Here is a 72,089-nt window from a genome sequence, read left to right as displayed (position 1 = left end):
AGAGAGAAAGAACGATTTTACCTCCATGACGAAGTAGTTGTTGTGATACCCTTTCTGCCTCTGTATTTTCTTAATAGCCGCAGGCAACTAAGTTTTTCTGATGGAAGTTTTTCTGGCCTATGTTGCATTGCTTCCAAAATTGTGTTATTGTTGTATGAACTTTAGGTACTTTGGTTAGGTCTTTTTGAGGAACACAGAGGAGTTTGAATTCTCATATTCCAAGGAAATACACATATCTTTTGGCCTGTTATTGTGCCTCCAACTATGAAAGGCAAGTTGACAACTACATTGTAAATATGTTTATGGTTTTGTATGGTCTATTACATGCACATTATATTCGACTATAGTATAACATTTCTAGCATTTATCATAAAATTATAAGTGTCTTCTACGTAACGGTTTTTCACAAAATATTTTTTTATAACTTGGGGGAACGTGCGGGCTAGCGCACGGTCCAACAACTAGTATATATAAAGGGGAGTTTTTTGTAGAGATTTTAGAGTGCCACATAGGATCGTCATGTCATTAAGTGTAATTTAAAGTCAATTTTAGATATAAATAAAACCGGAAAAAAAAAACAACTACATTTTCGGTAACTTTGAGATTCAAATGTAAGGTTTGTTATCAATGTTGGGACTCCCGCAACATCCCAGTTAAACAATTATTAGCCATTGTATTTTTATTATTAAATAAATCAAAGTAACTACAAATACTCTAAAAAAAACCAAAATTGACCACAAATCGCCAAACCCGCTGAAATTCGAGCCTAAAAATGTGTTTAGAATCCTAAAGCACGGTATATCCCAAAAAAAAATATTCCGATGAGTCCAATAAACAAACAGATAAAACTTTGTAAAATAAACAAAAAGATAAAATTTGGATAATAAATAAAAGAAAAACGATAAAAAGTGTAAAAATTTCAATTATATAAACCCATGAGAATTAATATCAAATGTCAATCATACTTCCTGTAACCCTATATTTATTTCGGTTGTGTTAAAGTTTTGGCTTCTTTGTTTTTTTTTTTTTTTTTGCTTTTATATTTCATCTTTTGTTGAATGAATGTGTTTTGATCAAAGTATTTTAGAGTTCAGAAACTTTTCGGTAAGACCGCCTTATAGGCGCGTGTAGGAAAGACCTCAAGAGCCAACCACGCGCGCGTGGTCTCACGCGCCATATATATGATTTTTTTTCTCTCTCCTCTCATTTTCATTTCCGTCTTCCTCAGTTCCTCCTTCAAACTCTCTCTGCTCTCTCTCTCCTCCAAAGTCTTTGCACGCTCTCTCTCTCCCCTAAGAAAACTCGGCCATGTCGTCGGCGCCTCCTTGCAGCGATCTCCTCACCTCCTCGCCACCGTTGTACTCGTCGTCGTCCCCTCAGAAACCCTAGAAACACTCATTCGCCTTTTCTCCTTCCTCAATCGATCTCCGGCTACCTCAGTCACTCCATTTAATTAGTTGAGTTTCAATCCGTCGTTATTTTTCTCTTTAATTTGTTCTCCGTTGTTTTTATTTTTCAGTTTGTTCTCTTTAATTTATTGATTTTACAATTTTCGATTTTCGATTTTCGATTTCATGACAGGAGGTGGCGATGGTGGAGGTGCGGTTGGCTGCTGCTAGGGAAGGCGGTGGAGAATCTCTTACTTCTGCCTCTCTTTCTTCTCCGACCTCCGCCTTCATTTTTCCTGGTAACTCTCTCTATATTAATTAGGGTTTACTTGAACTTTAGAATTTGGATTTGTGGCTATTAGGCGGTTGTTGATGTTGACGGTCGGTTACGTTGTTGGTGATTTAATTTTTGTTTTAGTTTAGAATTTTAGTGTTTTAGTTAATAATTTTAGTGTTTTAGTTATACCTGTAATGTATTTAATTTACATGTTTTTTTTGATTTTGTGTTTCTAGTTGCAATTGAGGTTTTTGATTTTGCAGATTTTGTTTGATTATTTTTGTTGTTGTGTGGGTTGTTTTGGTTTAGCTATGAATTTGTTTATGTTAATTAGTTATGCTTTTCTTGTTTTTAGTTATGAACTAGGATACTTTAGTTATGAACTTATGAACTAGGATACAATTGATTTTTGCTTTTGATGTGCTTCCAATTTGGTTTTGAAAGTTATGCCAAGTTCTACTACATTACTGGATTACAGGGTTGTCTGTACTGAATGTTGGTTACATGTGTTAGTGTCATGTGTTAGTGTGTAAGTGTCATTTGATCAAGTCCTGGGAGTTGTTATATTAATCCCCTAATCTGCTTCCATCATGCACTTTGAGTTTCCATTCAGCTCTGGTGGGAAGTTACACTGTGTCTAAGAAAGAAGCGTTGGTAGAGCCATTGTTCTTAATTATCTAATACCAAGATTGGTAACAGGAACATAATTAAACTACTGATAGAATATGTTTCATGTATAGGTAAAGCTTTGAGTACTCATAGAATCTGTTTCATGTGCTTTAGATACATGGATTATGTTTTTGGCAATGAAACATAATCAAGTGCTTTCTCCAAAGCTCATGTTGGGAGGTAAAATGTGTTGATCTTGACAGTTGATCTCACGAGTTGAGGAGTCTATTTTCTGTCCATGGTGTGTCGTAGGTTGCGTAGATAGCAAGAAAAAATGAATTGCCTTTTTGCATTTCTGCCTTTTCGCATTTCTGCCTTTTTCGCATTTAGATAGCAAGAAAAAATGAATTGCAAATCTATTGCAGTGTAGTGAATATGGGCAGCCATTACTATCTCTCTTTGGTAGCAATTAGCAATGAGTTTTTCCTTAAATAGTCGTGTTTATTTTGCAGTTATTTCTGGCCAACAATTGAATAGCTCTTTCCTAAGGAAGTTTCGGCTATAGTTCAGAAAAGAGGGAAGAAAGAACAGGAAAAGAAGTCTTCTATTGTTGTGATCCAAAGACCAAAGCCCTAGAGGCTGACCGATCTTGCAAGGATGAGACAGATACTACTGAAGCTTAAACTAAACACACTACTCCCAAGCACCTAGTACTAGTTGACTAATTGTATTTGTTTTAACTTTCTAAATAACCCTGTCGAGAGTTCAATAATATACATTTGTTGATCTCATTAAATATATCCCCTTCTAGTTAAGAATTGAATTGTTTTAGTCATACTTTTGTTATATTTAGTTTAAAATAAAATGATATAGTTACATTTAAGTCAATTATTGTTTTAGTTATACTTTTGTTATATTTAGTTAAGAAATAAAATGATTTAGTTGAATCTTTCTCCATTTTAGTTTTATTATTTTATTTATAATTAAATTTGTTTTAGTTATGATTAAAGTTGTTATAGTTAGGCATAATTTCGTTTTAGTTAAAAAAAAGTTTTGATTTAGTTAAAATTAATATTGTTTTAGTTAAAACGAAATTATGCTTAACTGATTGGTTTCGTTGCTTAACTAATTGAATATTAGGCTTAACAAATATTTTCTTTATAACTCTAAACTTATTGGTTTCATCGCTTAAGTAATTAGTTTCAATGCTTAACTAATAGGTTACATTACTTAACTAATCGGTTCGATTTAACTAATTAGTTTCAATGTTTAACTAATTGGTTTCAGTGCTTCACTAATTCGTTACAGTGCTTCACTAATTCATTACAGTGCTTACCTAATTTGTTCCATTGCTTTTCATTGCTTAACTAATTAAATTTCAAACTTTACTAATTGGTTTCATTGCTTAACTAATTGGTTCTATTGTTTAATCAATTGGTTTCATTGTTTAACTAATTGGTTTCGTTGCTTGACTAATTGGTTCCAGTGCATAACTAATTAGTTCCAGTGCTTAACTAATTGATTTCATTGTTTAACTAAAACTGATTTTTTTTTTAAAAAAAAAACTACGACTCAAAAACCCTTAACTAAAATGTTCCATTACTTAACTAATTAAAATTCAAACTTAACTAATTTGTTCAATTGCTTAACTAATTAAATTTCAGGCTTAACTAATTGGTTTCATTGCTTTAACTAAATCGTTTCATTGCTTAACTAATTAGTTCCGATACTTAACTAATTGAATTTCAAACTTAACTAATTGGTTCAATTGCTTAACTAATTGAATTCCAGGTTTAACTAATTGGTTTCATTGCTTTAACTAAATCGTTCAATTGCTTAACTAATTGGTTGCATTGCTTAACTATTAGGTTCCATTACTTGACTAATTGAATTTCAGGTTTAACTAATTAGTTTCATTGATTTAACTAAATCGTTTCATTGCTTAACTAATTAGTTCCATAACTTAACTAATTGAATTTCAAACTTAACTAATTGGTTCAATTGTTTAACTAATTGGTTTCATTGCTTTAACTAAATCGTTCAATTGCTTTACTAATTGGTTGCATTGCTTAACTATTAGGTTCCATTACTTGACTAATTGAATTTCAGGTTTAACTAATTAGTTCTGTGCTTAACTAATTGGTTCCATTGCTTCACTGACTAGTTCCATTGTTTAACTAATTGGTTTCGTAGCTTAAATAATTGAATTTCAAGCTCAACTAATTAGTTTCATTGTTTAACTAATTGATTTCTTTGCTTAACTAATTGAATTTTCGGCTTAACAAATTTATATCTGTAAACTTATTAGTTTGACCACTTAACTAATTGGTCTAATTGCTTAACTAATTGTCTTTGATGCTTAACTAATTTTTTCGATTGCTTAACTAATTGAATTTCATATTAAATTAAATGAATTTCACGAAATCATAACTAAAACTCAAAAAACTTAACTAAAATCCAGAATTTAATCTTAACTAAAAAGAATAACTAAAAAATATAACAAATATGTAACTAAAATAAATTTATTCATAACTAAAACCTATTTAATCATGACTATTATAAATGAACAAAATTGTTAAAATACAAATTTGGATATTAATTACATTTCTTTGCAATTTTAAAATACAATGTATTACTAAACCATTTGATTTATTAACTAAATATAACCAAACTATAACTAAAACAAATCTGTAACTACAACAAAGTAGATCCTTAACAACAACGACCACCAACAACAGTTGTTAGGACTTGTGCGGCCTCTGCAGCATTGTTCCTTCGCATTGCTGCCACCGCTACAGCCGCCACCGGGGAATCATAGCCACCAGCACAACCACCACAAGAACATTTACAGGTCTGATATATGTCAAATTAGAAATGAAGGAAAATCAGAGCACATAACAGCAAACAATGGCGGCTCTGAATCTTCACGCCGGCGACCTCTCCTTCATCTCTCGCTGCTCGCCGGCGAGGATCTGATTCTTTCCTTCGCTGGAACCCTAATTTCTCGCCGGAATTTAATAAAAAGAAACAAAAAACAAAAACCTAAAATGAAAATCCAAATAAAAACTCAATCCTAATAATTTCAAAGAAATAAATCGAAATCTCTAGCATTCAAATAGGAGTAATAATGTTAGAAAATCAGACCTGTTTTGAAGGCGGAGATCCAGTGGTTGCAGACTTACGAGCATCCTTTGTGGTGAGCGAAGACCTACACTACCGCCGCAATCGACAACGCCGCCACCTTCCTCACCGCTGCTTCGTAAGCCTTAATTATTGCATCAATAAAATCCACCAAAAATCTTGCTCTCATTCGCGTATGAGCCCCCACCACAAGCCAATCACAAACCACCAGAAAACAAAATCGAAGGTGAATCGAAAGAAAATCGAAAGAGAAACTTACGAAATCGCAGAAACGAAGATGAAGCAGAGAGGCTGAGTCGGAGATCTGAAGAAATCAAGTAGAATGGCAGTAGAATTGTAGAAGAAGGATCGGCGAAGAATCACAGAGCTTTCTCTCTCCTCAATCCCTGAAATGTGAACAGTGATTTGAAATGAGGGAAAATTTGCGTAAAAAAAGCTTTTTATAGGACCCAAATAATTCGACCCGCAACCCGCCCAACAAGATTTGACCCGCGAATATAACACACTACAAGGTGGTCTTACAGAAAAGACCGCCTTATACAAAAGTTTGTATTTAGAGTTAATATTACGTTCATATGTACATACGTAATATTATTGTTCATTATGTAGGGTATTGTGGTCGTTGTTTGAGAGTCGTAGCCAGAGACTCGAAGGGAGTGATATTTTCGACCACCAGTTATGCTTTCTTTTGTAACAACTTTAAAATTTTAGTACTAAGCATTTTGTTTATTGCATCTTATACCATATAAATCAAGGTTTAAGTTCGTAACAAACTATCATTCTCTAGGTTTAGTACCGAGTATTTAGTATGTGTCAATATTTCAATTTAACAAAGGTTTAAGTGTTGTTCATTAAGATACATGTTTATATGAGATTAATATATAAGGAGGTGACTTGCAATGAGAATTTGAAACATCAAGGCTTAGCTTTATGATTGATCTCTTAAATTTTTACATGTTGTCAACATTGAGCATTCAACTCAAAAATTAATAATTATATGGAGTATTTTTTTTATGGAATATTTTTTTTTAAATGGAATCCTATAAAATAGACTCTATAGTTTATTATTCATCTGATTAAGATTAAACTAAAGATAAGGTTAGTAAATTTTACTCAACAAATTTTTGTTAGATAAGATAAAGTTCATATTTATCTATTGCATCAAGTTTTAAATCATCCAATCACAAAAATTATAGGATAAATTTTACGAAACGTATTTGTGGTTCAAAGTTAACGTGATCAAAGATAAATATCCTCTATGGCTCTATCCTAATCAGCCTCTAAAAAATCAAAGATAAATATGTATAAAAGTAAAAAGATAGGACTGATCATGATATAAAATTTATATATATGGATTTTTTTTTTACGGGATATAAAATTTAATTTGATGTCTACTTTAAGTACTTATATCATGTTAATTAAAAAGAAACAATCCCCGTACTATTTAATTTGACATTTTCTAAATACAAAAACCTTATGGTTGGATAATAGTAGGCTATCAATCAGCTAATAAAAAAATTAGACTACAATAATGAAACAAAAAGAAAAAACAATAAATTTAACCCGTGCATCGCACGGGTTTCAAATATAGTTTCATATAAAGTGGCAGTCTTTTAAAATTATTGGATTAAAATTTTGATTAAAATCGTTAATTTTAATCAACACTTAAACCAAATTGGTAAAAATCTGAAATTTAAATGTTAAGAACGATTTAAAGTTTTAGATTCGATTATCCAAACGTTCAAATTTTTTGTTGACATTGTTCGTTCGTTAAAATTTGAATATAGTTAGCCTAAATTTAATAAATTTTTCAAAATCCGATTGTTGTAAATATTAATTAAATTGTAAAGTTGTTATATTTCGAATATAAAAATTATTAATTTTGTGAAAAATAACTAAATGCAAATATCTTCGTGAAATTATTAATTTTTTTTTAATTAGTTGGTTCGTTTGCACGAACCAAAGGCACGAACAAAAGGGGGTGTGCAGTGCGTATGGCTCGTCGTAGCCATGCGGGCTGCCTCCCTGTAGCCAAGCCACAACAACGCGGGCAGCAGCAAGCGAGTTGCGTGCCGCGCACACTGGGCGAGTGAGCGAGCAAGGCAGACAAGCCTTGGCTTGCGAGCTGTGAGCAAGCAAGGGGCAAGGCTGCCTTGCCTTGCACGCAGCAACGAGCAGTGCAAGACTGCGGCAGTGTGTGCGATGGGCTTGCGGGGCATGGGAGATGAGCTCGTGGCCTAGTAGGCCACACAGCACATGGCAGTGTTGGGCTGGGCGCAAGCCTAGCCCGCATTGCACAAATTTTGGCATTTTTCATTTTGTTGGGCTTTAAATTTGATATTTGCGTTAAAATGGCTAACGGGATAATTAATTAATTATTTTATTTAACATGGGATGGGCGAGTGAGCGAGCAAGGCAGACAAGCCTTGGCTTGCGAGCTGTGAGCAAGCAAGGGGCAAGGCTGCCTTGCCTTGCACGCAGCAACGAGTAGTGCAAGGCTGCGGCAGTGTGTGCAATAGGCTTGCGGGGCATGGGAGATGAGCTCGTGGCCTCGTAGGCCACACAGCACATGGAAGTGTTGGGCTGGGCGCAAGCCTAGCCCGCATTGCACAAATTTTGGCATTTTTCATTTCGTTGGGCGTTAAATTTGATATTTGCGTTAAAATGGTTAACGGGATAATTAATTAATTATTTTATTTAACATGGGTTGGGCCGTGAGTTTAATTTAATATTTAAATATTTAATTATCCGGGATAAATATTGGTTTGGGTGGGAGCCGCTTAATGAAATTGAAATGATATAATTATTTTAACTATTTTCGTAGGTCGCTTTATTTTAAATAAATTAAATTTTAATTAGAATAAATTCTAAGGATTAATAATTTGAAATTGATAATCTTTTAGGACGGGTTTATGTGAACGTGAATTTTAAATAATTCACGTAAATACTTGCATATTTAATTGGGTCATTCGTTTTAGGACACGAATGGATGAATGCATAGAATGTATATTTTATGTAATGCATGTACTCCAAGTGACTAGTATGGCAAATCTAGGATAGTTAAATATGGTCTGCAAACCGTTTTATCTTTGAATGTAAAGTTTTAAATATGGTCAGCCTACCATTGAAATTTTGATGTAATTTTCAATTATTTCAAGTATTTCTAGTTTAGAACTTTAAGTTAGCATTGAATGAAGATTCAAGACAATGCCAAGCTAACAAGATGGTGAAGAAGATTGGATGTTTCAAGACAAGAGTTTTTGGCCATACTAGTTCACCAATTTTATTTATGCTTTTATATATTGAATGAATGTATATTATGCATGAATGCGCTGTTTGTATGCTCAATTAGATTTAGTTCACTAAATAATCGAACCAACATAGAAACAACTAGGTCCAAAGTAATATTGAGTTCAAAAGTTGCCTTCCAAATCAAGCACTTACAAAAATCTAAGGATCTAACGTAGTAGGTTTACGCCAAAGCGAGATGCTATATTAGTTGACTTAGATGGTAAGGCGTCCCAAAGGAGCACGTTGATTGTGGTTGTAACTTAAACAACAATGGCGTATGTTGTGGCAATGGGATAAATTATGTTATTAATTTATTAACCAAGAGTAATTTGGATATTACTAGCAATAGGTTTTGCTTACCTAGAATCTTAAAAGACTTAAGACATACCAAAGTTGCTTAAAGATTTAGGACTTTAAGGGTCTTGGAATCGTTTCATTCATTATGGACCATGTTTTATTTTTTGCATGAATGAAATTTTTAATAGCTTTAATGATTGCGTGCATGCTTTTATTTTATTTTTTGGCAAATAATAAGAAATATTATTACCAAAGTGGTGAAAACACCATACACCAGTACACCAAGTAGTTCCAGCCAACAGGAAGGGGAACCACACCAACAAAGCAAAAAGAACAAACTACCTACTCACATCTACAAGCCACTATGAATAAGATTCTCCTAACAATACAATCAATAGGTTCAATTTTTTTCTTGAAAATCTTGGCATTCCTCTGTAGCCACAAAGCATAGACAGTTTCAGCAAATGCAATGCTATGCATGCTTTTATTCAAGTTATTAAAGTATGATAAATGTTTTCTTTGCTAGTTCATTTTGTAGAATCGTAAATCTTCAACTTCATTACGTTCGGATAATAGAACTGCGATATTTCCTCGATCGATTGGCAACTAATTTTGAGAGCGATTCTCAAAGAAAAGGAGAGTGAGAGCGTATCTTGAATGCTATTTTCTTATAGTGATCTTCATGGTTGTTTTCAAACTAAAACTTGAATGGTAGTCCAATTGTACCTCATATATTCAGAATACTGGGTAGTTTTGGAATAATGAAGTATTGAATTAAAGACTCATGTATAACCAATGGTTAACAACCAATTTTCTTTTGATTCAATAAATGAACTAGACTCATTACATGTTGTCATGCAAATTGAGTAAAAGAAAGGGACTTTATAAGCATAACAAATTAAGAAGATCAAGCAAAGAGTAAAATCTTTAGGAGTATAAGAAAACGTGCTAGAAAGGATAGGAAAGGGAACAAAAGAAATGAAATCAAGATTCAATTTCTACCTAAAAGTTTGTGTTAAAGAGAAACGACTTAGCAAATAAACTCCTATGGTATTAGATTACCGCTTGAGGTTCTAACTCTTGTTAAGAACTCAAATTCCGGGAGCCAATTCTGGTTATTGATCTACAAGTGGGAAATGAAGCAAAGTTGTGCTACATTAATTGTAGGGTCATCATGTTTGTTTTGAAGTCCTTCTAAAGGCTGGAACTTAATGGTATTATGTTCCATTAATCATCATAAACAATTTTTGTTTGGACAACAGAAAGACTCACATTCAAAGTAAACAAAAACATTCGTTGAGTGTTTATTTGAATGAAATGGTCATTTAAGGGTTGAGTCATATGATTGATGAATAAACAAACAAATCTCTTCACACTCAAACTTCAGAAGGTTCAAATAAATTATTTTGATTTGTGTTCCACATATCTTTGGAAATGTCATATGACCATATCAACAAGACAACATTCTAAGATTCCATGGCATGGATTTCTAAAAGTTGGTTAATTTAAGACACGTGGGTCTTGCTTGTTGAACATGACATCGAAATGGACTATTGTTAGAAGAGTCTAGACAATTATGTTCATGGGCCAAAGATGGATTTTATGACTTATCTATTTCACAAGGACTTGAGAAAATATGGCTATATTTACTCAAGGTGAAATATGTGAAATGCTTCAATGCGGTTCACAAAAGGGTATAAAATCAACTTGGCAAGAATTTTGGAACATCTAGGCTGGGTCAAGGTGATGTTTGCATGAGCCAAGAAAGATTATCTAGATTGTTTGTATGGCATTATAACAATCGAAGATCCATAAGAATATGGTATGTCCAAATGGAGAAATCGGAATCTATTCGATTAACGATAATCACGACTATTTTCCTATATAATGATACTCTCAAGTGACTATCACACTAAACAAAGTTATCAAATCTAAAGATAAGATGTCATAAGGATTGAACTTCGGTTCAATACATCTTTTCAGTACATATATATCTAGGGTTGTCAAACCCAGTGGGAGTTAGTGTTTACATCAAACAAACTCAAGAATAGATATATGTTTCTTTATGAACGACTCATAGAAACAAAAGGTATTGATTCTACCACAAATCTGAGAACATATGGTTGTTGCTCTAGATAATGTCTTTTAGGAAACCATCATATTTCCAAAAAGGCAAGTGGGAGAAAAATGACCTCGAAGTAGCCTCAAAAGAACTTCGAGTCAAGCAACAAACAAATGTAGGATACTTAGGAGTCTTTGGAAAAGCTCTGTACTTAGAAGCCTTTGGAAGAGCTTCAGGAAGACTTTGGAAGTGCTTCAAGAAAATCCTAATACTCAAAGGACTTGAGTAATGTCTTTATAGACACTAATGTTTGATTTTCAATACCTAGGTAAATCGTACAAGGAATAGAATTCAACCAAGATAGATACATAGATATCTTGAGGAATGAAAACTATGAAGACTTTGAAAGTGCTTCAAGAACATACGAGTTACTGGTTAGCTACGACGAATTAAAAATTCCCAAGTATGGTTTGAGGCCATAAGAAACATAAGTATGGTTCGAGGCCATACAAAATGGTTTGAGGCCATTTTATCCGAAGTATCTTCATTTTAAAGAATCAAATATATGATTTGGTTGATTTGCATAAAGGGTTCACTCCCATTAGATGCAAACATGTTTTCTAAACATACAAGGTTGATTTGCATAAAGGGTTCACTCCCATTGGTTGCAAATATGTTTTCAAAACATACAAAGATGATATTGTATACACATACAAAAGAAAAGCTAGATTGGTGGTTAAAGATTATAAACAACTTCACGGCGTTGATAATGTTGAAATCTTTTTCACCAAGTCGGAATGCTTAAACTATTTTGGGTAAATCTAGCAATCATTGCATATGGAAATATGGCAATTGGAAAACGAAACACCTTCCTCCATTGGACTTGTAGAAAGGAGTTGTGTACATCACACAATGCAAAAGTTTTGGATGCTAGATAAAAGAGCAAGCTTAAGAAATCTATTCGTAGATTAAAGCATGCAAGTGAGAATTGGAACATATTTTTCAACAAGGCTATTGAGCAATCATGGCTCTATAAAAATATGGATCATCTTGTAGATGAGGAGTTTAGCGGGAGCTAAGTCATGTTATTGGTTCTATATACGAGATAAATATCTCTATATTGAAAATGACATTCAAATTCTAAATGGTTAGATTTGAAAGTATTTGCCAATATTAGAACCATGGCGAAACTTAGAACATACTGGGATAAAGATCTATTGGATAGGATCTAAAGAGTTGTTTGGATTCTGTAAAAGTAATCACTAAATCAAACACAATTGAGAGACTCAAAAGAGACTCTCAACCCATATGAGTAAGTCTAAGTAATGAATGCTTTAACTAAGTATAAAGCTAGGTTGTTATCACTAAAGTTAAGCATGAAGGACCTTGAAGAGGTGCCTTCACCTTATATCACATGGCAATGCCAAGATTTAAGCAAGATTCAGTATCTCTTGAAACAGAATAAAGCTAAAAGTTACATGGATAGGTTTTAAAATGCGAATGGTTTTTGCATTACAATGAATCATGTATGATGTGATATATAGATCGCCAAGATAACTCGTGAACATTGGATCGTGACGAGTTTATACCAATCTCTATTGATCTAGATCAAAGATCATTAGAACAATATCAAGAACATCTAATACATTTGGATATGTAGGATGAGCACTTGATAAGAGGAAGTGAAGATGAACTAAAGTTTTGATGCTACATGCATTTGCCTAAGAAAAAGATGAATCTTGTTATTAGGCAAACCACAAACATACACAGGCAATTAGGCGTCGTGGTCAAAAGGTGGTAACATAGGTTCCAAACCATATGTGATGCATGGGAAACTGAATCAATGATTAGTTTACAAGTTCTCAGTTGAAAGAGGTATCTCCCACATCTCTGTGAACTGGTTGGAGTATTTCAAAAGGGAAGCATCATTTGAAATTCTACATAATTAAAATGAATTCATTATTGCCTAAGAAGCAATGAAAGGGAATTGTTTCTAGTGGGAGTTCTTCAATGAACTCAGGTTGATCACAAGCCTGCTATCTGAATGATTTTCTATTTTAGATATGATTTTCATTTTAAACAGCAATGAAAGAATAGATCATTCTATAAACATATTCAATGATCTTTTCATCTTACATCGAAAGCCTTTCGATAGAAAAGATGCTAAGAATAGCAAAGTAAGATAAACTAAACCTCTGCGTCGAATGAGATACAACACTCATATGTAGAAATGGAATCAAGTTTGAGTTCCGTGAATGTTTTAAGTATTGGGTGAAAGTCCTATATCTGTAAAACATTAAATTCTTGATTTTGGGTTAGAAGCCCGCAAATTGGTAAGCACTGGGTTTAAACATTTATCATTTATGAAATTATATTTCATAGATCATTTAATCTTGGTTTAGTATTAAATGATGAAGTCCATGTGATTCAAAACATTCAAATGGGATGTCAAGATGGATTCTTTGACAAAGAAACACCCATAAGTGAACTTGAATATTGAAATCACAAAAGGATCCCTAATCCAGGTCATTGAAAAGTTGGACGACCAATGACTAATGAAGATTAGATTGCAAGTTGATTTATAGTTCAGTTTCTTGAACTAGATGGACTGGATGTCAGAAATCATTTGCATAGATACTTATTGGATCTTGTATCGGATTGACCATGAGAACACTTTAAGAGATTAAAGTCATGACATAAGTAGTTCTCATTAATGGTGATTGGAACCTATTCCTCAGAACCTGAGTACTTATGGCTGCTTGTTTGAGAATTGGTTCGCTTTAATGCTCGCTAAACATCGCACCGTAAAAGGAGGCTATAAAAGCAGTTATTCGGCGTACTATGAATCAAAGTAAGTTGTTCATAAGTTACAAGAAGGGATTGTCCTCCTATCTTTGATAGGATATGGTGTTGTTGTTGTACAAGGCCTCTCGAAGAGTTTGATACTGTGAAAATGCATGGCCGTGCTCAGACTGGTTAAGGCTTTACCCTCTGTAAAAGTTTAACAGTTAAACTCAGTAATTCGAGAAACACTTCTGGACCTAATAAGGATGGCTTGGATCTTACCTTATGTTCAGTAATTAAGTAACACCAAGAAACAAAGGATTCGGAATGCACACTTGTCTGAATGACAAGTGGGAGACTGAAGAAAATATGTCCTTCACCCAAGGTGCATTAGTCCAATACCAAGGTTCAGATTAATTATGAACAATTAATTCACACTAGTACATAATTAAGTTTATGTAACACCTAATAAATGTTACATAAAGTGGTAAAAGTGTTATTATAGACAATAGGTAACACTTTAGTGGGTGATACATCCGCCCATGTTACCTAAGGTCTTGTGTAACACTTTGGGTAACGTATGGTAACACTTTTAAAACTGTTACTATAAACCCTCTTATGTAACACTTTTTAATATCTTTAGTATCATTTTTGAAGTGTTACTTGTAATTTCTTATGTAACACTTACTTATCTTTAGTAACATTTTCCAATTATATGGTAAGACTTTCTCTGACATTATGTATCACTTTTGCCAACTAATGTAACACCATGTTGATTATTAGGTATCATTTTTCTATCATCTTTTAACATATAGTAACACTTTATTCAACATTATGTATCACTTTATGCAAACTAATGTAACACCTTGTTAATTAATAGGTAACATTTTTCTTTAAAAAAATATTATTATTATTATTATTATTATTATTATTATTATTATTATTATTATTATTACTATTACTATTATTATTATTGTTAATATTATTATTGCTACTATGATAATTTAAAATACGCAACATTTTAACTTTTTAAAATATAAAATAATATTAACATGTATAACAATTACGAATGTAAAATTAACGTATAGGATAGACAATAACTTAAATTAATATAATTTCATAGTTGCTTATAAAAACAACTACAAACACCAATTTTTTGTTTGCCTAAGCAATCTAATGATAAAAAAAAAAAGTCAACTTCGGTCTCTAAACCGCCAAATTCAAACATATAAAAAGCGACACTTCCTAAATAACCAGCCTGCAGTAGTACGTCCATGCAAACAACAGCTCCAAGCAGACAGCAGCTCCAAGCAGACAACTTCAAGCTTTAGATGTTACCTCAACTTCAAACTTTAGATGTTTCCTCACACAGTCACACATACAAAATTAAGTTTAGCTATTGTTTCCTCACAATTCTTACCAACTGGACAACACCAACATCCGTAAATTCAACAATGCTTATGCCAACAATGAATATCTATCATGATTTGGATCACTGATATTGCAGCCGGAACCACTAAAAGCTTAACAAAGTCACGAAGTCCCTGCACATTCAGTCAGGTGTATAAGCCAACTAACGATCATTCATCACTAACTTATGATGTCATGACCTTTAGCACGAACTCGCTAAAGCGACCGAAAACATTATGTTCTCAAATGCAAAACATAAAAAGGATATTTTAGGAGTCAACAGAAAAATAAGGAGGTATTCTTGAGAGATATTGGGGAACATTTTATCGGACTAAACCAAGAACATGAAATTAATTGGTAATCAGCTGGCCGGAAAAAACAGTCGTGTTGTAGAGAGTACCTTTGTAGATTAATGTATGAAAAGTTATTCAGATAATTCAACCCAAAATTAAACAACCTACAAAAATTTAGGCAGGTCAAAATGACAGGCGTTTCATTACCTATTCGATAAGTTAGATTATAATATCATCTTTTTTTGTTCTTAGCCTTCTCAAGCTACTTAGGAATGTTAAATTGATTTCTACCTATTATTAGAAAATAAGAAAATATTTAGAGCGCAGGCTGCATAACAACAGAGGCAAGAATTCAATCACAAATACCTACATAGTATCTAATTAGTTACCTGAAGGCTGCAGGCCCAGAGTATCATATGGCTAATAGACTCTCTTAGGTTGCTCAAGAATTCTCCAAAGCATCAAATTAAATATGTGATTGAGTCCATGACGAATTCACCATGGCTATGTAAGCACAAGAGCTAATAAGGTCGTACAACAAACTGAAGATTGAATAGCAAATTATATTGCTCAGTACATGTATGGTAGCCAAACACTGCAACAGAACGACCAATGAAGAATATCAACATTGTTGTTAAGGGGTTAAGTCAATGATAGACAACTGCAAGAACAACCAAATGAGAATATCAAGATTATCCAGATCAGTGTTAAGGGGTTAAGATGTTCTTCATATACAGATTATTTTTCTGTCTACCTTTTTCTTCTTTCTTTTTCACTTTTTAGGGGGGGGGGGGGGGGGTACACCTTTGCACCATCATAAAGTCTAGATGTAGACTATGAAATCAATCTGTAAACCCATGGCACGAGTGAACTTGGAAAACAACATTGATTGTTGTGTATATTTGTTTCAAGATCATGATACAAATGCCAAAGAAGAATATTAGTATATGTCGAAGACAACATCCATTAATAAGATCAAATGGTAAAGTACGATAATTTATACTTCGTGGTAGAGAAACTTTTATATAAGCACATAGATGCTGACATAATTTTTTTTTATTAAATACCCGTGACATAATTCCCTTCCTTTTAGTTTAGTTTTGATAATCAGATAAACAATATTTAAGCAAGAACTAATTTATGTAGCTAAAAGAGTCAGCCAAGAAAAGAATCAATTACCATAAAGAGTACAAACCAAGTTTCTTACCTATTTGAAATTTTGCAGATACTCGATTTAGTTAAATCCTAACTATGAACGACAAAATTCCACCAAAGAGCTTCCCATGGGAACATTAACATCTGAACAATTTAGAACATGAATAACTGAAAGTTATTGTATACCCAATGAACAATACACATACCCTTATCAATAATCAACATATGTTGGACGTTTTTCACTCAAGACCTCCAGAACAAGAAATCCAGAACCCCAAAGATATAAACATCAGTCTTCCCATTAGCTTTTCCACTTTTCATATATTATGCATGACAAATTAGAATCCAGTTGATTAAAACTCTAATAATAATATTGTTTGCTGCTAGTAGAATTTAAAAAATAATTAAAAATAATATTGTACAATTTACTGCTAGAAAGAAGTGGAGATATAATCACTTCTTCTTAGAGAGCCACACGAGTCAAACTATTTTTCATAGCATACATTTATTTAGGTATCCCAAAGACCAGTAGACTAATCTTTTAAACAAATAAAGCCTGGAGTCACGCAACAAATAATTTATGTACATGAAATTTTGTCTTTTTTGTGAAGAAATATAAACTAAGTTTACTTATTGCTCGAAGTTCGATAACATGCTTGCTTTAGTAGGTATGATTTTAACCATACATATGAAACCAATTATAAACCCTTTACAATAAAATATTGTACGATGGAGATACAAAATAATGTATATGCCACTGATCTACCCACAAACAGTTATACAAGGTTGTGGACAACAGCCTTGCTGACTATCTGAATCCTTGGGTCGAGAAATTATACTTCATCAGAATAAATTTGGGTGGGGGTATATATGCAAAAAGTGAAATGAGTTATCTTATTCCTTAAATCAATATAGTTTCATCATAAACTTAGTAATGTAAAAAAAAAACGACAAATCGAGTATCGTACTAGAGACGATGACAGTCTTCAAGAACGGTAAGCACCCAAACCTGTCAAAATAATGGCCACTATGATTTTTTTTCCTTTGTTATATTATGAATCAATTTTGTGACAACTTTACAAAGGGTGTAGAATTTTAGCAGTTGCCGATGTGACAAAAGAATAAGGAAGTAGAACTAACTGTTTACACAAATTTTCTAGTCTAGGAAAATAAGATAGAAAATAATGCAACAAAGTATCTTATTGATATTTGAATGTTTGGGTACAATCTCTGTATTTGATAGTTTACAAAAAATAAACTAAGTCCTCTGATTCTGTTTCGCAGCTGACGATGACACGTGTGTGACACCTGGATTTGGTTTTAGGGTGACAGTCGTTTGATGACGTCAACCTGAGTTTGAGTTTAGGGTGACAGTCGTCTGATGACGTCAACCTGAGTTTGGGTTTAGGGTGACAGTCGTCTGATGATGTCAACCTGAGTTTGAGTTTAGGGTGACAGTCGTCTGATGATGTCAACCTGAGTTTGAGTTTAGGGTGACAGTCGTCTGATGATGTCAACCTGAGTTTGAGTTTGGCTAAGCAGTCGACACAAATTTGATGTGTTTATTGACTACTTTCAGAGAGAATTCCCAGAGAATTTATGGACTCTTGAGAATAATGAATTTCCGATCCCCCGCCACTGAAGTAGACGAGAAGTATTTATAGGAGATGAAAACTTCTTTACTGGACTTGATAGGTTTAGGCTCGGGCCCATTTTGTGACTTGAGAGTCTTTAACCTGGTCCACTCGGTTAGTTTATTTTGGGCTAACAACATGACCTAGCCCAAAAATACATGATCCAAATTGTATCTGAGTAATTCGGATATTTAATTTAGGTGGGCTAAAATAATTAAAATGGATTAATATTATGATATTGATCCAAATTAATTAATTTATATTAATCGTAATACACTTTAAATTTTCAGTGTCTACAAATTGCCCCCTTGAGATCATGTCACATACACGTCTTGAAGTGTTTGAGGGTGACAGGGTCTCAAAGCCTCTTGACTTCACCGTTTCCACGAGTAGATCAAATTCTTACTTAACCGTCTTACACGATTTTAACTCTGGCTTGACTCGACAGTCTCCCTTGAATTCCCGTTGTACTAGGGTTTGCACTTTACATTGACAAATCAGCCGCAAGGCCCGCAACTTATAAAGGGAAGACTAAACTTTTTTCTCAATCACTGACGGCTTGACGGGATCAAGGTAATTCATCTAATTCACTTATTTTTTAATCCCTGCTCGTCAATCCCTTTTATATTTTTACTTTGATATTTGTATGATGTGTATTGTTAATTAACACAGACTAGCAAATTTGATTTCCTTATATTTTTTGTGATTCACTCGCTGCTCTTTGTTTTTTTGGTTTTACGAGTCGCATCTTGCCTCTGTTCATGCCTCTATCCTTTTGTATAATTTTGGATTGTAAAGCACCGAATTTTGTTGACCTTCTTGATTATTGGCATAATCAACAATCACGGGGAGAGAGGAAATCCAACACTAATCATATCCTGTGCTCCGTATAATACGTATTTGAATTCTTTCATACAACTAGCCTAATTTATCATCTTTGAGATCACATCATGATCAAAAAGTTTATAATTCCATCCGAACCAACTAGTCTAACTTATCAGGCGATATATTGACTTAAATTTTTGGTATGTCCCTTGTAGAAGAACCGAATATTTAATTTGATTTGTTGCTCGAGTGTCGAGAATGGATGACAAACCGCCATTGCCATATACTTTGTCCATACTACTGGTCTAAAGCCTTTGACATTCCAAAACAAACTGATGACACCATTATTGCCTTCTTTATTTAATTATGTAGTTAACATGCTGCATAAAAGGTGGACTAGTGAATCATCATGTTTGGTATTTTCTTGAGTTTTCTGTCTCCGCAACATTTGTGTAGTCATGTATTTCAACTCAAACTTTGGACCTCATATACCTGCTTTCTATCTAACTGAAATGCCTGAATATTTTTACAGGCTTTTAATTCCAACGGAAGTATCGCATGTCCTCATTTCACTTTAAACAAGATTGTTCCTCCATCTCGGTATCCAAAGCATTGACCATTTCAGGCTAAAAGGTAGATTTCATACACCAATTTAGACTAAATTTCCTTTCTCTATTTGCATATCCTCCATTTTTGTATGCGTGCGTGGTTTTTTGTACGCAGCTTAATGGGAGTTCAAGGAAAGAAGGAGGATTTATCGTGATGGGTCATCGTGTTTGCTCAGTGAACCCATCAGGGATGTCGGGTCATCGTGTTTGCACAATGAACCTGTCATCCTCAGATGATCCGTTTGAAGACCTGGATGCTTTTGAAGGAGGATTTATCGTGATGGGTCATCGTGTTTGCTCAGTGAACCCATCAGGGGTGTCAGGTCATCGTGTTTGCACAGTGAACCTGTCATCCTCAGATGATCCGTTTGAAGACCTGGATGCTTTTGAAGGAGGATTTATCGTGATGGGTCATCGTGTTTGCTCAGTGAACCCATCAGGGGTGTCAGGTCATCGTGTTTGCACAGTGAACCTGTCATCCTCAGATGATCCGTTTGAAGACCGCCTAATGTCATTAGCAACCAAGTTTTTTTGTTTGTCAATCCCGTTTGATTCTTTCTCATCCTTTCTTGTTGTCATTGCAGGAATGGTATATCTTTCAGAGTTCAAGAAAGGTGATGACATTCATCTTTCGATTAGAGACGCTGAGGAAGATGATCCAAAAACTGGAACCCATTTTATCATTCAAAGGTCACTTCGGCGCCCTACTGGCAGCATGAGAGCATCTCTTGATCAGTCAATCTTTCGCAGTGAGATGGCGATCCAAGTGACTCCAGGAACTTCTAGTGATCCCCCTTTTTATGTTCTCAAAAGCACTCTCCCTGATAGGTATCAACTAGATGCCTTGTCTCCAATGCTTGGTCGTCGTATTCTTTCGGGTTCAGTGGGCTGGAAGTCCAAAAATTTAAGGGTCTCTGGCGAGGCATCTTTTCTTCCTGGCTGGTGGGAGTGGACAGAAGATGTATTATCCCGCTTTGGAGACATTCTTCGTGTTTGCTCAGTGTACAAGGCAGTTCAGGCTTCTCTTTGTTTATACGATAAAGACCCCAACATTATCCGTGCTTTTTGTGAGAGCTGGAGCCCCACTACAAACACACTCCATACCATGACTGGGGAATGGTCCGTTTCTCTATGGGATGTTTATAAGCTTGGGGGGTTGCCCATTCTTGGAGGAATATATGATGAGACGATCCCTGATTATCATATGCTTGGAGCGCGAGATGAGAATGGTAATCGACAAATATCTCAAGCTTGCGTAATTCTCTTTACAGTCTATCATCGACTTGCAAAGGATCCTAAGTCAAAGAAAGGGGTTACCGCTCAGTTATGGATTGACTTTTGGTGCAAAAGGGAAAGGATTCACAAAGTCCCTCTTAAAAGACGAAGGTATACCGAGAGTCGCCCGAAGGTTACTAACAACCCTGATGTGAACATTGAAGCTCAACCAATATCTTGGTCACAAGAAGAAAATGACTTGTTTGAATCTCTTGGAGTTGTTGGCGCTAACAGGAGAGCAATCACTTATGTTGGAGCCTTTTTATCGTGCTGGTTGTGTACATTTGTGCTTCCTCAGTCTGAGGACAGGCTGATTAGACCGGGAACCTTTGAGACTGCTACTCTGATGGCGCGAGGTGAGACGTTTAGTCTTGCGGTGCCTGTGCTTACCAGCATTTACCGTGGTTTAAATAGCATTTCAAGCAATTCGAAGCCCTCCTATTCCAAGACTTTCTTCCCAGCTCATTATCTCTACGCTTGGCTTGCATATTATTTCAACACTCATCACGATGCTGATCCTGTTCCATTCGGGCCTTTAATGGTCATATATTCAGGGGCGCAGGGGTCAAAATATTTCAATGACGGTGATGCACGCACTCTTATACATGGTGGGGCGAAAATGAATGTGGGTTGCATGATGTTGAACAAAAATAGGAATGAGCGTTTGTTTGACGATGGTAACTTAGATAAAGTGAAGTTTAGTTACATGATGGCTCTTCGCTCAAGTTATCTTGTTTTGCGCCGTGAATCTCATGATGGTCATTTTTATGTTGAACCATATTCCCCTCATCGATTTGGTAGACAATTCGGTTTTTGTCAAGAGATCACAGGTGTACTTCGTCGTGGTGTGGACGAGCGAAGTGTAACTTACTATGAGGCATTGAGGTATTGGTCAATCATACTCTTCAAAGACAGTCGATCTCGAGTATTCACCCCAAGTCAGTCTCTCAATTGGAAGGAATTGGTGACACCTGAGTTCAAAAAGGTGTGGCCTACAATAAGTATAGGCGATTTGAGAAAAGGTGTTGATGTTCTTTGTTCGGGTGCAGTGTCTGACACGTCCAAGCCTAAACAATGTCAAGGTAACGAGAAAGGGGTACTTCGTCAAAGAAGTGATGTCATGCATCCGGAGGGGACTGACGACAGTCGTAAACGACGTTCTTCCAGAATAGACAGTGCTCAACGCCCGTTGATTGGACTTGACAACAATGATAAGACTGCTAGCGATGCCGAGTCTGATGTCGATTTCAAACACAGACGAAGGGTAAGACAAAACTCTGATGACTTAAGTATGGACGTCGACGACTTGGGCGCTGATAGGTTTTTCTTGGACGTTCCCGAATCATCCGTTGTACCATCCAACCTTGAAATAGTGAGTACTTCTTATTTACTTACTGTCAGATTTTTCCTTAACATTTCTGTCTAGCATATCTTGTAAAGAAAGTAACACCCTATCAACCAAACAAAATAATCGTCCCTCAATTTATTTATTTTTAACTTGCAGGACGGTGATCTCGACTTGGAAGTTGATATAGGGAATACTGCGACTGACTATCTGTTTGCACAGGGTGACGACCCGTTTCTCCCTAGATCAACTCCTGGAAAAGGGAAAGGGTTGACTGTCATAAAGGACTTGGCTCCCCTAGGCTCGGCGCAGATGAATTCGAATGTCAACTTATCATCTTCCCCCAAAAGTCAACAATCAGTCGACGGCCCTAACTCTCTTGAAGTTGCTTCTAAGGCTTTGGGCGTTCGACCTTCTCCCGTGAATGTCTCTAATCATGTATCGAAGACTGTTCATACCCATGCCATGTCTGTTAGTTCTTTTCGTCCGGGTCCAAATTCTTCTACTATCTTCAATAATGCAGTAAAACTGATAGGTGCAGAATATTTACGCCTATTGCAGAGCACACCCTTTCTCGAGGTTACCCAAAGATATGAAGAAGCTTCCATGGTGTATAAGGGAATCCAACAACTTAGAGGTGATCCAAGTTTGTTGAAACGCAAGGTAGACTCCTATGTTTGGTCTGTCAAGTCTTATCTTGCGTTGGAAGAGGCTGCAGCGAAGCGACAGAGATCTGACCAGGTGGAGCGTGAGATACACGCCCAAGCTGAGGTGATTAGACAAGTCGAGTCTGACTTTGCCGAGGCACGGGAAAGGCAGAAACAGCTGGAGGAACAGGATGTCGCGATCACGAAGAAGATAAACAGTCTTGAAGTTGAATTGAAGGAAGCCCGTGAGATCAAGAGTTACTTGGTAGGTGACTTGGCGACTAGTGGTACATCTTTGGCATCTCTTGAGGATCAAGTAAAGGTTGCGAAGCAAAGTCTTGACGAATTGGAATCAACGCCTTTTGTGAGTGCCGAAGAGATCTCTCAACTCGAAGAACAGAAGACGCACCTACAAGAGCTTCAATCCATGATTAAGCCCTATGAGTGGATGGAGTGAAGGCGTATCTTTTTTTTTATTTGCTTTCCTTTCTTTTTTGTCTGATGTATTGTCTAAATACTTGTCATTACTCATACTTATTACATGAACATATTTTGTTTATTATTTTGCCGTTCACAGTTTTAGACTCTTGCGGGCCAGGAGTGTAGTAATGAATAATTATTTTGCCGTTCACAGTTTAGACTCTTGCGGGCCAGGAGTGTAGTAATGTTTGTGATTTTTTTTTTGGTGTGGCTGCACTTGAATAGTTTTTTTTTTTTGTTACTCAAGCTGCCTACGTACTTGCAAAATAATTGATGATTTACTTTACAAGATCAAGCCAATGTAGTTCAACACCCATCTCTTTTTTTTTTTCTTTTTTTTTTGTTTCTTTTGGGCGAGCAGTTTATCCTCTTACTTAGGAGTTTACAAAGATTCCACTTTTCATGAGTAGTACCGCTTTAGAAACTTGCCGTTGATAGGCCCCACGCGTAGTCCTTCTGCGTCAACGATTTTGTAAGCCCCATTAGTGTATACCTCTTGCACAACATATGGACCATCCCATTTTGAAGTGAATTTACTTCCAGTCTTACGTGAAGTAATGATAGGTCGTCTCACTGCTAGAACTATGTCCCCCACTTGAAAAGAGCGAGGTCGAACTTTCTTGTTGAATGCGCGTGACAGACGAGCCTGATAGCATTCCGATTTCTGTTGTGCCTGCAGTCTTTTCTCGTCAAGTGCCTCTAACTCTGCTAGACGAAGTTTGTCATTATCATCCTTAGTCAACCCTTCTTGAATAGCTACTCGCAATGATGGAATTTGAAGTTCCAAAGGCAAAATAGATTCGACACCATACACCAAAGCGTATGGGGTTGATTGTGTTGCTGTTTTGTATGACGTCCTGTAAGCCCAAAGAGCTTCCCCTATCCTTTCATGCCAGTCGCGTTTTGATTTTGAAACAACTTTGCTCAACAATTTACAAAGTGTTTTATTGAAGGCTTCCGCTAGGCCATTTGCAGGAGCGTTGTACATGGACGATTTATGCTGCGTGAATTTAAACTTCTCACAAAGACTTGTCATCAATGTGTTGAAGAATGGCTTCCCATTGTCAGTGATGATCCGTCGAGGTATACCGTACCTGTAAATGATGTGGGTACGAATGAAGTCGACGACATTTTCTTTCTTGACCTCGCGAAGAGGAATGGCCTCCGCCCACTTAGAGAAATAATCAGTTGCTGCTAAGATATATGCTTGACCCGCAGACGACTTTGGTGTAATTGGACCAACCACGTCAAGTCCCCATGCTTCAAAAGGCCAAGATGAGACCGTAGGGTGCAATGGTTCTGGAGGCTGGTGGATGAAATTAGCATGAAACTGACAAGCTTCACATTTCTTCGCGTAGTCCATGCTATCTTGCACCATTGTTGGCCAATAATAGCCCATTGTTTTAAGGCAATCATACAATTTAGGACCTGATTGATGTGCACCACAAATTCCAGCGTGAGCCTCTTCCATGGCTTTCATTGTTTCCTCGTCTCCGATGCATCTCGACCATGAGTGGTTGAAAGATCGTCGAAACAAAGTTCCATTAAAAAGTATAAATCGAGGGGCTCGACGACGAATCTCCATTCTATGCCTTGGGTCACTAGGCAATTTTTGATGACTTAGATAGTCAACAATTGGTTGACGCCAATCTTCTTGGTCAATTTGATGAACAGTGATCATGTCGACTTCCTCATATTCCTCATCTTCAATTTCGTCTATGTCTGACGCAACGACCCAACGGTTACAAACCGGTACTGACATGGTTTCTTCTGCCCCCAGTGCCAAAGTGGCTGCAAGCCCTGCAAGTGCGTCAGCCATTTTGTTGGCACTCCTTGGAACATGATTTAACTTAACAGTGTCAAGCTTCTCAAGCAATTTTGTTGCATGTCTGTGATGAGGAATTAAATCCTCTTTCTTGACTTCATATTCTCCTAAGAGTTGGCTAATCACTAGCTGTGAGTCTCCGTAAATATCCAAGTCCTTTAATCCTAGTCCCACAGCCATTTGGAGGCCTAGAATGAGGGCTTGGTATTCGGCCATATTATTTGAGCATAACTGAGTTAACACAAACGAGTAAGTCAGAACATGCTTTTCTGGAGACAAAAAGACAACCCCAGCTCCCGCGCCATCTTGACGAGCAGCCCCGTCAAAATACATTTCCCAAGGTGGGAGTACGTCAATATAGAACACATCCTCCCCAGGCAAATCAACAGAAAGCTCCCATTCAGGTGGCACTGGATGATCTGCAAAGAAATCTGCTATTGCTTGACCTTTGACCGATTTTTGCGGCACGTACACAATGTCATATTGTTTTATGAGTACAACCCATTTAGCAAGTCGTCCTGAGAGAACTGGTCTTGAAAGGATATACTTGATTGGGTCAGCTTTTGAGATGACATGGACTGTATGAGCCTGCATGTAATGCTTTAACTTTTGGATGGCAAAAACCAAAGCAAGACAAATTTTTTCAATGGGTGAGTAGTTCAATTCAGCACCCACCAAAGTCCGACTCAGGTAGTAAAGAGCCGTCTCTTTGCGATCCTCTATTTCTTGAGCGCACATTGCCCCCAACGACCGCTCTTGTGCAGCAATGTAAAGGATAAGAGGTTTTCCTTTGACTGGTGCCCCCAACACTGGTGGAGAAGACAAATACTTTTTTATGCTTTCGAATGCCTTTCGACACGAGTCATCCCAGTCAAACGAAGTATCTTTTTTCATGAGATGGTTGAATGGGTGACATCTCCCAGCAAGGTTGGAGATGAACCTTCGAATGTATGCCAAACGCCCCTGAAGACCACGAAGTTCTTTAAGGTTTCGAGGTTCGGGCATCTCTTGGATTGCCTTAATCTTTGTCTGATCAATTTCGATACCCCTATGCCTGACAATGAAACCTAGAAATTTTCCAGATGTGACACCGAATGCGCATTTAAGGGGATTCATTTTTAGTTGACATTTTCGTAATCTTTCAAAGACTTTGCGGAGATCAGATAAATGACTCTCCCTCTTTTTGGACTTGACTACTAAGTCATCAACGTAGCATTCCACTATCTTGTGCATCATGTCTTCAAAAATTTTCTGCATCGCACGTTGATACGTGGCTCCTGCGTTCTTCAATCCAAAGGGCATGACTTTATAGCAAAATATCCCTTTCGGTGTGCGGAACGCTGTCGCTTCTTGATCTTCGGGAGCCATGCGGATTTGATTGTATCCGGCTGTACAGTCCATGAAAGACAATGCTTCATGACCAGTCGTAGCATCTATCATTATTTCCGTGACTGGTAGCGGGAAATCGTCTTTCGGGCATGCTTCGTTCAAGTCACGAAAGTCCACACAAACCCGTAATTGTCCATTTTTCTTTCTCACGGGGACTACATTTGCTATCCATGTGGGGTATTTGACTTCACGAATAAAGTCTGCACCAATAAGTTTGTTTACCTCGGATTCAATTTCAGGGATCAACTCCGGTCTAAAACGTCTTTGAGATTGTTTCTTTGGACTAACACCCTTTTTTATCGCCAAGCGATGGACAGCAATTCTCGGGTCGAGACCAGGCATTTCTTTATAGCTCCAAGCAAAGACGTCTTTAAACTCTGAGAGTAATTCAGCATACTCATGTTCTTCCTCTTGAGTGAGAAGAGAGCTAACATACACAGGACGTGGTTCTTCAAGAGTTCCAAGGTTTAACTCTTTTAGTTCGTCCACAGTCGTCTGCCCCCCATCTTCAAGTATTTTGGGAGCCACCTCGGTCTCTATTTCTTCATCAGAATTTGAGACTTCTTGCGCTGTCACATGATTAGAGGAAACAAACTCTCGGTCGTCCTCCGCAAAATTATCAGATGACTTCTCCTGATTGGTAAACACCACAGTACGAACCCTTGCTTTAAGAGGTTGTTGTTCGGTGATGTCTATGTCTTGAGTACGTTTCATGCGGGAGGGAACCACACTTCTTGCGTCATCACTTTCCTTTGCGTCGTCATTTTTTCTTGCATCATCATTTCTCTTCCTGATGCGACTAAGTGCCGAACGTCTTGGTTGGTCGTCAGGCATGGATGACACGCCGACACGACTAAAGACGGATCCTTTCCTCTTTGTCTGAGGACTTGATGATATCTTCCTCATACTATCATGTTCACCAAGCCTGTCAAACACAGATGCCTGGTTCTTAGTTGCAGGTGGACACAGTCGATCAAAAACAGAAGTCTTTTCTGGCCGACCATCACTTTCAACTTTATTTTCTTCAACCTCTTCTGCAGTTATATACTGTGAAGATGAGGTATTCACTTTTCGCCATATCGAGATTTTGACTGGTGTATGGCGTTTAAATCCTATCCCCGTCTTGGATTCTTGAAACCCGTCACCGTACTCCAGAAGTTTCTTTTGTGTGTCATTGAGACCATGAGGTTTAGCATCAATGACTTTACCCATAGGTGTTGGGTTTTCAAAATCATATCCCGACTTCGCCAGGAGCTTATATGCATTCGGGTCAAACTTTTCTTTGTTTAGCTCCTTGACTCCTGAAGGTTCTTCAACTGTAGGCGACTTGATGATTCGATTCTTTTTACCCTTAGCTAGGGGAAAGATTGTTTTACTCTTCAAGTCTTGGAGAGCGACTTCATCAACTTTCTTCTCCACCTTTCCCTCAATTTTAGGGTCCTGGCATTCCTCAAATGGTGATTCTCCTTCTTTGCGTTGCGACTTTGGGATGTACCGCAGGATAGGGGCGGTCGACGACGCTTTTGCCTTTTGGGTGGGTTGAGTGACAACCTCTTTAGTCACCTTTTCCTTCTGAATTTCTTTCCTCTGAATCGGCGGCTCCTTAGGGATTAAGGATGAATCAACTTTCTTCTTATCATCCTTCTTGCCTGTAGAGAGGATTTGAGATGGCAGTATCTCACTTGACGCCCCTTCATCTTCAAAAAATTTTGCGTCAGCGAAGTAGGAATCGGCCTTGGCGAAAGGTTTGACATCCCCATTGATTTTCTTTTCACCTCCACGATAGTATTTGAGACATTGGTGGAGGGTCGAAGCGACGACACCATTTTCATGAAGCCAAGGGCGTCCAAGTAACATCTTGTAAGACGTTTTTGTGTCAATCACGTGGAAAAGGGTAGATGATGTCAACTCCCCCATGGTGAGTTCGAGGCGTATTATGCCTATTGCCCTCTGGCTGTCAAGGTTAAATCCTTGAATGACGATCCGACTGGTTGACAATTCATTTGTTTTTATCCCCAAATCAATCATTGTGGATTTTGGCATGATGTTGACAGCGGATCCACCGTCGACCAAGATACGACCAACTTTTTGTTCACGAATATAGCCAGACACAAACAAAGGTCGATTGTGGGGCTTTGACCCCATGAGCAAATCATCATCTGTAAAGGCTAAAGCTGTATTACAGGACAAACATTTGGCCGAATTTTCCGCAGGATCCCCAGCATCCTTTACCTTGTCAACATATAATTCCGGGTGTTGGAGGGCAAGGGCCACCTGTTGACACATTTCCTTAGGCAAATGGAAAATTTGCTTCCAGCCCATACGTGATGGCAACGCTTCTAAGATAGCGGCAACTTTTGAATCTACCACTGGTTCAGAATGTGGTGAGGTCAATTTTATGGACGTCGCTTCTTCACCGACTAGTTCCTCCTCACCCTCAATGAATGAGACTGTATTGACAGTCACTGCAGTAAAGTAATCTTCTGGAAAAAATTCTTCCAAAGTTACAGGATCCAAAGGCTCCTGTTCAAGAATATCGATAGGGAGCACAGTCTGTTTGTTAGCACCCCTAAACTTCTTTTTTCCTTTCGAGCGCTTGTCGCTCTTTTTCTTTTGTGGTTTCTTCTTGTGACGAGGGGGTTGCGGTTGTGGCCTGTGTACTTGTTTTCTCGGCCTTTTCCTTGTGACGACCGTCCACCCTCCGTCATCCTCCTCGTGTTCAACTGGTAACACATCATCATGTTGAACTGCTGGTCTGATCACGTAGACAATTACTGGCTCTAAACTTCCAAATTGTAGGGTTTGAGCCTGCAGAAGTGATTCACAAACTACTGAAGCGTGATTAGTTGTAACCGCTTCATCAAGATCAAGTACAATCTTCCCATCTTTAGCAAGTTGCATAATCTTCTCCTTAAGAGTTATGCATTTTTCGATAGGATGACTCACCAGCCTATGATATGGGCAGTATTTAGGATCGGAAGTTCTTCCCATTTGTTCAGGTCGCTTGGACTCGGGAAGTTCTATGACTTTATTTTTAAGCAAGTCATCCAACATGCCAGGCAAGTCGGAGTCTGGGAAGGGGTACTTCTTAGCCTGCAACTCTTTCAAGGTAGGCTTGTCACTCTTGACAAATCTGGAAGATGAGGCTTTGTATTCCTCCTTTGCCTTTCCTGAAATCTTGATAGGCGCTGAACTAGTAGTTACTGACATGGTCTCCTTAGTCAGACTCTTGAAAGGTTTCTCAACCTTAGTGTATTCCTTCTTCTCTTTCTTTGCTTCCGAAGAAGTCCCCTTTTTCTTGTTTTTCAGGGAGATCTCCATATCATGAGCCCTCGTTGCCAGCTCTTGAAATGATCTCGGCCTTATACCCTGTAAGATATAAAGAAGATCCCAGTCCATTCCATTGATGCACATTTCTACAGCAGAAGTTTCAGTCAGACGATCTTTGCATTCCAAACTCAACGCGCGCCAACGGTTGATGTACTCAAGGACCGGCTCATCCTTCCATTGTTCAGTTTGCGTTAGCTCTGTCATGCTAACTACGCGTTGAGTGCTAAAGAACCTTTTGTAAAACTCCGTCTCCATTTGATCCCAACTATCAATGGATTGCGCGGGCAGACCAGTGTACCAATCAAAGGCAGTCCCTTTGAGAGAACGGACAAATTGCTTAATGAGCAAATCGTCTGTTGTACCGCCATTGTTACATGTCTCTATGAAGTGTGCGACATGCTGCTTGGGATTACCCTTCCCATCAAATTGGTTGAATTTTGGTGGATGGTAACCTGTTGGCATCCGCAGCTTGTCAATTCTCTTCGTATAAGGTTTGACGTAACGCTGATTGCCGTGAGAGCCTCCTCCCAGTTCACTTTTGATAGCTTTGGCTACCATGTCTTGTATTTTTTTGGCATTGACTTTGACAGAGCCACCTGAATGACTACTAGAGTCAGAGCTATCACCATCACTCTCAGAACTCCCGTGACTTGAAGGGGTGTTTGTAGGACGTTTGTTAAGCTTCTTAGTTAGATGCTTGATTTTAGCATCTTTTTCTTCTCCATCCGCCTTTAGCCGTTCGAGAAGAACCCTCATCTCAGCAAGTTGCTCCTCCACAGTTTTCGCATTAATCACCATTACAGACGCAGTATCTGCATGTGAGAACTCAAAGGGGTCTTCGGAACCAGGTACCTCTTCGAATGTCGCAGTTGGAGAAACACTACCAGTTTCAGAGTTGTTCTCTCCGTCATAAAATTCGAAGAGTGGGCTATTGTGGATGACCATCTTGTCATAAGCTCCAAGAAAGTTTTGCTTCGGTTTAAGAGAAGCAACAGGATGTTGTTCCAGTTCAGCTGGAAATGAACCGAATACACGGACTTCATGTGAACTTTGAGAGGAAGGTGTGACAAACACCTTAGGAACTGAGGGAAAAGCATGGTGTTTGCGCGCCTTGGTAGGAACGCATGCAGTTTGCAGATCTGCTACAGCAGAGGCAGTATTCTTCTTCCGCATTCCTCTCGTAATGATACCAGTGTTCTGGAACATTGCAGCCAATGCTGCAGCTCGCTCCTGAACTGTGACAGATGTCGCGCCAGCGGGTTGAGAGCCAATTTTCTTTGGATCCATGGAAACAGAGATGAGAGGCAGAGAATGTCCCACCGAGCGTGCCAAAATTTGTTTACACAAATTTTCTAGTCTAGGAAAATAAGATAGAAAATAATGCAACAAAGTATCTTATTGATATTTGAATGTTTGGGTACAATCTCTGTATTTGATAGTTTACAAAAAATAAACTAAGTCCTCTGATTCTGTTTCGCAGCTGACGATGACACGTGTGTGACACCTGGATTTGGTTTTAGGGTGACAGTCGTTTGATGACGTCAACCTGAGTTTGAGTTTAGGGTGACAGTCGTCTGATGACGTCAACCTGAGTTTGGGTTTAGGGTGACAGTCGTCTGATGATGACAACCTGAGTTTGAGTTTAGGGTGACAGTCGTCTGATGATGTCAACCTGAGTTTGAGTTTAGGGTGACAGTCGTCTGATGATGTCAACCTGAGTTTGAGTTTGGCTAAGCAGTCGACACAAATTTGATGTGTTTATTGACTACTTTCAGAGAGAATTCCCAGAGAATTTATGGACTCTTGAGAATAATGAATTTCCGATCCCCCGCCACTGAAGTAGACGAGAAGTATTTATAGGAGATGAAAACTTCTTTACTGGACTTGATAGGTTTAGGCTCGGGCCCATTTTGTGACTTGAGAGTCTTTAACCTGGTCCACTCGGTTAGTTTATTTTGGGCTAACAACATGACCTAGCCCAAAAATACATGATCCAAATTGTATCTGAGTAATTCGGATATTTAATTTAGGTGGGCTAAAATAATTAAAATGGATTAATATTATGATATTGATCCAAATTAATTAATTTATATTAATCGTAATACACTTTAAATTTTCAGTGTCTACACTAACAAATAAAAATCTAAATATAACATGTAAGAGGAATTGTTATAAGAAGAAAATCAGATCAACAAATAATAGTAAAATATCTAGGTGATTCGATTTATATAATAAGTAACTATTAATCTTCCCTGTATAATTTGACTTGTTATTGAATTAAATTCTCATCCCCCAAAAAAAGCCAAAAATGAGATAACCCAAATCATAATTTTTAATTCCAATTTTCCCAGAGTAATACGAATTATTGAGTTCCAAATTTTAACCATATACTAAAACATAAAATTAAACAATTGAAAAAAACTGTTAATATGAAACATGCAACTCACAATTATTCACAAACCGCAATTCGCAACTACAATCTAGACAAAAAAAAATGAATTGAATTGTATGAATCAATTGGACTGAACCAGAATTTACAAATAAAGATTTTAATTTTATAAAACCTTCGAACAAAGAAATCAAGACATAATAAACCTAGGGAAACATTAAAGAAAGAGAAACATACTGATCGAATTCGCAAGTCAGTTCTTCATCCTTCATGTCTTTTATTGCCACAACTTCAAACCCCAACAACCTATTGATGAGAAACTTCAGCCTTGAGCGAGGATCGAAGAATCTGATCCATTTATGGGAAGGGAGGAGAAATTTCAATTTCATCTATGGTGGTCTCTGAGAATTCAGAATATTTAGGTTTTTGTACTTTTTTTCTTTTGAGTTTTAAAACTGAAACCAGTCGCAATTACATCCCGCTTTGCTTTTAAATTGTATCGACAACTCTCTTTTTTCTAACTTTTTTTTGTTAAATACTATCGACATTTTGGGTTGATGTTCATGTTTAGGGCCAATCAATGAGACATATATCTAACTGTTACAGCCAATCAATGAGACATATATCTAAGTGTTACTAATAAATGTTACCTAACATCACAAGGTTACAAACAAGTGTTACCTAATATGATAGTTTTACAAACAAGTGTTACCTATTATCACAGTGTTACATAAATATCAAAAACTTATGTTACTTCCAAAGTGTTACCACTTAGAGTTACATAAGGTCACTCATGCACTAGTGTCAGTGAGATCAAGTGATCGGAACAGCTAGCTGGAGCAATGCGATCAGTGATTTCTAATCTATATTAGGCTCACAGCTTACTCTTGACTGAACCTATAACGTCACACCATTGGCATGTAACAGATCACCGGATTAAATGAATCGAAAATTCATTTAATAGATTTTTGGGAAATTAGTTCGGAAAACATAATTATACGATTTAACATTGGATCGTGAAATCGTATATCATATTGCGTATATTCGTAAGCTAGGCGAGACGAAAAATCGTATCGTACGACATTGGATCATCAAGTACGAAACGATAAATAAAATTTTGAAGGATAATTCAATCGCAACACGAAAGCAACCCACGAGCCGGAGCGCACAAACGCAAGGCCCATGGGCGCAGCGCGTATGACAATTCAGCGCTGGCCCAAAGGCCTTGGCTATGTGGCGCGCGCGGATCAAGGAGAGGGGAGCAGCAACGGCACGCGGCCCATGGCCCAGCAGTGCGCTCCTGCTGCTTGCTTCGCGTGTGGGCTTGGCCAGCCAACTTGGTTGGCTTGCTTATTATGACTACTAGGTTATTCTAATAACTTTAATACACTTTTCCAACACACACAATTTAGTTTACACATCAAACCCCAAGGAAGAGAGAGAAACCCTAATTCTCTCTTAGCCTCCATGGATGTGTTCTTCCCAAAAGCACAAACTCTTGAATATTGTCTAAGCTACGATTATCAAGACGGATCTGAACGTGTCGGTGAACCAAATAGAGGAACGATAATTGGAGTTCTTTGTCCGCGTTCGTTGATACTAAACTCGGGAAAACACGCTTCGAATGTAAGTATGCTTAATCTGTGCATACATGTTTCCTGGCTTTGGGGATCTTCCGCACATGCTATATGTATTTAACTGTATTCCCCTACAATAATTACCTTCAAGAAAGAAATACTTTGTTAAAGACATACCTTTACCTTCGGATGGATGTAGATAGTAGATTGATGATGCATCATGTATAAGTTGAGGCTTCTTTTTATCATCACCCATCTTGTTGTGTTATTGAGAACGTGGGGATATGAGGATCAACCGACGTACACACAAGAGAGTGGATAATTGTGGCTTGAATAAACTTTGCGGAAAAAGGAAAAAATAATCGGATCTCAAACCATAGGTTTTGATATCATGATAAATTTAAGAAGACAAGAATTGTGTTTTTGTATTCTGAGAAAACTAATATCAGGAGTACAATATTTATACAATACTAAGACTCCTAGCCTACATAGAATTAGGAAAGAGATAGACTTCTAAACTATGTGGTTTCCTTTAATTACAATAAATACTTCTATATTACTTAGGAAACAAATGTATCCGAATACGAGTATAACTCGTATTCCCAATATCATCGTCGTTGTAAATATGTTGATCCTCTTCTGAAGTCATGGGGGAAAGGGAGGAGAGATAAAATGGAAGGGGTGGTGTGGTGGGAAGGAAGAAAAAAGGGGAAGGAGATGAGTTAGGTCACGTGAAATCCTTTTGATCCATCAGTGCTAATTTACGAATACACCCTGGTCCACGCTAATTATAGCGTGGACCGGGTCCATACAAGTAGGATTATAAACAATTTTGATCATTACTATGTTTAATTGTAACACCCCGACAATTCTCCTTTTTCTAAAATAACACTTTTTATTAATATAACTATAGAGAATTATTAAAGTATTATCGCCCGTGTGAAAACGTAACGGCTTATTCAGAATTTTGCAGCGGAAAACATAAAACTAACTTTAGGTTTATAAATAATCGATTACTGATTTAATCCCAAAAACCAATCACCGAAATTTAAGGAAATGTAAATAGTGCGACAAGTTTAAAGTCCAATTTAACAAACCCAAGTCACTTAGCAAAACAAAATAAATACAAGCTCTCTAATCCCGATCCCAATGATGCATCATCTTCAAACCTGTAGATGGGCAACGCTTATTGATCCTTAGAGACTGCTCACCTAAATGGGTCATCACAGGATCAATAAGGCATAGCCATGATCAACACACACAAACAAAGCTTGTAATCAGCAAAGCTGAGTACTACATACTAAATCAATAATAATCCTAACATGATTCTATTAAACGAACGAGCCTAATATGATACTAATAAAACATAAGTAAGGGCAAACAAAACATATTAATTTGAAGACCATACTTTACTAGACTAGGATAGACTGGACTAGAACTTTTGTAACAATAATATTATTTTAATTGAAATAGTCAATGGACCGAGTTGTCTAACTAGAAGCTTCACTAAGGAAGACGAGGTACGGGCGCGACTCCGTAACCTCAGTGACCTGCGATATCGAGGAACTTTTGAATAAAAATAGAACACGGTGATCAATCCAATCCTAGAAAAGGCCATGGGCTACCACCACGAACCCCAACTCCTGCTTGTCCGTCACTTCAGATGTGCACAGTCTAAAGCTATTGTTACTCAGTTTCCCTTTACATGATTTACAAATTAAACTCTGTTATGACTCAACAAACACATAAGTTATACAATCAACAATTAAGCACCACAGTTTTTATCTTGGAATTAAGTAAGTGATCACAAAGGTATCAACCAAGACTCATTCCAATTAATTCAACCCTTCCTTTAATAATGATCAACCCCTCTATATGGGTATAAGGTTTCAACTTACTAAACAAGGTCCTCGGCCCTCATAAAGTAGTGAAAAGCTAAAAGGGAACAACGATCAATCGATCTAAACCAATATATATAAAATAATCTAGTGTTCCCAACCAACATGTTTGCATCAATCATTCATACTAACATGTTATAATTCTCATAACGAAATATATGTTCAACATGTTCATCCAACAATATAAAACATGTAAATTCCAACATAACCAAGTTCATCGACAAATTCAATATGGTTTCAATAATAACACACATCTCCAAGCACACAGCTATGTACGTACTTTGTGTAAACAAACTGATAGGCCACTTTAACACTTTCAAAAGACGCCTAAAGAGAATTCTCCGCCTAAAACAACCAACGAATAATCTCAATAAATTCCTAATCATTCACAACTATAATAAAGCATTCTAAATACATCCTAAACATATTTAGAACCTTCCCTAATATCAAAACTTGAATATTTGATTTCCTAGCATAACAATTATTGAATTAAAGATTGAAATTCGTTGAAAACTTTTCGCAAACATCATACTTTAATTTTCAGCAATATAAACTCATTTAAAAGCTTCGCCAAGACCAACTTAACATACCTAGACGTTGAAACAATAATTTTAATAATCCACAATCGTTCTACCATGATTTACAACCATTAAAAACCTTAAAAATTCATACTTTAATAATTAAAACCATTATTTCAATCAAATCGTATAATCTGAAAGTTAATAATTTAATTATTGCAAAACATGAAATGTGAAATTCATAATATATCATAAAAATCATAAACTTAATTCAATCAAAACATAAATTAAAGTAATCAAATATAATTAAAACATTTAATTAACTTGGGGTTCAAGAAATTAACCAATTAAAGATTCAAGGGGATGCTGGCCGGCGGCAAGGGAGGCGCCACAACGGCGGTGGCGGCTGTCGATGGTGGCAACAGGGGTTGCTCGGGTCGCTGCCGAGAACAAGAAGAAAGACGAAGTGAGGGGGAGAGCTTGCACGAAGGATAAGGGAGAAAGGGAGTGAGGTCGAAGGCTGAGCAACAACGCTGGCGCGGCTGGTGGTCGACGACTGCAACAAGGTGTTGTGGTGCTGGTTCAACGGCCAAGCAAAAACACAAGGTGAGGAGGAGAAAAAAACAAGAAAGAGAAAGAAAAACTAAGGCTCCGTTTGGTAGGGCGTAAAACGTTTTCATGGAAAACGATTTTCCCCTTTTCAATCATTTTACGTTGTTTGGTTGGGTAAGGGACGTAAAACAATTTTGCATGACTCCCTCAAAGGTGGAAAACACTTTTCCATTTGAAAGGGAGGGAAACCACTTTTCCTTATTTCCTCCTTACCTCCCTCTCCTTTCTTCCCCTCAATCTTCACCATCTTCTCCCATTTTTCATTAAGTTCCAAACAAAGGAAAACTAGTTTGGAATTGTGTTTTCCCTTGAAAAATATTTTCCATGGAAAATTATTTTACAATGAAAACGTTTTACGCCCTACCAAACGGAGCCTAAAGGGAAGAGGGAGGAGGAGAGAGTACTGGCAGAGGGGGGGGGGGGGGAGAGCACATCGACGGTGGTCGATGACGGCTTCTGGGCGGCAGCAAGGACGGCAGTGAGGACAGAAACAAAGTTTTGAGGGTTTGAGAGTTCCTTGTTCACGTGAATGGGTGAAGGAGAGAGATTTTGGCTACTTCTTTTGTTTTACGTGAAGTAGAATTATGGGGTTATGGGTTTATTATATTGGGCTTAACCCAATTGGGCTAGGATTAGGATTTAGTTTTAGGTTTTCAATCCAAAATTGATTAGGATCGTTTTCTAAATTCAATCGGTTTTCGTAATTCGATTTCTTTTCAACGTAAAATTCTAAAATTACTTTTGATTTCATAAATCGTTAAAAATATTCAAAATGTAATAAAACAAATATACGTTAATTACATATATTTGTAAAATTCGTAAATTCTTATTTAAATATATGTAACTATACGTATAAATATACAAATAACGTTTATAAATTTACGGGGGATTACAATCTACCCCTCTTAAAAGTAGTTTCGTCCCAAAACTTGACACGAAAATTCACATATTTTTCCAAACTTTTCAACTTATACTTACTGGAAAAGTATTTGTCCCACTCATGTGCACTCTTTCGCCAACTTAGACTTACTTGTAATATTCACGAACACATTTTCTTCTACGGAGAATCTATTTACTTACATCAACATGTGTAAGTTACTAAAAATGAGCATAAAATGCATAAAATTTCCATAAAAGATAGGTAAAAAGCGCAAATTTCTATCGCATTCTACCCCTCTTAAAGAAAACGAGTTACGCCCTCGTAACTCACCTCAGAAAATAACTCTGGATATTCCTAGTTCAACGAAATCTGTTCCCAATACAACATTTTCACGAAAATCATTCCAGCAAGTGGGCTTCTACACTTGCTTCCATGCAATTCCTCAAAATGTGTCATCTTAAAGCTCGCATGATAACTATTGTTGCACGAAAATTCAATCAAATCTAGATGGTCTTCCCATCTACCCTTAAAGTTAATAGTACAGGCTCTCAACATATATTCTATTGTTTGGTTAGTCCTCTCAGGCTGACCGTCGATCGATTGCAGGGTGTAAAGTTGTACTCAACATCAATGTCGTCCCCAAGATTCACTGGACCTTTTTGCCAAAATTTCAGACTTTTATGGTCGGTAAGGATCTTACATGTTGCCCCATAAAGGTAATGTCTCCAAATCTTCAAAGCGAACACTATAAAAGTTAGCTCTAGATCACGGGTAGGGTAATTAGTTTCATAAGCTTCCTCACTGAATTTCGATTCCTTTTTCATCAAGTTGGTCATTGGTTTTTCTCTCTTCGAAAAGTCTTTCACAAATCTCCTATAATAACCAACTAGGCCTAGGAAACTATAGATATCAGACACGTTCTTTGGAATAGGTCACTCACTCACAGCTTGAATCTTAGCAGGATCTACACAGACTCCTTCTGATTAAATTTTCTTTTTACCGAACCTCATCACGCCTTTCATGGATGCATAACTTTTGGGCTTAACTCTTAGATCTTTCACCAATTCATACAATTCATTCCATCTTTTCAAGACAACAAATGATTTCTAACGATCCTGGACCACTCGAATCTTCTCTTAAATTTATTCCTTTACGTAATGTAGTTTTCAATCAATTTAGTCCTTCACTTTTCCGTCGGTGTCACTTATACACACATGACCTCAAGATTTGTATACTTCATTTAATAAAACCAAATTCTTTCTAAGCGTCTCCAAAATAATCCTCAAGTGTTTGTCATGCTCTTTCTCATTCCTTGAATAAATCAGGATATCATCAATAACATAATAACGAACTTAACTCAGAATTCGTGGTAAATCTTATTCATCAAATCCATATTTATGGCAGGTGCATTGGTTAACCTAAAAGATATTACTCTAAACCCATAATGACAATAACCATTCCTAATAAGGTCTTAGGCCCTTATCAGCTATTCTCGATTGGTGGTACTTCAAACACAAATCAGTCTTCAAGAACACACTCGCCCAATTCAATTGATCCAATGTGTCATCTATCCTAGGCAAAGGATACTTGTCCTTGATGGTGTTTAGCTCCCTAAAATCAATGCAGAATTCCATACTCTTATCTTTCTCCTTAACAAACAACACAGGAGCTCCCCACGGTGATGCACTAGGCCTAATATTCCCCTTAACGAAACAACTCTTGCAGCTGTGTCTTAATTCGCTCATTTAAGGAGGTGCCATGCTATAAGGTGCCTTGGATATAGGTGGCGTTCCAGGATTTAACTCTATAATGAACTCAAGGTCTCTAGAAGGTGACATACTTGCAATTCCACTAGTAGACACATCAATGAATCCATTCACAATGGGAACATCCTCGATTTTCACTCCAACTTCTTTACTCACCTCTAACACACTACAGAAAATAGTTCACACTCCCTATTCATCAATTTCCTCACTTGCATTACAGAAATAACTAAAGGTTCTTGGACTTCTCAAAATGTCCACATGAGGTCAACCTTCCAATAGGGTTCTGTGATACCTCGAAAAATTAAGCAAGTTCCTAATCTCGTGTTAGGAATAACTTTTCTTCTTAAATCAATTCATAATTAAGGCTTGGTTCTTAAAACATAGTAAATTACTTTAAAATATTATTATTATTTCTAAGCTAGTGTTTGGATTCATTCTAGAGATAAATTTAAGAAGTTAAGTCATTTACAGATTTTAGAATATTTTTTTATGTTAAAATAAATTATTTAAAACCCAAATATTTAATATGAAATTGAAGTTCTATTTTAAGTCAAGATAGTAATAATATATATACTTTTTGATAACTTTGTTTTACTTTACTAAATGATTTATGAATTATTCATTATATATATATATATATATATATATATATATATATATATATATATATATATATATATATATATATATTTGTTTTTTTATGGAAAGAAATAAGTTCTGGAGAAATATCCTTCTTTTCCACTCACTTATGCTTCTCACTCTCTTTCTCTCACCCGACTCCATCCCTCTTCACCTCAACCTCCCTCTCTTCCTCACTCCACCGCCATGCCCCGTCGCGCCGCCTAGCACCGCGCTGCTGCTCCCTCGCCTCCCTTCTCCGTTGGTTGATGCGGGTGTTGTGGTTGTTGTTGATAATAGTGCTACTCTTCCCCTCTCCTCTCGGTCTTGCTCCATGCTACCGCCGCCGATGGTGGCCGTTGAATTTCAATCAGTAATACTCCCTCATCAATGGGTAATTACTTGACTTCTTTAGTTGATTGATTGATTAGTTCTTGATTTAAGATCCTAAAACCCTAACTTATTCATTTTCTTTCTCCTCGTGGGTGCGCCACCCCTTCTGGTTGCCGGCGTGACGATGTTCTATCGTCGTCGCCGTTTGTCCTGCTCGTTGCGGTTGTTGTTGTCATTGGTTGTCGGGCTGATTGTGTTTTGCTCTCTCCTCTTTTCGTTCCTCTGCTCTGCCTCCTCTCCTCCTCGCCGGAGCACCGCCCTCCGTGACTACTCGAGTTGGTCACGTTGTTGGGGTCGATCTTGTTATTGTTGATGTTGTTGATTCCCTTCTTGCTTTCCTATTTCACATGAGGGTATGATTTTATCCCAAATTATGGCTTATCTATTTTTAATATAATCATTTAATTGTAATAGTTTATAAAACTTTGAATGTTATAAAAATCCCAAATTATGGTTTATCTATTTTTAATATAATCATTTAATTGTAATAGTTTATAAAACATTGAATGTTATAAAAATCCCAAATTATGGTTTATCTATTTTTAATATAATCATTTAATTGTAATAGTTTATAAAACTTTGAATATTACTTTTACAACGTAGAAATTATTTTAGAAATTTTAACTTTGTGATTAAGAAATTCAAAGTTATTATTTCCGATTTTTAAAAGATTTCTTAAGTAAGAGTATACTTTAAGATCATAGTGTGATTTAAATTGATTTGATGATATTTATAAAGCTTATAAATAAATTGTTATCGTATTATATAATATGAATTCTTGCTTAGCAAATCCTATTTGGCTTTTCTAAAACAATGTGTTCCATGTTGATTTGAAAATGAATTTCTAAAACTAATTAAAGAGATTTCTAGAAGGAATTCAATTAAGTTTATGGTTAGCTTAGAGTGAAGCAAGAATGCTTTGTTGGAAATATTTCTTAGAGAATTGAGTTTAGTTCTGATTTGATTTAAGTGAATATTCTATTGACTGATATTTTTATTTGTTAAGGTGAATTTGTTGGAGAATAGAACATCCAAATTTGCGCTAAGAATTCACTCACGGTAACCCCGTGGACACCTCCTTCATTTATAACTTTTGAATCTATGTGCTAACGACTTAAATTCAAATCTATGAATATTCATTTTTCGATATTAAACAACCTCTCTTATAAAAGCTTTAAACTTTGATTTTTCTAATGTTTTCAATATACATATTGAATTATCAAAGATGTTTTACGAATTACTCTTAATAGATTTCTATAATAGAACCATTGTATTTGTGATGTGAAAATGTGACTATTGCCTTGTTTGTTTTATTTACTATAGTGTGGATGTTTGATATGAGTAAATGAATTGGAGAACGATGATACTTTATGGGTTGGATTAATGGCGAATATCATGTTTTGTTTTAGTGATTAAGTTATGGAATTGGAAGATTGAATGTGAACTAATTAGTTTCAATTACAATAGAAGAAACTTTTTGAGTGTTGGAGACTTGAGTTTAAGGTGATTGTGGGATTTAATGATTTTCGCCGTATGTGGCAATTCGGAATTAATTATCGCCGTATGTGGCAAGATGGTAAACCGTCCTCATCTCTGGTGTGACTATTCAGGGGCACCTGGGTCACGTAAAAGCTAGAGTTAGGGGGTGTGCACACTAGAGGTTATTTAAATAGTTGGCCAACGAAGAATGAATGTACTGTCAGGGGCTCCCGGGTACATCTCAATACACTGTCAGAGGCTCCCGGGTCTATCTACTGTTCAGTAGATTGTCAGGGGCTCCCAGATCTACTTAGAATTGACGATTTTGGGAATTAGGCATATGTATGAGAATATGTTTATACGATTAGAGAAGAGCTCAAATAGAAAACCATTAAAAATCCTCAAATAGTCGGGTTGTTTTGCTTTTTATTATTCAAAGGTATTTCAGAACGTTCTTTTAAATTTCATGTGAACTCCATAATTTGTTTATGCTTATATGATTTCTTTAATAATTAATTTACGGAGTGGAGTGGTGGTTACCAGCTTTGTTGATTGTTTTTCTTTGTTTGGTGTTTTTTTTATTGTTCTCCCCTTTGGGATTGAACCTGCAACGACCCATTTAATTATGGTAAGCAGGAAATTGATGAGCGACATTAATGTCGCTCTTAGCCTAGGATTTTATGTTAGTTTTTATGCTTTTTTATAGTTTTTAAAGCTTTTTGTGTGAGATTTATAAGTTTTGTTCCATCTTGTGCTTTATAGGTGATCTTGATGAAAAATGATGGAAAACAAGTGAATTTGAGCCAAAACAGGGCTTGTGTGGTCGAGTGGCGTTTTGTGCGCCCGAACAGGTAGTGCAAATGGAGTTCAAGGAGATTCCAGTTTTGTGCGGTCGAATGCCCTCTGTCATTCGGTCGCACAAAACGGATTTTTGAGGCAAAATGTCCCAAGATTGTAAAACGACCGCACAACCCTGGTAATTCGACAGCACAGGTTTTGTGCGATCGAACGTGCTCTGTTGTTCGGTCGCACAGATTTGGTTTTTGGAGGCAGAATGTCCCTAACTTGGGATGCGACCGCACAATGTTCTCTACTCGACCGCACAAAAGTTGTCCGCCCAAACGGCTTTCCTTGTTCGACCAAATGAAGCTGCGAAGGAATTATGAGCCAAAGAAATCCCATTCGACCGAACAGGGTTCTTCGTTCGGTCGCACATGACGAAGGAAGTGTTCTTCGCTGCCTTTGCTCGCACAAGACCCATTATTTGCTCGAATGATTATTTTACGTTCTGCGCGGGCTGCTCTTATTCGAATTATGGCTTCTATTTGGGGAAACATATAAATAGATTTTTTGATTTATTTTGTAGAGAGTAGAATTTTAGTTGATAATTGGATATTCTAAAAGTAGATTTTCAGCAATTCTAGAGAGAGAAACTCTCCTCCATTCAAGCTTCAATTTGTAATCCTTCTTAACTCTTCTTTAATTTTGCAATTTAATTCTTAGTTTCTTAATTCTTGCTCTTGCTTTGTTGTTGATTGTTCTCCAATTCCTTAATTTCTTGAATTCTTGATTTCATTGATTGAAGTTACTTTGATTCTTAATTCCTAGTTGATTGTGCAATTGAATTCTTAAATTCTCTTCTCTTACTCCGTCAATTTCATGCTTGCTAGCTTAGAATTAATGGATTGCTTAATTTCTAGAATTACTAGTGAGTAGAATTAGGTTAGGGAAAGGGGAGAATCTAGGGGCTTAATTAGGAGAAATTGATGATTGATTGTTGATTGATTCATGTGATTAAATATGATTTGATGATAGGACATCCATGCTAATTGATTGGTAGTTGCAAATGCTATTCGATTAGAATCACGTGGAACCATAGGTTAGGTTTGGCAAGAGATTGTGGGCCTATCTTGTGTAATCAAATGGCGGTGCCTATTATATGCTAGTTAGTTTAATCTAGGATTAGGCGAAAGCTCTTCCGTGGATTAGACGCTTAGCGTTCTCTATCCGAGAGGTGGCGGGTTCGTCTTTAGATGCTATTTGCCTAATCGTCACTTCGTTGCATGATCATCATTGCTAGATAGTTGAATTCATTTCCCCCGATTTCCCTAGTCTATCCCCGACTCCCTAACATCTCCCTTTCTTGATTCAATTTAGCATAATTCGTAGTTTTTAGATTATTAAAAGTGACAATTCAAAACCAAATTCTTGTTCGAACTAGATTGACTTTCAAACTCGATTACCACTATTTCTTTGGGACGATCCCTTTGCTTACCGCTAGCCGGTAGTTGAGTGGTTTTATAAATATTGTTTGCATAGGTTATTTTCTATCAACGACGGAAAATACACCTATCAAAATGGCGCCGTAGCCGGGGAACGGTTGTTGTTTTTGAGTTTTAGTTGAGACTAGTTCATCATTCGAAAATACAAAAACATTGCAATTTCGCTTAGCTTTCTTTTTCCTTGGCATTGCTCACGGTTTTTCTTGAGTTTGTATGCTTCTTAGGGGGCGTGCTCGTCAAAGGATCCTCCATCCTCTTGCCCTTGAATTGGAGAGGACACTTAGGAGACAAAGGCGTGTACGGTCTAGCTCATCAAGCAATAACAGATTCGCATCGTTGAGTGTTGGTGAGGAACAACAAGAGAGTGAGAAAGTGTTTGAGAACATGGCGCTCCCGGTTAAGAACTTGGGAATACCGGGGGCATTCGAAGATACATGTGGTATTCAAGCCCCAAAAACGGGTGCCAATAACTTTGAGATCAAGCCCGCCTTGATCAATTTGGTGCAAAGCCACCCCTTTTGTGGGAAGAGTAATGAATCACCTCACGAACATCTCAAACAGTTCGAGCACTATTGTGACACAATCAAGCACAATGGTGTCACATCGGATTATGTGAGGTTGACATTGTTTCGATTCTCTCTACTTGGGCGACCAAGTGATTGGCTTGACAAGGAGGTCAAGCCAAACTCACTTCGCACTTGGACCGAAGTGACAAGTGCATTCTTAAACAAGTTCTACTCGCATGGGAAGACAGCGGAGTGTCGCCACAAGATCCAATCCTTTGAGCAAAAGCGAGATGAGTCACTCTTCGAAGCTTGGGATCGTTTCAAGGAGTACCAAAGGGAATGCCCACACCATGGGATTCCTAAATGGTTGTTGCTCCAAACATTTTACTTGGGGTTGAGTCCAAGTTCTAAGACAAGTCTTGATGCGGGCGCGGGAGGCCCCATTATGAATAAAACTGAGGATCAAATAAAGGAAATCATTGAGGATGTAGTTCAAAATTACCAATCTTGGCATGTAGGCACAAGGAATTATGATGGGAAAGGTAGAAGTGAAGATGGTAAGGGTTCGGTGTACGCCATAGAGCAAGCACGGATGATAGAGAAGCTTACCTCACGCTTGGAGAAGCTCGAAAATACACCAAGCCAATCGCCATCACCGTCTATAATCCCTCCTCCCTCGGCCACTCTTCTCTCTAAGGGGAAGGGCAAGGTTAGTTCTTATGGCTCAATGCCTCCGGGCACATTCTTTTGTGAAAATTGCCAAGACTATAGTCATTCCCCCGATGCATGCCCCTTAGTTCATAACTTGTCATTTGTGGATTATGCCCTTCGTATGAAGGAGAGTTTGATGTAGAGTATGCTAATGCCATCAATGAGAGGTCTATGAATGATAACCCTAACAATCCTAATTTTTCTAGGCAACCTAGAGGGCCCTCCATGTATGGTCCCCACCAAGGCTATGGCCAAGGAAGTGGGTATGATAGCCAAAATCGAGCTGGCTATAGAGCACAAGGCTATCAAAGCCAAGCGCCCTATGGTCAAGCTCAAGGTTTTGGCAATCAAGGCCAATACAACCAAGGGGGTCATAATCCCAACCATCAAGGTGGAGGGGGTTATAACTACTCTTATGGGCAATTTAGGGGTGCCTCAAGTGGGGGTTATCCTTTGAACTCGGGAGTTCCTTATGGTGCATCTCAATTTCCACCTCCCGGATTCAATGGACCGAGGACCTTTGGCAACCAATATCAAGCAAACCTTAGTGGTTATGGCGTTGCACCTCCACCACTCCCGCCTCTCAAGTCTAATCTTGAGGCTCTCATGGAGACGTTTGTGGGGGCGCAAGCCAAGAAGAATGTCGAGTTTGAGGATGGATTCAAACAATCCAACACTCACTTGAAGATGATTGAGATCCAACTAGCTCAACTTGCAAATACCTTTAGGGAACATCATGCGCATGCTAGTCTCCCACCCCAAAGTCATACTCCAAGGCAAATGAATGCCATAGTGACAAGGAGTGGGAAAATCTTAGATGATCTTCCTCGAGCTAGTAAGGTTTCTAAGCCTAATGGGAAGGATCAAGGGGGAGTCATTGAGTCTAGTGACAATGATGTGGTAGATGAGGAGCCTCCCATCAATGATGTAGGTGAAACTCCTATACCAAAGGAGGCAACTCTCCTACCTCTCCCCACTCCTAAACTTCCCTATCCCCAAAGATTCATAAGGCACAAGTTGGACGTGAAATTCTCAAAATTCCTTGATGTTCTTCGAAATTTGCACATCACCCTCCCCTTTACGGGAGCATTGAAACAAATGCCTACCTACTCAAGATTTCTCAAGGAAATCTTGAGTGGGAAGCGGGATTGCGACGTAAAGGAGACGGTGAACCTATCCGAGAATTGTAGTGCTATCATTCTCAACCAAATGCCACCCAAACTCAAGGACCCGGGTAGTTTTTCTATCCCTTGTGCTATTAAGGAGCTTAAAATAAGCAATGCCTTGTGTGATTTGGGTGCTAGCGTTAGTATACTACCTTATTCGGTGTTTGCCAAGCTTGACGTTGGAGATCTTGTCCGAACCAACATCACCTTGCAACTTGCCGACCGTTCGGTCAAGTATCCTATTGGCAAGGTTGAGGATGTTCCCCTAGTGGTTGGCGAGCTTACTTTCCTTATGGATTTCGTCGTCTTGGACATTGATGAGGATGCACATACCCCCATTATCTTGGGGAGGCTATTTTTGGCCACCGCGGGTGCTCTTATCGATGTGCAAGAAGGACTAATCACTTTGAAAGCGGGAGACGCCAATGCTAGTTTCAAGCTTGCAATTGATGAACATTGTTGCTCTAAAATGAAAAGTTGCATGAAAATTGACACTCTTGCTTGCGTTGAGAAAAACCACTCTTGTGCTAATTCTTCTAACAATTTTCATGTTTCTAAGTGTGCTAATGAGCTTGCTAGGTCCTCTCTTGATGACAAGAATGTCCATGGAGTCCCAAAGGCGCTTGGGGATGAGCTTGAAGATGTTGTAACCATCCTCGAGATATTTGAAATGCATGTTGATGATGATAATGGAGCTAAACCCTCCAAAGTGTTTCATGGATCGGCTAAGAAAGCCAAAAAGTCAGCTAAGAGTCCATCGAGTCCCGAGGAGGGGCATGTTGGTGGATTATTTGGTTTCCGCCTCTTGAATGGTGATGTCGGTAATATCTTTGTGCCCAAAGGGGCAAAGAAATGCATATTGACTAGTGTTGACCCAAGGTTGGTTGTCTTTGACCCCCCTTGACCTTTTGGGGGGGTCCGTCAAGCTAATGACGTTAAACGAGCGCTACCGGGAGGCAACCTGTGTATTGGTCTCATTCTTGTCCCCCCATGAGCTTTGGGGGGATTCGTCAAGCTAATGACGTTAAACGAGCGCTCCCGGGAGGCACCCCGCGGCTTCTATGCATTGTTTTGGTATGTTTCATTGCGGTGGGTTCACACTTTCCACCTTTTGCCTTACCAGTCTTTCTTTTGGTGAGTTTGTTCGGGTTTTAACGGCTCTTTGCGGGACTTCCTCCCACGACAATTCCGGTAACATCCTTCTAACTCTATTGCATACTTTGGGGGACGGGCATACATCATGTTGGGGCATTTGGTTGGATGGGTAGCTGTGCCCCTCCTTGCTTGCTTTTAGGCCGTGAGGACATGGCCTAGTTCTAGCTTGGGGGGAGTTTTGTTGTGTGGTTGGCTACTTGTTGATGCTCGTTGCTTTGAATCATACCATTATGTGCTTGTTTCTTTGTTTTAGATTGATTTAGTTTGATTTTAGTTTCTTTTCTTTTTGTTTGTTTTGTTTGTTTCTTTTTGTTTCCCTTTTTGGTGTGTTTTCTTATTTTCTTCCTTTTTCTTTTGTTTTGATTTCCTTTTTGTCAAGGAAAGTTTTTCTAGGTTTTCTTAGGCAATATTCTTGATTGGGGCATATAAAATTGGAACTTGTAGATTAGAATGCTTTTATTCCTAATTGGTAGATTTTTACACGGTTCTTAATGTCTTGGGTCGAGTCTAGGATTTGGTGTCAAGAAAGTTGGTTGAACTATGGGTAGCATGCATCATGAACTCTTGGCTTGTGGTAAGATGGTGTCGATTTCTCTAGTGATTTGAAGCCGGAGAGAATGGTATTTGCTCCCTTGTGAGGTTCATGCTCAAAAATAAGCCCAAACACATTTTCATATATTGAGTGGCATGGATCCTTAGCATTGACTTTCTTGTCTCCCGAGTTTGACCATTTCCTTCCCGAGACCGCGACCGAACTACTTTAGGGGACGATATAGGCATTTCTTTCGGTGACTATTTTTCTTTTTAGTTTAGGTATCTATTTTCTTATTTTTCTCATATGTTTTTGTTTGCATTTTCCCCTTTTCTAGTCATTTGAGCCTTGACCCTTCATTTTTTATGAGCACATTACAAGCCTAATATCCTTTGTTTTGTTTTCACCCTTAGAAGTGATAGTGAAGCTTAGAGTTATGATGCTTGTTGTTTTGGAGTAATTATGCAAAGTTGAGGAATGAATGTTGTTTGGTATGAATGGAAAAGTTTTGGAAGAATGTTGTATATAGTGAATAATTGTGGCAAAAGCAAAAAAGAGAGTTAAGTTTTGAAAAAAAGCCAAAAATAGAGAAAAAAACAAGGCATGAAAAGTTTCATTTGAAACACACAAAAAAAAAGGAAAATCAAATCAAGGAAAAAACGCAAAAAAGAGTTGTAGTTTCGAATTGTTGTTGAATAAGCTTGGGGGTACCCCAAATAAGTGGTACGAGTTTGTGTTTGGTTCAAAATGCTTGAGTTTAGTTCTATCATTGCGCTTCACTTTATGTATGAGCACCAAATGGCCAAATTTGTTCTGCGCCTTACCCCTAGCCTACGTTACGCCCTAAAAGCCCTCTTGACCCTTTAGAGTTGAGTCATTGTCGGTGGAGGGAGGATTTGGTCAAGCTTAAGAAACAAGGTTGTCATGCCAAGATGTCGGGTAGCCTAATGTTGATTTTCTGGCGCCTTCGCGGTGTCTTGAGACGCTATTCTCAAGGGTGGATAAGATCTAGAGATTTGACGTGGTAAGCCCGGATGTAGGGGGATTGACTAGTGCTTGCCCTTAGTTCACTTTGCTTGATGCTCGAATCTTTCACTCGGTTTAGGACATTAGTTAGCGTGTACTCATTTATTTGATTATATTAGTGTTCTTCTATACTTGTCCCATAATAAAGCCCATCTTGAATTTTGTAGTTTAATTTCTTTTCTTCTCTTTTCTTTTCTTCTTCTTTTCTTTCTTTCTTTTCTTGGTTTGTGTTTTCCATTTTAGTCTTGCCTTGATTAGATTTGCTAGATTTTGATTTTGGTAAATTTTTAGAATCTGATTAGTTGCTCATTCTTCCTTAGCTGAGTTTAGTTTGCTAGAGACTAGCAAACGCTAAGCTTGGGGGAGTTTGATGAGCGACATTTATGTCGCTCTTAGCCTAGGATTTTAGGTTAGTTTTTATGCTTTTTTATAGTTTTTATAGCTTTTTGTGTGAGATTTATAAGTTTTGTTCCATCTTGTGCTTTATAGGTGATCTTGATGAAAAATGATGGAAAACAAGTGAATTTGAGCCAAAACAGGGCTTGTGCGGTCGAGTGGCGTTTTCTGCGCCCGAACAGGTAGTGCAAATGGAGTTCAAGGAGATTCCAGTTTTGTGCGGTCGAATTCCCTCAGTCATTTGGTCGCACAAAATGGATTTTTGAGGCAGAATGTCCCAAGATTGTAAAACGACCGCACAACCCTGGTAATTCGACAGCACAGGTTTTGTGCGATCGAACGTGCTCTGTTGTTCAGTCGCACAGATTTGGTTTTTAGAGGCAGGATGTCCCTAACTTGGGATGCGACCGCACAATGTTCTCTACTCGACCGCACAAAAGTTGTCCGCCCATGACGAAGGAAGTGTTCTTCGCTGCCTTTGCTCGCACAAGACCCATTATTTGCTCGAATGATTATTTTACGTTCTGCGCGGGCTGCTCTTATTCGAATTATGGCTTCTATTTGGGGAAACTTATAAATAGATTTTTTGATTTATTTTGTAGAGAGTAGAATTTTAGTTGATAATTGGATATTCTAAAAGTAGATTTTTAGCAATTCTAGAGAGAGAAACTCTCCTCCATTAAAGCTTCAATTTGTAATCCTTCTTAACTCTTCTTCAATTTTGCAATTTAATTCTTAGTTTCTTAATTCTTGCTCTTGCTTTGTTGTTGATTGTTTTTCAATTCCTTAATTTCTTGAATTCTTGATTTCAATATTGATTGAAGTTACTTTGATTCTTAATTCCTAGTTGATTGTGCAATTGAATTCTTAAATTCTCTTCTCTTAGTCCTTCAATTTCATGCTTGCTAGCTTAGAATTAATGGATTGCTTAATTTCTAGAATGACTAGTGAGTAATATTAGGTTAAGGAAAGGGGAGAATCTAGGGGCTTAATTAGTGGAAATTTATGATTGATTGTTGATTGATTCATGTGATTAAATATGATTTGATGATAGGACATCCATGCTAATTGATTGGTAGTTGCAAATGCTATTCGATTAGAATCACGTGGAACCATAGGTTAGGTTTGGCAAGAGATTGTGGGCCTATCTTGTGTGATCAAATGGCGGTGCCTATTATATGATAGTTAGTTTAATCTAGGATTAGGCGAAAGCTCTTCCGTGGATTAGACGCTTAGCGTTCCCTATCCGAGAGGTGGCGGGTTCGTCTTTAGATGCTATTTGCCTAATCGTCACTTCGTTGCATGATCATCATTGCTAGATAGTTGAATTCATTTCCCCCGATTTCCCTAGTTTATCCCCGACTCCCTAACATCTCCCTTTCTTGATTCAATTTAGCATAATTCGTAGTTTTTAGATTCTTAAAAGTGACAATTCAAAACCAAATTCTTGTTCGAACTAGATCGACTTTCAAACTCGATAACCACTGTTTCTTTGGGACGATCCCTTTGCTTACCGCTAGCCGGTAGTTGAGTGGTTTTATAAATATTGTTTGCATAGGTTATTTTCTATCAACGACGGAAAATACACCTATCAGAAATGCAGGAAATACAGGTAATGACGACTGATTTTGGGTTCACGTGAAGTAAAGTTGGGAACTTAGTTATAGTGTACTTTTGTGGAATACTTTAATAATTGTGTATAAGTTATTTAAATTATTCTAGTTATGTAGTATGAATAGTACTTAGCTTTGCATCTACTTTATAAGTAGGTGTAGCAGTAACACCCTGATGGTGTATTGGGAAATTTTATTTGTTGGAATGATGTAATTGAAGCAGGTTGACGAAATTATGACGTAATTCCCTAAATAATATTTTAGGTTGTCCATATTTAGGGGAAGTGCTGCCGAAATTTTTAATAATTAGATAAGTTAATATTTAATTGGTGTCTTTAAAATAGGTTTAGAGTTGGGGGTGTTACAGGTTCCTTAAAATTACTCTCTGGATTTCACATTCTATCTTAGCCTTGTAAAAACTTAGTCAATCCATCCCCATAATTACATCTAGGTTTCTCAGGTTAAACTCTATCAAATCAGAAGGAAAACGCAATCTTTTATCTTCCAAGACAAGTTCTTAAACAACTTGATACACCTTATAGTTACACCAGTAGGTATACTAACAGGTAAATCAACGACCTCAAAATCTACTAAATTTAGACTCTTAATAACAAATAACGAAACAAAAGAATGAATTTCCCCTGAATCAAACAACATTTTGACTAGCACAGAGTTAATAGAAAAAGTACCATAAACTAAGTCTGCAAAACGTTCAGCTTCATTTCTATTCATCACGAACAATTTACCCGGAGCCTTATTATGGTTGTTATTCGCATTAGCAGACTTATGGAGGTTCTCTTAGTTGTCCTGCGCCCCTACAGGCTTCGAACCCTAATTTCCTGACTGGTTAACTCCCTACTTCACCTGGTTACCACTCCCATTACCATGTTGTTGATAGGTTATGATTCATATGACAAAACATAAATCATGCGGAAAAACCATAAAGCCAGGAAAGCATATTATTTACACATAATCATTTAGCATAGTTTAGATGCATACACTTTGTTGCGTGCCCTCCCTAGATGCGCCCGAACCGAACAAGAACAAGTCTTTAGGACTCCAAGTGTCGTCCCTCCGTAGATAGTCCACAGCACGTCCGGATCCGCCTTAAGCTTGACCAACTAGAATCTCCCTTGAGGTTGCTTAGGAATTTCGGCTAATATGGTCCAAGTGTATGGCTGATTTTTTTCCTTCAAAATCTTACCTTTAGAATTCTTCAATTGTGTCTATAAACTATGACCCTAGGCACCTATTTATAGAGGTATGGAAAAGGAACTGGAATCCTATTAGGATACGAATTAATTAAACTAGAATCCTAATAGAACTCTTATTTAATTAATTTATCCTTTTAGGATTAAGAATTTAATCATATATCGAAACCTGATAGCTTTAGGATTCGTATAGCACACAAACGCACACACGCACGCACAGCAGCCCACGAGGGGCGCCATGCGCGCGCGCGCAGTCCGCGAGCTCGCAGCCCATTGCCACGAGGACCACACGCTGCCGCAGCCTTGGCGCGCGCTGGGCCTGCCTTGCGGTGGGCCTGGCGCAGCCTTGGCTGGTGCGTTGTGGCGCGCTGGCTTGCTGGGCGATGGCCTGGCTTCGTGCTGGGCCTTCGTCTAGCAGGCCTCGTCCGATGCTAATTCGTACGATACGCTTCCGATTAATTTCCCGATTTCGGAATTCATTTTCGATACGAACAATATTTAATATTTCCGATTCCGGAATTAATTTCCGTTTTGAACAAATATTTAATATTTCCGTTTCTGGAATTATTTTCCGATTCTGATAATATTTTCCAATTCAGACAATATTTCTGTTTTCGGCAATATTTCCGATTCCGGCAATATTTCCGATTCCGGCAATATTTCCATTTCCATCAATATTTTCCGATACGTACCATGTTTCCGTTTTCGGCAACATCTACGACTTGGATAATATTTATATTTCCGATACGATCCATATTTCCGTTTCCGGCAATATCATCGTTTCCGGAGTATTCATTTCTTGCTTGTGACGATCTCAGCTCCCACTGAAACCAAGATCCGTCGATTCCGAATATCCATAGATGGAGTATTTAATGCCATTAAATATTTGATCCGTTTACGTACTATTTGTGTGACCCTACGGGTTCAGTCAAGAGTAAGCTGTGGATTAATATCATTAATTCCACTTGAACTGAAGCGGCCTCTAGCTGTGGATTAATATCATTAATTCTCACTTTCCAGCTGTATCTGTGGAACATAGAAGTAATATTTTAATTTCCCACGCAACAACTCATGGTCTCCAACCCATGTTACCATTTGCAAAACACGATCCTCTATAGCTCGTCCTTGCCAATGGTTAACTCCAAGGGAATCTTGCTTGATCCTTTGCCAGTGTTTATTCGTGTAGCATCAATATTTAGCATATCTTTCTTTCCTTGAATCAAGAACTATTCCTATGTACCTTTTCAAGTACCATAAGTTTTTCTTGATCTCAATCTAGTTGATCTTTTCTTAGATCAATAGAGATTGGTATATGTTCGTCATGCCTAAAGCCATACGATAAATTTTTGGCGATCCTTATATTATATCATACAAGATAAATTCTTTTGCAGAATAATTCTCAATTGAATTCTATTCATGTAACTTTAGCTCATTCAATTTCAGTAGATACTGAATCCAGCTAAATTCTTTGACATATAATATAGGTGAAGAATCTTACTTAGATCCTTTGATGTTTAACTTAGTAAATGCTTATACATAGTTCAAAACATCTTTACTTACATTTATTCACTTGGGTCGAATATCTCCAATGGAGCCTTTCGTGTTTGATTTAGTAAATGCCATTACTTAATCCAAAAATATAAGATCTTTGTAAAATAGATCTTAAAACCCAGTATGTACTAAGTTTCGCCTTGGTCCATCATTGATGAATAATTTCAAATCTAAGTCATTAGCATTTGAATGCTATTTCACAATAGAGAGATATGTGTGTGATACACATAGGACCAATTAAGTTTTATGTACTCCCACTAAACTTTTTATATATCTATAAGAATTATGTACTTTTTATGAAACTAAAATACTTATTAGCTTCACTAAAATACAGTTCTAATTCCCAATTTGCTTGCTTAAATCTGTACTTAGATTCCATAAGCTAGCTTTCCTTTTCAAGCATTTATTTGGATCCACAAATCCTATGACATGCCATGTACATAGTTTCTTCCAACATTTGATTGGGGAATATATTTTGTCATCCAATTGTCATATGTACCAATATGTAATTATTGCTTGATTTATAGACTTGAGCATTAAGATTATGCATAAGGTTTCAACACAATCCATGCCATGAATTTGCTTGTAACCTTTAGCAACTAATCTAGCTTTGTGTGTGAACACAATTTCATGTTTGATGGTTTGTTATCCTTAAAACAAACTTGCAACCAATAGGTGTGAAACTATTCTTGCAAATCAACAAAATTTCAATTTTGTCATCAAAACATTGAGTATGTTTTATGGCCTCTAACCATTTAAAACATTTGAGTCTATATATGGCCTCTAACCATTTTTAGGGAATCTGGGTTTCGTCATAGCTTTCTTACAGGTCACAAACTCATTAATCTACATGATAATAGTTTGACTGCAAGTTGTAGGTTTCTTCACTATCTAATAGAGGAATCGCATAGTTTCAGTGACTTGAACTCTATGCCTACTTGGGTATAGAACATCAAACAATAGAATATCAATAGCCACTTGAAAGTCCTTTGAATATTCTGTTCTCCTTGAAGCACTTGTAAAGTCTTCTAAGAGATGTCTATTCTTTAAAGCCACTTCTAAAAGTCCTTAAAGAATAAGCTCGGATTTTCTGAAGCACTTCGAAAAGCCTCCGGAATGTCCGTTTATGTTTGTTGTTCGCCTCGAAGACTTTCGAGGTCTATTTTCTCCCACTTGTCGTTTTGGAAACGAATCTCCAAAAGGACATTATTTCGAGCAAACAAACATTATGTTCTCAAAAATTCGTGGTAGAAACAATACCCTTGTGTCTCATTTGAATAAATCACAATGAAACATATATCTATAGTTGGGCCTTAGTTTGTTGAATAACAAACACTAAGCTCCAACTGAGTTTAGCAACTCTTTAGATATATATAATTGAAAAGATATTCTGAAATTACTTTTCAATTGCTTTGACGAAGTTGGTTTAGTTTAGTGGTAGTTGAGCATTTTTTTTTTTTATAGAAAATATAGGAAAAGTCTTTATGATTCATCATTGATCGAATCAAGTACTAATTGACTTCGATCATTCCACTTAGATATGCCATGCATATCTCATGGAGCTAGATTGTGAAATTACAACACACAATCATTGATGATCATTTTTGGTCTCAAGCAATCATTAACATGATCTATCCTAGATCTTTATGATTTCTTACCAAGTGGATTTTATACTTCTGAATCTTTGAACTAGCCAAACAGATTCAAATTTATATCACTTTGAGTAAATAAACCTATATTCACTCAAATCCATGTGAAATAATAAAGTCATAAAATCTTTCTTTAGCTTTGAACTCTATTGTCTAGGCGTTCTAACAATAGTTCATATGTTTTGTTACTTTCAACAAGTAAGACTAGCTTGTCTTAAATTGATCTAGAAATCAATCAACTTTCAAAAGTCCATCGAAATAGAGCTTATGAATGTTAACTTGTTGATATGGTCTAAGCAACAATGCCAAAGATTAGTGGAACTCAAATCAAGGGGTTGATTTGAACCTAGTAAAGTTTTTATTTAAAGAGTTGTTTGTTTTAATAAGCATATTGACTCACCCCGTAAATGACCATTTCATTCAAATAAACAAACAAACAAACAAGCATTGTTTTCGTTCTTCTGAATGTGAGTCTTTCTGTGTTTGAAGCAGAAATTTAGGTATGCTGATTATGGAACAAAATAGCCATTAAGTTCCAGCCTTTGAAAGGACTTAAAACAAACTTAGATGACCCTACAACTAATGTAGCATTGCCATGCTTCATTTCCCACTTGTAGGTCATTGGTGTATCCTAGCTTCCATTGTTTGAGTTATTACCGAAGTAAGAACCTCAAGCGGTATATGATACCAAGGAAGTTTGATTGCTAGGTCGCTTCTCTTTAAACATAAACTTATAGGTAGAAACGGAATCGTAAATTCCTTTCATTTGTTCCTTGTTTTCCTATTTCTTGTACCCTTTCTTATAGTCTTAAGAATTGAATTCTTTAGTGTTGACTTTTATACTTTGTTTAGACATGTCCAATGTCACTCCAACAAAGTTCTTACCATTTTATTTATGTTGATTTTTTTGCTTCAACTAGATGATCTTACCAGAAGCTTCTAAAGTTCTCAAAGCATCAATCTATTCGAATGTCTAGGGACTAGACTCATTCGAGAATTAAATGGACAAAGATATTAGGTTGTTAACCATTGGTAATGCTGAGCGTTTAAACTCAATGCTTTATGATCTCAAAACAACATTGTATTTTGAATTCACAAGCACCAATTGGTTTGCCATTCGACTTTGATACTCGAAAACAACCATACAAGTCGCTAAAGAAACGTACATTTTAAATTGCTCATATCTCTCATTTCCGTGAATCGTTCTTGGATTCACTACCAATTGAGGAAATTTACTGTTACCTTTCTAAAAGGATTTACTGCAGTGCAATATATTTAATTATAAACAATAATTAAAACATACATTGAAGCATGCAAAGTCTAAACATTTATCATGAGTAATAACTTGAAAATTAAAGCAATCATGCAATTCAAACAAGTTATTAGCATTTTATTCGATTTTATTGTTCCGGCAGGTGTGAATAAAATGATTCCAAGACCCTAAAACCATTGAAGAACTAAGCACATTATGTATTTAGACTCAATTCTAAAATCTTTTAGGTAAGCAAAAGCCTTTTGCTAATAGTCTAGAAACTACTCTTGGTTGATAGGTACGTCTAAGAACTTATTAGGTAAACCTATCGATTTTGCCACGACATAAAAGGACTCCTTAATTATATCGTTGAGTTTCACCAAAACTAACATGTACTCACAATTATTTGTGTACCTTGCCCCTTTAGGACCAATAAGTAACACCTCGCTGAGCAAAAACTATTACTAGATTGATGTAAAGGATATCCAAGCAAGTGTTTATTTTGGCATGGCACCTTTTAACTCAATTTTTAAGTTTGGAACTTAAGGCTCTTACTATGTTGGTTAGATTTTAAGTGAACTAAAATCCTTAATCATGCAGCATAATCAAGCTTTGATCTCATGCATATTTAAGACATATTTAAAAGCAATAAATAACTTAAAACATGCATAAGATAAATGTGATCTAGTATGGCCCGACTTCATCTTGAAGCTTCAACTTCAAAGTCCGTCTCGAAAATGGTAACTTCGTCTTGAATTTCACCGTGGGAGGCGCCATTTTCTTCAAATAGAATAAGCTATAATTAAACTAATTACAACTATTTGATGGTACGCAGACCATATTTGAATTGAAAAACAAATTTGGTACTTTAGACCAATTACATTCAAATTAATGGTACGCAGACCATATTTTCTATCCTATTTGGGCCATACTAGTCACTTCATAACCTGCAAAATAGTACATATACAATATATACCATTCACCCATTCATTATCATGAATGGCCCACATAGCTGGTTAGTAAAACACGTTATGCATCACATAAATATTTGCAGCAATTAATTAAGGGCACCAATAATCTACCAATTATTCAGTCCTTATTAATTCTAATCAAGTTGTTTAACCTTAAAGGATTTGTAGACCTAATAAAGATTTTATGACTAAAATGCTCCCACTTAAACCAATAAATTCATATGCTTTACTAATTTTAAACATAAAAATGTATTTCTAGTCTAACCGGAAACATACAAATTTAATTAAAATTTAAAGCTCATATAAATTTATAATCGAATCCATTAATTTAATTTATTTCAGTTGAATTAAATGAATTTAAATTAATTCAAGATTTAATTTTAGTAAAATAATTAGTATAAATAAAATTTATAATAATTATAATATTCAAAATTAAAATCCAAGAAAACAATTTAAATTACGAATTTTAAAATTAATTAAAATCGTTTCCGAACTAAAAATTAAAAATTAAATTCAAAGCGCATCAATCGGGCCAAGACGAGACCATGGGCTTGCGCCCATGCCCCGTCGAGTCCTCGAGGCAGCATCGCCCCACGAGTGATCGCACAGCAAGGCACAAGCAGCTGCCACGCGCAAACGCAGCAAGCCGAGCCACGCTTGCGCGCAGCATCGCTCGCTGCTTCGTAGCGCAGCAGTTGCTTGGCGAGGCTGGGCGAGGCAGCGCTCGTGCTGTGAGGCACTGCTCGCTGCCCGCGCGCGCGCCTGCCTTCTCGCTCGCCTTGCTTCTTCGCGCATCCGCCCATGCATCATCGCAGCACTCGACGCTAGGCAGGGCTGCTGCCTTGTGCTCGCGTGCTACTCGCCTTGCTCGCTGCATTCGTACCGCATGGGCGACGAGCTCCCTTGCTCGTTGTCGCATGCCCGCACTATACAACACCCCTTAAGGGTAACACGTAGCGTCCATTGCTTTGTGCGTGCAAGTTTTATGAGCGAATTGCATAAAAATTAAAACTTTTATTTCCAAAATTAATGACAAATTAATAAATCATATTAATTTCATAATTTTAGGGCGAAAAATCGAAAATTTATTAATCAATTAATTTGCGATTAACATGGATTCAAATCTAGGTCATAAAAAAATTTAAAATTTAACTCAAATTAACAATTTTTATGGTGGTTTTTAATCATTGGTACCTAATTAAATTATTAATTAATTATGAAAATCAAATTAATTCTAAATTATTCGAATTTCAACAAATTAATCATAATTACAAATTAGGTTGTATAATTAACAAGGCTAGGCATTCAAACTTGTTAAACATATACAGTAGGTCAATAAAAAATTCAAGATTTATCAACAAGAATCGCAAATATTTAATTTAACATCTTAAATTTACGAAATTTTGCATTCGAAAAACTAAAACCTTCGAAAAGTCATAGTTAGGCTTCGAATTTGAGAATTCTGGGTTCGGCAAAAAAATACCAATTTTGTCAAAATTTTAGAATGCCTTTTACATGCGGAATTGACACAAAAATCACTCGATTTGGATGAGTAACGAAGAGACTGCCGAAAAACTGCGTACGTATAATTAAATAAACGCAATTTGCAATTAATTAACAATTACGAAAATTAATCACCCCTTTTAATTCTTGCAAATTTGTAATATTTAACCATGTTCATGCAATTTAGATTATGAAAATAATAAGAGGCTCGTGATACCACTGTTAGGTTATGATACATATGACAATTCATAAATCATGCGGAAAAACCATAAAGCCAGGAAAGCATATTATTTACACATAATCATTTAGCATAGTTTAGATGCATACACTTTGTTGCGTGCCCTCCCTAGATGCGCCCGAACCGAACAAGAACAAGTCTTTAGGACTCCAAGTGTCGTCCCTCCGTAGATAGTCCACAGCACGTCCGGATCCGCCTTAAGCTTGACCAACTAGAATCTCCCTTAAGGTTGCTTAGGACTTTCGGCTAATATGGTGCAAGTGTATGGCTGGTTTTTTTTCCTTCAAAATCTTACCTTTAGAATACTTCAATTGTGTCTATAAATTATGACCCTAGGCACCTATTTATAGAGGTATGGAAAAGGAACTAGAATCCTATTAGGATACGAATTAATTAAACTAGAATCCTAATAGAACTCTTATTTAATTAATTTATCCTTTTAGGATTAGGAATTTAATCATATATCGAAACCTGATAGCTTTAGGATTCGTATAGCACACAAACACACACACGCACGCACAACAGCCCACGAGGGGCGCCATGCGCGCGCGCGCAGCCCGCGAGCTCGCAGCCCATTGCCACGAGGCCCACACGCTGCCGCAGCCTTGGCGCGCGCTGGGCCTGCCTTGCGGTGGGCCTGGCGCACCCTTGGCTGGTGCGTTGTGGCGCGCTGGCTTGCTGGGCGATGGCCTGGCTTCGTGCTGGGCCTTCGTCTGGCAGGCCTCGTCCGATGCTAATTCGTACGATACGCTTCCGATTAATTTCCCGATTCCGGAATTCATTTCCGATACGAACAATATTTAATATTTCCGATTCCGGAATTAATTTCCGTTTCGAACAAATATTTAATATTTCCGTTTCTGGAACTATTTTCTGATTCCGATAATATTTTCCGATTCAGACAATATTTCCGTTTCCGGCAATATTTCCGATTCCGGCAATATTTCCATTTCCATCAATATTTTCCGATACGTACCATGTTTCCGTTTCCGGCAACATCTACGACTTGGATAATATTTATATTTCCGATACGATCCATATTTCCGTTTCCGGCAATATCATCGTTTCCGGAGTATTCATTTCTTGCTTGTGACGATCTCAGCTCCCACTGAAACCAAGATCCGTCGATTCCGAATATCCATAGATGGAGTATTTAATGCCATTAAATACTTGATCCGTTTACGTACTATTTGTGTGACCCTACGGGTTCAGTCAAGAGTAAGTTGTGGATTAATATCATTAATTCCACTTGAACTGAAGCGGCCTCTAGCTAGGCATTCAGCTCACTTGATCTCACTGAATTATTAACTTGTTAATTAATACTGAACCGCATTTATTAGACTTAATATTATATGCATAATTGGACTTAATAAAATTTTAAAAATTCCTTTTTTTTGTTATATTTCAAATAAGAATTAAAATAAGTTCGAAAAATAAAGTTCAATTCGAACAAAAGAATTTAGATTTCCTAACGAATCGTACCCTTGATCCAAAAATAAAATAAAAATTAGAATAAACTTAAATTATTTTCGAATAAATTTAAATTAAATTTCAAACACAAGTACTTAATTCAACTAAAAGGTTTCGATTTCTAAATATTAAAAAACGTTTCGGATTTTTGGTCAAAATGAAAAAAAAGGAAAATTCTAACTCCTTTTTGACGATAAAGAAATAAATTCCGACCTCTTACTTTAATACTTGGAGCTTAATTCAACGAAATTCATTTTTAAGTAACTAATTAGTTAGTTAGGCGCCTAAAAAGTTTAAAAATAGACACAAAAAGGCAATAAAACCTTTAGATCTGATACCACTTTGTAACACCCCGACAATTCTCCTTTTTATTTAAAATAACCCTTTTTATATATATAACTATAGAGAATTGTAGACACCTTTTTGTCTCCCCTCTGGGATGATGACGATACCATTATCCTTACTAGGCGGTTGGAATAACTCCGTGCGGAAATCCCAATTGCTACGAACATCTCCAAAATACAAGGTCCAAAATCCAATCCCCGAGACCGTTCCCCTCTCGAAACTCGGTACAAAATACAACTTTCAAAAACCAATTTCAAAATCCAAGTACAATCTCATCTATTAGACCATTCCTTTGGTCTTACTAGGCCTTTTCCACTCAAAATCATATAAGGCAAGTCAAATTCGGGCGCCGACCCACAAAACCGAGCAAGCCGGGCCCCGTCCCGTACAACCGGAATTCAAAACCCGCAACGGCTTGTTTTTTTAAGCAAATGTTAGGTTATGATACATAGGAAAAACATATATCATGCGGAAAAACCTTAATGCCAGGAAACATATTATTAACACATAATCATTTAGCATAATTCAGATGCATACACTTTGTAGCGTGCCCTCCCTAGCTGCGCCCGAACCGAACAAGAACAAGTCTTTTAGGACTCCAAGTGACGTCCCTCCGTAGATAGTCCATAGCACGTCCGGATCCGCCTTAAGCTTGATCAACTAGAATCGCCCTTAAGGTACTATAAATTTCGGCTAATAGGGCAAGTGTTTGTGGCTGATTTTTGCTTGAAAATCTTACCTTTGAATACTTGAATCTTTCGTCAATAAATTTGTGACCCTAGGCACATATTTATAGAGTTATAGAAAAGGACTTAGAATCCTATTAGAATACCAATTTAGTTTAATTAGAATCCTGTTATGACTCTTATTAAATAAAATCTATCTACTAGGATTAGGATTTAATCATAGAACAAATTCTAATAGCTTTAGGATTTGTATTGCACACAACCGTACACGAGCACGAACACGAGCACCACCCGCGCAAGCCTTGCGGCCCACGCGAGCTGCACTCGCTCGCAGCCCAAATGTCGCTGCCCATATAGCTCCGCGCGCGCCAAGGCCTTGCTGGGCCTGGCCTTGCGCTAGGCCTGCCGGGGATTGGCTGTGTGTAATTGATGCGTGTGGATTGCTGGGCGATGGCCCGGCTTCGTGCTGGGCCTTCGTCTGGCAGGCCTCGTCCAATGCTAATTCGTACGATACGCTTCCGATTAAATTCCAGATTCCGGAATTTATTTCCGATACGAACAATATTTAATATTTCCGATTCCGGAATAAATTTCCGTTTCGAACAAATATTTAATATTTCCGTTTCCGGAATTATTTTCCGATTCCGATAATATTTCCGATTCTGACAATGTTTCCGTTTCCGGTAATATTTCCGATTCCGGCAATATTTCCATTTCCGATAATATTTTTCGATACGTACCATGTTTCCGTTTCCGGCAACATCTACGACTTGGATAATATTTATATTTCCGATACGATCCATATTTCCGTTTCCGGCAATATCATCGTTTTCGGAGTATTCATTTACTTTCCTTTGACGATCTCAGCTCCCACTGAAACCAAGATCCGTCGATTCCGAATATCCATAGATGGAGTATTTAATGCCATTAGATACTTGATCCGTTTACGTACTATTTGTGTGACCCTACGGGTTCAGTCAAGAGTAAGTTGTGGATTAATATTATTAATTCCACTTGAACTGAAGCGGCCTCTAGCTAGGCATTCAGCTCACTTGATCTCACTGAATTTATTAACTTGTCAATTAATACTGAACCGCATTTATTAGACTTAACATTATATGCATACTTGGACCAAGGGCATTATTTCCTTCAGTCTCCCACTTGTCCTTGGGGACAAGTGTGCATTTCCTAATTCCTTTGTCGCTCGATGCTTGCTCTTGAACATAAGGTAAGAGTTGTCATCCTTATTACGTCCAGAGGTGTTTCTCGGTGTCAGAGTTCAACTGATCAAATAAAAAGATAATCATAGCCTATGATTCATCTGAGCACGGCCATGCATTTTACAGTTTCTAGCTCTGCGAGTGGCCTTGTACAACTTTTAAGCATCTCATCCTGATTTATGGGAGGACAATCCCAATCTTGCGATCTTGAGATTAGACTTCGTTTGATAGGTGATTACCTGAGCGTTTCCTTTATAGCTTCCTTTTACGGTGCAACGGTTGGTCAACGTCAAAGTAAGCAGTTCTCAAACAAGTAATCTCAAATCACTCAGGTATTGAGGATTTAGTGTCTAATAATTTCAATGAAATTTACTTATGACAGATTTTCATCTCTTACAATAAAGTTTCATAGGTCTGTCCGATACTAGTCTTCCCAAAGTAAGTATCTATGCAAATGATTACGACATTGCCATGTCCACATAGTTCAAGAAACAGAACTACTAGTCATCTTGCATTCTAGTCGTCTAATGTTTTCTATGCGTCCATCTTTATAGAAAACTCCGACCAGGGACCATTTTCAACTTTTGACATTCAAGTTCACTTGATAGACATTTCTTAGTCACAGGACTGGTCCTGACAGTCTATCTTAAATATATCGTCAAATTGAAGGTACTCATCATTTAATACTCAACCAAGATTAAATGGAATATGAAAATGCATTTCATATATGATAAATGTTTAACCCCAATGTTTTACAACCATGGGCCTCTAAACCATATTTAAAACAGTTCATGGAATTCAAAGCTATGCTTGATTTCCAGTGCCACATTGTGAGTGTTGTTTCTCACTTGTTGCATAGGTTTAGTTATCATGCTTTGCCAATCTTAATATCCTTTTCATCGAATGTTCTTAGAGATAGGATGATAAGATCTTTTGAGTTTGTTTATTATGTGATCTAGTCTTTCTTACTTCGATATTGGTTCTACGCATTTTGCAATGAAGAACCATCAAGTCAGCAGACATGTGATCCACCCAAGTTTAGTAAAGAACTCTTTAGGCAATAAGTGCTTTTACTTCAACTGTTTAGGTTGCTAGTGATGCTTTGTTTGGATTTACTTATCCAAGCAGTTCATAGATATGTGTAAGACTTTCCAGCTGTATCTTAGAACATAGAAATTAATATTTTAATTTCCCATGCAACAACTCATGGTCTCCAATCCATGTTGCCATTTCAAAACACGATGCTCTATAGCTCGTCCTTGCCAATGGTTAACTCCAAAGGGATCTTGGTTGATCCTTTACCAGTGTTTATGCGTGTAGCATTAATATTTAGCATATCTTTATTTCCTTGAATCAAGAACTATTCCTATGTACCTTTTCAAGTACCATAAGTATTCTTGATCTCAATCTAGTTGATCTTCACTTAGATCAATAGAGAATGGTATATGTTCTTCATGCCTAAAGTCATACGATATGTTTTTGGCGATCCTCATATTATATCATACATGATAAATTCTTTTGCAGAATAATTCCCAATTGAATTCTATTCATGTAACTTTAGCTCATTCTAGTTTCAGTAGATACTGAATCCAGCTAAATTTGTTGACATATAATATAGGTTTAAGAATCTCACTTAGATCCTTTGATGTTTAACTTAGTAAATGCTTATACATAGTTCAAACATTCATTACTTAGATTTATTCATATGGGTCGAATATCTCCAATGGAGTCTTTCGTGTTTGATTTAGTAAATGCCATTAATTAATCGAAAACAATATTTTAAGATCTTTGTAAATAGATCTTAATACCCAGTATGTACTAAGTTTCGCCTGGGTCCATCATTGATGAATAATTTCAAATCTAAGTCATTAGCATTTGAATTTTATTTCACAATAGAGAGATATGTGTGTGATACACATAGGACCAATTAAGTTTTATGTACTCCCACTAAACTTCTTATATATCTATAAGAATCATGTACATTTTATGAAAATACAATTCCAATTCCCAATTGCTTGCTTAAATCTGTACTTAGATTTCATAAGCTAGCATTCATTTCAAGCATTATTTGGATCCACAAATCCTATGACATGCCATGTACATAGTTTTCTTCTAACATTTGATTGAGGAATACATTTTGTCATCTAATTGCCATATGTACCAATATGCAATCATTGCTTGAATTATAGACTTAAGCATTACGATTTTGCATGAGGTTTCAACACAATCCACACCGTGAATTTGCTTGTAACCTTTAGCAACTAATCTAGCTTTGTGTGTGAACACAATTTCATGTTTGATGGTTTTTATCCTTAAAACAAACTTGCAACCAATAGGTGTGAAACTATTCTTGCAAATTAACAAAAAATGAATTTTGTCATCAAAACACTAAGTATGTTTTATGGCCTTTAACCAATTAAACATTAAGTCTATATATGGCCTCTAACCATTTTAGGGAATCTAGGTTTCGTCATAGCTTTCATACAAGTCATAAACTCATTAATCTACATGATAATAGTTTGACTGCAAGTTGTAGGTTTCTTCACTATCTAATAGAAGAATCTCATAGCTTCAGTGACCTGATCTCCATGTTTCTTCACTATCTAACAGAAGAATCTCATAGTTTCAGTGACTTGAACTCTATGCCTACTTGGGTATAGAACATCAAACAATAGAATATCAATAGCCACTTGAAAGTCCTCTGAATATTCTGTTCTCCTTGAAGCACTTGTAAAGTCTTCTAAGAGATGTCTATTCCTTAAAGCCACTTCTAAAGTCCTTAAAGAATAAGTTCGGATTTTCTGAAGCACTTCGAAAAGCCTCCGGAATGTCCATTTATGTTTGTTGTTCGCCTCGAAGACTTTCGAGGTCTATTTTCTCCCACTTGTCATTTTGGAAACGAATCTCCAAATGGACATTATTTCGAGCAAACAAACATTATGTTCTCAAAAATTCGTGGTAGAAATAATACCCTTGTGTCTCATTTGAATAAATCACAATGAAACATATATCTAGTCTTTGGCGTTAGTTTGTTGAATAATAAACACTAAGCTCCCACTGAGTTTAGCAACTCTTTAGATATATTATATATTATTGAAAAGATATTCTGAAATTACTTTTCAATAGCTTTGACGAATTTGGTTTAGTTTGGTGGTAGTTGAGCATTTTGTTTTAGAAATTATAGGAAAAATCTTTATGATTCATCATTGATCGAATCAAGCACTTAATTGACTTCGATCATTCCAACTGAGATATACCATATCTTATGGAGCAAGATCGTGAAATTACAACTCACAATCATTGATGATCATTCTTGACTTAAGTAATCATGAACATGATCTAAATTAGATCTTTATGATTTCTTGCCAAGTGGGTTTTATACTTCTGAATCTTTGAACTAGCCAAACAGATTCAAACTTATATCACATTTGAGTAAATAAACCTATATTCACTCAAGTCAATGTGAAATAATAAAGTCATAAAACCTTTCTTTAGCTTTGAACTCTATTGTCTAGGCGTTCTAACAAGTAAGACTAGCTTGTCTTGAATTGATCTGGAAATCAATGAACTTTCAAAATCCCATCGAAATAGAGCTTATGAATGTTAAATTGTTGATATGGTCTAAGCAACAATGCCAAAGATTAGTGGAACTCAAATCAAGGGGTTGATTTGAACCTAGTAAAGTTCTTATTGTTAAAGAGTTGTTTGTTTCAATTAAGCATATTGACTCAACCCGTAAATGACAATTTCATTCAAATAAACAAACAAACATTGTTTTTGGTTTTCTTGAATGTGAGTCTTTCTGTGTTTGAAAACAGAAATTTAGGTATGCTGATTATGGAACAAAATAGCCATTAAGTTCCAGCTATTGAAAGGACTTAAAACAAACTAGATGACCCTACAACTAATGTAGCATTGCCATGCTTCATTTCCCACTTGTAGGTCATTAGTGTAGCCTTGCTTCCATTGTTTGAGTTATTACCGAAGTAAGAACCTCAAGCGGTATATGATACCAAGGAAGTTTGATTGCTAGGTCACTTCTCTTTTAAACATAAACTTATAGGTAGAAACGGAATCGTAAATTCATTTCATTTGTTCCTTGTTTTTCCTATTTCTTGTACCCTTTCTAATAGCCTTAAGAATTGAATTCTCTAGTGTTGACTTTTATACTTTGTTAGACATGTCCAATGTCACTCCAACAAAGTTCTTACCATTTAATTTATGTTGAATGTTTTGTTTCAACTAGATGATCTTACCAGAAGCTTCTAAAGTTCTCTAAGCATCGATCTATTCGAATGTCTAGGGACTAGACTCATTCGAGAATTAAATGGACAAGGATATTAGGTTGTTAACCATTGGTAAAGCTGAGCATTTACACTCAAGGCTTTATGATCTCAAAACTAAATTGTATTTTTGAATCAACAAGCACCAATCGGTTCGCCATTCGACTTTGATACTCGAAAACAACCATAAAAGTCGCTAAAAGAAACGTAGAATTTAAATTGCTCATTTTCTCACATTCCCATGAATCGTTCTTGGATTCATTACCAATCAAGGAAATTTACTGTTACCTTTCTAAAAGGATTTACTGCAGTGCAAGATATTTAATTATAAACAATAAATAAAACATACATTGAAGCATGCAAAGTCTAAACATTTATCATGAGTAATAACTTGAAAATTAAAGCAATCATGCAATTTAAACAAGTCATTAGCATTTTATTCGAATTTATTGTTCCGGCAGGTGTGAATAAAATGATTCCAAGACCCTAAAATCATTGAAGAATTAAGCACATTATGTATTTTGACTCAATTCTAAAATATTTTAGGTAAGCAAAACCTTTTGCTAATAGTCTAGAAACTACTCTTGGTTGATAGGTACGTCTAAGAACTTATTAGGTAAACCTATCGAATTTGCCACGACATAAAAGGACTCCTTACTTATATCGTTGAGTTTCACCAAAACTAACATGTACTCACAATTATTTATGTACCTTACCCCTTTAGGATCAATAAGTAACACCTCGCTGAGCGTAATCTATTACTAGATTGATGTAAAGGTTATCCAAGTAAGTGTTATTTTGGCATGGCACCTTTTAACTCAATTTTTAAGTTTGGAACTTAAGGCTCTTACTATGTGTAGACACCTACTTTTTTCCCCATTCCAGAAAGGGAAGGTTCGATGATGAGAACATAAATCTCCACTTGGCAACGCATCTCCTATAAAATAACGAATCTTAATCACCCTTTTCATTTCGGCCAAAACTGCTATTTATGGAAACCTGCTAAAAATAGTAACTGTCGTAAAAGGTAGTTGTTAAAAGTGGTAAAGTCATAAAAGATAGAAACTTGTCAGAATTAGGTGTTGCACTCTAACATAAATCCTAAACGAGATAAAATTTGCAAAAGGAATTCTATTCCTGGTATAATTCGAAAGTAAGAGTTACGTATTGATTAAAATCCTAACGAACCTGGAGTTCGTAACGGGCCCAGACGCATTCCGTCATAAAGTTAATACGCACTAAAAGACTCGGATAAGTCTCAAAAGCTCCGCCTTCTAAGAGTCCAAATCTGACTAAGAACTCGGCCCAGATCCCATTTTCAACGCCTGGATCTGGGCGCCGAAATCTTCGGCGCCCAGCCCTGGGCGCTGAAAATGTCTGGGGTCGTGTCGTCTCCGAATTCTTTTTGTATTCGTATTCTAAATATCTATCTTTCCACAAACTCTTTCCCTATAAATAAAGCCTAAAAACCGACGTGAACACAACACACAATTCCATAACCTGAGTATTGACTCTAGCCTTAAGCCTAGCCTCACGCTACGAAATCGATCCGGCGTTCTGTCGCAATCGACCCAAAAGTCGAACAGAGCGCATCCTGCCCCTTGTAGCTGGTGATTTAAGCCTAAATACTGGAACACTGCTTAGAAACCCAAGATTCGTTAAATAAAAGGAGAAATAGCAAAGCCAAGTGGTTAGTTTTCTGAGAACCGTGACGCACCTCTCAAGGGTGCGTTGTAATGTGTCCCTCACATGATTTAATCGCTTTCATCACCATTTTATAAAATTGTCGAACTATTAACTTGATTGATCTATCACACCTAATAAGATAATACCTTGGACAATTGAATTATCATGCTAGGTACCTTAAATCAATCTAAATAAGATAATCACGATCGATTTAGTATTATGTGTTGCATATTGCTAAAATCAATTTAGAACAGTTTAATAGTTTAACGCATGTCCCTTCAATTATTTATGTTGAGCTAGTAAGGATAACCTGCCTCTGGAGTTATCGATGAGCAATCCTCTCGGTAGTTACAGTCCCCCGAACTCTCAATCTCTGCCCTGCGGGTGTACGTTGAGCGATCCCCACACCAGGGATCACAAGGGAACCTATGGCCGTCGTGGTCGAACATAATTGCACTCCCTTTATGTCACGATAACCGGGTTTTGTCAGTTTTTCTCATTGTCGTTAAAAACTGAATGGCGACTCCTGTATTACTAGTCGATTGGGTGTAAACTCACAGGAAATCGAATTACACTTGATCTGAAAACGTCACGCCCACGAGGGACGTGGTCACGCATTAGCCTCGTGCTTTTTCGACCCCCTCATAGTGGCGACTCCACTGTGGATGTTAATGAAATACTCGTGCTCGTAGGTAATCAAAATAGCCGAAGGGTGAAACGATCCTACTCCGCGTTTATTTCCTTATCAAGTTGGGACGACCTGAAAATCAGCATATTAATGTGAATGGACAGAACCGCATAACGAATCTTGGCTCCCTTGGCGTGTTTCATCTCGGGAGTTGGGACTAAGGATACCCATCACCACCCGGGGGGTGCATACGCTTCGAATGTTGTCCACTCGGCACTTTCGCTAGTAGTACACCTCTCCCAAACCCAATCCCTCGCCCACTAGGTCCCTCTCAGTGGTGCATGTCCCCTTGGCTTACATCGTGATTGGCCTCTTGGACGAAATTCGTCTGTTGAATGCACTACCTCGACCGGGGCATGTGTTGGAACTACGATAGAAGCGGTACCAAGCCAGGCGCAAATATTACACATAGAAGCCTATCTTAAACTACGTGACATATTATTTTTTTGCTTCATGTTGTAATGCTAGTTATGTGTTGCGAATTATGTGATTGTATTGTGATTGTGTGTGACAAATAATGTCGGAAAACCAACGACCCTAAAAGTTGCCCAAACATTCATAAACACCGATTGGACAAAGAGTTATACCAAAATACGTGTTCCGCAATCCCGGGCGATCGCCAAAAAAATAAGCGACGCCCAGGACGGCCTGTAACGGATCCCACAACGCTGCACAACGCGTAAAGGACGTTATTACGCAAGCACGCAAAATTAAGTCGTACGAAAAAAGGATAGACGAACAGAATACGAGTACCAGTCAGGGACGCATTTTCAGTGCCCCTGGCTGGGCGCCAATCATTTTCAACGCCCAGAGCTGGGCGCTGAAGTTGCTGCCTGGCCTTTTGGTCAGGCACAGCAGCCTCGGTACCCACGCACAAAGTATACGTAGCAATCAAAAAATTCGTAACAAATTTGCTACGAGGACGTATGAAAAAAGGCACTCGATTCTAAGAACGACTTATAAAATAAATAACTCCTTGTGTCGTTATTAGGCCTCCTATGACGACAATGTTCGACACCAAATGAGCATGCTAATTAAAATAACTTTGAATGTCACACGGGAAAATGTTTCGAAAATCCAAAGAATGACTAAAAGAAGAGCCAAAGTGTACCAACATAAATGAGAATAGAAAACTAATAGAAAGAGTCGTAAGTCTAGACTGAGTAATGCTTAACTTTGGGCCTAAACTTTAGCTTGTCTTATGCATAGGGCTGGTTCTGCCACTTGGTGTCGATCTGAAAATCAAAGGTTAGTGCGTCTCGAAGCTACATCACCAACACAAGGTCTAGTAACTCCAAGCTCCATCCGTCATTCCCCCTTTCAAGGATCTCCCCTCCCTCAACCTCGGTTCGCACCTTCAAACACGTCCATGGAAGAATTACGAGACCAAATGGTCCAAATGACCCAACTTATGAACCAACTGAGAATGGAAAACGAATCCTTAGCAGCCGCACAAGCCAAAAATGACCTCGATAACGAGAAGAAGATCGAAAAAATGGTTCTGCAGCAGACCATGGGGAGCAAGTATTTCTCCCTCGATCCTAAACCTTTTCCCGACAAACTACCGGAAAAGTTCAGTTCATCTGACTTACCAAAGTTCAAAGCCACGGACAATCCCCGTGATCATCTCTTGAGCTTCGTGAATGCCATGAACTTGAAAGGTGTGGACAAGTCCATGTATTTTCCTGCCTTTCCTTTATCCCTGGAACCTGTGCCACTCAAATGGTATTACCACCAGGACCCTAAGCTCTTCC

General features: G+C 37.3%; 1 protein-coding gene, 1 long non-coding RNA gene and 1 pseudogene across 3 annotated transcripts; 2 read left to right on the top strand and 1 right to left on the bottom strand.

The window, feature by feature from the left end:
- Positions 1–40,435: 40,435 nt before the first annotated feature.
- Positions 40,436–43,716, top strand: LOC130462658 (uncharacterized). Of its 2 annotated transcripts, XR_008923279.1 has the most exons (3): positions 40,436–41,069; positions 41,723–41,775; positions 42,958–43,716. It is a non-coding gene; the product is annotated as an uncharacterized lncRNA (long non-coding RNA). The 2 variants fall into 2 exon arrangements; XR_008923278.1 differs by lacking the exon at positions 41,723–41,775.
- A 1,523-nt stretch (positions 43,717–45,239) lies between these two features.
- LOC130464592 (uncharacterized) lies at positions 45,240–45,340 on the bottom strand (annotated as a pseudogene).
- A 1,041-nt stretch (positions 45,341–46,381) lies between these two features.
- LOC130463119 (uncharacterized) lies at positions 46,382–47,764 on the top strand. The gene has a single exon (XM_056832162.1). It carries the CDS (start codon positions 46,382–46,384, stop codon positions 47,762–47,764), a length of 1,383 nt encoding a protein of 460 aa, XP_056688140.1.
- The last annotated feature ends 24,325 nt before the right edge of the window (positions 47,765–72,089 follow it).

This window comes from Spinacia oleracea, chromosome 6, assembly GCF_020520425.1.
Source record: "Spinacia oleracea cultivar Varoflay chromosome 6, BTI_SOV_V1, whole genome shotgun sequence".
Taxonomy (NCBI): Eukaryota; Viridiplantae; Streptophyta; class Magnoliopsida; order Caryophyllales; family Amaranthaceae; genus Spinacia; species Spinacia oleracea.
Note: the sequence above shows the minus strand (reverse complement) of the source record. Positions and strands in the feature narration are given on the sequence as shown.

What these genes read in the sequence shown, in the direction of transcription:
- LOC130463119 (XM_056832162.1), top strand. Translation starts at nt 46,382, where the DNA reads ATGATTGAGATCCAACTAGCTCAACTTGCAAATACCTTTAGGGAACAT.